Consider the following 69,923-nt stretch of genomic DNA (forward strand, 5'->3'; position numbering starts at 1 on the left):
AGTGAGAAAGACTGCTTCTTTTCCTGCCTTGGACTTCTGGACTGCACCGGGTGGACTTCTGCCTGTGGAGTGGACTTCTGCCTGTGGAGGATCAACTCAGGGCTGGACATTCATCAGGAGAGGAGGATTGGTAGGATATATTCTGTTTTTTTTTAGGGGAGAGATGGGAGGAAGGGAAGGCATAGAGTTTGTTTAAATTGATGCTGGGCCAATTTGCTGGCCTCTGCTAAAACATGTTTCACTGTGACACTGGCTTTGCATTGCAGGGTGGGCCTTGGTTTTCTTGTCTTGGATTATTGTTTCAGGTTGAGACAGAGGATTATTTTTACGGGGGGGGGGGGTTCACCACTGCTTGCTTGCATGTTTCCTGTCTTTTAACTCTCTGGCCTGGCTCTGCACAGTGGCTGTAGCCTGTGGTCCTGGCTAGGCCGGAACCAGTCCTGGCTTTGCACTGCAGGGTAGGCCTTGCCTTTCTCATGGCTTGGATCATTGTTCCCTGGGTCATCTTTTAGGGCCAGCCATGGAACCAAACTGGGAGCATGTTTACTGGGGGCAGGGGGTGGCACCACTGCTTGCATGTCTCCTGCCTTTTAACTCTCTGGCCTGGCTCTGCACCGTGGCTGTGGGCCTGGCCAGGCCCAAAACAGACCTGGGCCTTGACTTTTGGGGGTTGTGCAGTTTATGAATCTCTGTTAACATTCCACCTTTCTGTTCCCAGACTCGAGGAGTAGCGGACTTGCTGCACGCCTGTCTGCCTGAACGTCGCTGGACTGCAGGACTGGTGAGTGAGTCTGTGGGTTTACATTTGGGTGGGCATAGGGGTGGGTTTTTGCTTGCCTGGAAGGGGGGAGGTACATTTTCAGAACACTGCATCCACACCTCACACAGATACACCACAGAAAAGTTTTTCCTGTTAAATAGTGTCTTAGGAAGGTAGGCCAGTTTGTAGGCGTTCAGTGGCTAATTGCCCTCAACTTAATCGATAGGGAACCAAGCGTAGCTTATTTAAAACAGTAAATAGGGATCAGCAGGACAAGCAGTAGTTAGAGTTCAGTTATATTTGATTTCTATTCATATATATATATATATATATATATATATATATATATATATATATATATATATATATATATATATATATATATATATATATATATACATATCTGTATAGCTGTTAATAGGCTTCCCGTTAGTGCCCCCATAACTAGGGTTCCACTGCCCATCTCTGGCACCCGTGGTGGAGCCAGGCCGGCCCGGGCATACTAGTGCTGTTAGTGTATAAGGCTTTCACTTGTTGTTATTGGGGTATAGGGCCAGCTCAGTTCCGGAGGAATACAGCTGTTTGGCAGGCTCAGGTCCCCCAACATAAATAGGGTTGTTTAAAAAGAGATTTGAGTGACCATCTCCAAGACAAGTTACAGAGCCACAAGAAGAACAGATTTAGAAGTAGGTAGATAGGTCTTGAAAACAAAGTGCACCTTTGTTTTCCCTTGATTACGGAATAGTCAGAGTAGCTTCCGCGAGGGTAAACCATGGCAGAAAGGAAAGCAGAGAGGGGCCCCGGGGGAAAGGCCAGAGATAAATCTAGATGGGAGGAGGGGAGGGAGAGGGGGACTGCTGCGGCAGCCCCCTCATCTGAGCGGAGGAGGCCCTCCCCTGCGCTGCTGCCGTTCACCAGCCTGGCTTCTGGTGACAGGAAGAGGGCTCGAAGGCTCTCTTTCCTGAGGCAGCTGCTGGAGGGCCACCCCCAACCCAGGTGTCTCAGGCAGGGGCTGGCACTGGGCAGGGGCCTGCTGCTGAGGCTCCTCCTCCTCCAGTGGTTGCGAGCCAGCTGCTGGAGGAGGGGCAGCATGTGGTGTCTCCTGGGATGAGCGTGGGGCACATGACTTTCCCTGCACTCCCGCTCACCCCAGGAACCCAGAGGATGTTGGAGGAACTGCCCGTGAGACCCCCTGTGGGGCGGTCTTCCCCGGTTTCCTCTGAGACCAGCAGCAGGCGTCTCACGGCTGTGCAGGAGGAGAGGGTGCAGGAGGAAGAGGAAGAGACTGTGGTGGAAGAGCCCACATCTCTGCCCCTTCTGCCTCGTCCATCCCCGACTGCCCAGCTGAGAGTGGGACACGGTGTGTCCGGCCAGAGCACCTCACAGGAGGTGTCTCAGGGTGGGCCCGTGAGCGCTTCTCCTGTGAAGCATGGGCAACTCTTCAGCTCCGAACTCTGGAAGCACTTCCAGAGAACGGAGGACCCCCGAGTTGCCCAGTGCCTGCATTGTAGGCAGCGCATCAGCCGTGGCAGAGATGTGAACCATCTCTCCACGTCTGGGATGAGGACCCACATGAAGAGGCACCACCAGGCAGTGCTTCTTCGGGGGGAGAGTTCGAGTGGCACCACACGGCTGCCAGCTAGCCAGAAGGAGGCAGGCTCCTCTGGTGCTCTCCCCCCAAGGGTTCCTGTAGGGCAGGGACGCCAAGCCTCTCTGCCGGAGATGCTTGGTAAGCAGGGCCCTAGTGTGAACAGAGAGGGGATCCAGAGGGTGAGCCGGCGCCTCACGTGCCACATCGTCAATATGGTAGCTGTGGATGGAAGACCGTTCTCCATAGTTGAAGACTTCGGCTTCTCAGGGCTGCTCCACAATTTCTTTCCCTGGTACGCCGGCCCTGCTCACACAACGTTGAGCAGATCGGTGGTGCCCTCGTTTTACAGGGCCGCCAGGGACCATGTGAAGGCACAGCTGTCCCAGGTTGCTGGGAGAACTGTGCACTTCACATCCGACATCTGGACCTGCCCAAGTGTGTAGCAAGTGTACCTGTTGCTTACTGGTGGGAACCCGAGGCGGTTCTTGGGGGGGGGGGTGCCTACAGCCCAGGGAAGGATGGGAGACCTCTGGGCCAGCTATTGCAAGGCCTTGCTTCAAGCCAAGGTTCTCGACGTGTCGCACACGGGGGAGAACATCGCTGCCACCCTGAGGAGACAGTTGGAGGAGTGGATAGGCCAGGGACCCACCACCGTGGGATGCATGGTGACGGACGGTGGCAGCAACATGAGGGCAGCAGCGGACCTAGTGAGCCAAGAGCGCATTTACTGTGTGGCCCACAAACTTCACCTAGTGGTGAGAGATGCACTTGGGGCGGGATCCTCGAAGGAACCCCGTGATCCCCGGACTCATGACTTGCAGTTACTGCTCCAGAAATGACGGAGACTCATGAGTCACTTCTCGCGCAGCATGACAGCCACTCACGAACTGTGCCAGAAGCAGGTCAGGACAGGTGTGCCGGAGTATGCACTGTTCGCTGACATCAGCACTCGCTGGAACTCCACCTGTACCATGCTTGAGCACTTGGTGGAGCAACAGGCCACACTCCATGTGTGGCTCTCCGAGAGCCACGGTGCAAGTCAGGTGGGTGAGTTCAGCCGGGGGGATTGGCTCACCATCACCCAGACAGTGGAGGTCCTGAAGCCCTTCAAGGACTTCACTGTGGCGGTCTCGTCAGACACGGCAACCCTCGGTCTGGTCATTCCCCTGGTGCACACGCTCCAGAGGAATCTGGCCACCCTTGCAGACCGGGTCGCGCCCCGTGCTGACCTCGTTCCAGCAGTGAGCGCACTGGTGAGAAGGCTGCAGCGTGGCATAGTTGCCAGGCTAACTGCTCTCACTCAGAACGAGTCATACATGTTGGCGACCATGTGTGACCCATGCATTAAGGGCACTTTCGCCGAGCGGGACGGGAACCTCACCCAAGCCAGAGATGCCCTCTGTACTTGGGTGAGGCGCAGGCAGGCCAAGGGGGACGCCTGTCACCAGAGGGGATGGGAGAGAGGCCCTGCCGTGCGGGTCCCTCTCACGCCCCCTCTGAGCGGGCTCCTCCCGCGGCCACCACCGGAGTGCCGATGGAGATGGAAATGCTCCGGTGGGCCCTCGGCCCCTCTGGGATCGTGAGGAACGTGAGAGAGGATTCGGCAGAGCCAGTGGTCAGGGACTACCTCGCGGAGCCCTGCAAGTCGCTCTCCACCGATCCGCTCAGCTACTGGGCCAAGAAGGAGTTGGTCTGGCTGGACCTCTCTCTCGAGGCGCAGTGGCTGCTCTCATGCCCTCCAATGAGCGTGGAGAGCAAGTGCGTCTTTTCTCATGCAGGCGACATTGTCAGCCCACATCGCACTCGCCTTCTCCCATGGAGAGTCGAGCAGTTGACCTTCCTGAAGGTCAAGTCTCGGCTCTTCAATTTCTCAGGACTGGACTACCAGAGTGACTGAGGTGAGCCCAACTTGTGGCCTGCATCCTCTGCGAGTCCAGTCCTTTGGAATCACGCTCTCCCCTGCATAAAACTCTGTAGACACAGTTAAAACTGCCCAGCAGAAGGAGGGTGGTTAGGTACCAGTGGCAAAGGGAATCCACCCTGCAATTTGAACAACGCCCCCCCCCCAAGGGAATTTAAAACATCTCCCAGTACTGTGACAGACCCTGTGGGACCAAATTTATTCTGAAAAATAATGACATACCCCAGTAATGTTGATTGCTGCTGGAAGGAGAAATAGTTTAAGATAGGGACTGCTTAGGTAGGGATGCTGATGTGCAGTGTTAAAATGTTAAATGGTTTTTGAATGTTTTAAATGTTTTTTCGAAGTTGAAATGTTAAAAAAAACAAAAAAACAAAAAAATTGAAATGTTAATGTTGGGTGTGCTTGGTGGGGTTGGGGGAGAGTTGGGGGAGAGTTGGGGATGGGAACCAGCTGATGATGGTGTCTCACAGATGTTTCCAGGTAGATGCTGAGGCTGGTGGAGGGCGGGGGGGGGGGGAACCTCTGCAACACTGCTCCGGAAATGCCACTGTGTAGTGCCCATGGCAGTGCCCGGTCCAGCTTTTTGTGGCTGTACTGAAAGCATAGCTGCAGGAAATGACAATGGTTCTGCTGGACCTTGTTGCAGTGGTTTCCCCCTATTGAGTTTGGTTTGGGAGGGATGGGAGATGGCCTCACGCGCCGAGAAATAGAGAGATTTTTGGGGGGGGGGGGAAATATGTGTGTGTGGTTTTTGTTACTCTGTCCTTGTTTTCTGAAAAGGAGGATGTGTTATCTAGAGAGGTTAAGCTAATAAGTTGTATTTTTCAGGAATTGTGTTGTGCTTACTAGATGTGAAGTGAGTTGTGTTATTTTTTGGCTAGGATAATGATGGCATGCCCTTTGGTGTGCCCTACTACTGTGTAACCTAAATCTGTTCAAGAAATAAAGTGTTTTTGACAGGAATTGTGTTTTTGGTGATTCTCTGCTCTGAAGTGAGTTGTGTTACTTTTTTGTGGTGAACTGCTTTCGTGCCCTATTGTGCCCTCCCGCTGTGTAACCCACATCTTTTCCAGAAATAACGTGTTTATAACAGTTATTGTGTTTTTGGTGATGTTATTTTTGTGTAATGAGCTGCTATCATGCCCTACTGTGCCCTACTGCTGTGTAAATTAAAGCTGTTCAAGAAATAAAGTGTTTTTGAAAGGTCTTGTGTTTTTCGTGATTCTCTGATTTGAGGTTAGTTGTGTTAATTTTGTCTAGTAGACTGCTTTTTTCATGCCCTGTTGTTCCCTCCCACTGTGTAACCTAAAGCTGTTCAAAAAATTAAGTGTTTACAAAAGTTGTTTTGGGGGGGGGATTCTTTGATGTGAAGTGAATTGTGTTATTCTTTTGTGTGGGGGACTGCTAGTGTGATGTGCCATGATGCTTTGCCCAATTGTACTTTGAAAGTGAGAAAATAAATTTTTTAAAATTTGATTCAGTGTGCGTTCGTGGTTCATTCTTTGTTGTGAGGTTGGTTCCCATCATAGGGAACAATGGGGCTGGCTGGCCAGCCATCTCTGTAGGTGGTGGGGGAATTTGGGGGAGGGTGTCTGTGGTTCAGGTGCTCTTTCACAGGGACAAGCTGGCACTCAGGAGTGTGCCCACCATTGTGGCACCCCTGGGCTGTGCAGAATTGCCCTGGGAAAGAGAGTTTAAAAGTTCCCAGCATAGGGAACAATGGGGTACGGCTGGCCAGCCTGCTCCTGGGGTTCTGGTGGGTGTGGGGCTGCTGGGGGTGGATTTGGGTCTGTGAGGGGCTGCTGGGGGGATTTGGGTCTGTGTGGGTCTGTGTGGGGTGGATTTTGGGGGCTGAGAGCACCTACTTGGGGAGGCCATAAAAAGGCCCCCCAAAGTGGGAGCAGGCTGAGCCTTAGGGAGGGTGGGAGGACAGGTGGGAGAAGGGCCCCTGAGGGTTGGGGGCATTTTGCCTGCAAAATGCCACCCCAGGCCACCTAGCAAGTTGAGGATTTGTTTTTCCCCATAGAGAACAATGAGAAGTGTAGGAGGATGGGGGCACCTTGTTTGGGGGGCATAACATGCCCCCCCCAAAGTCCAATCGTTCTGAAACTTGGGGGGTAGTTAGAGAGGAGTTAGGCAAAGGTCCACACCAAGTTTGGCGTGATTCGGTAGGAAAATGCCTCCCCCAGGCTTCCGGAAAACCGAGAGAGGGTTTTCCCATTGAAATCAATAGCCGCAACAAGCCGAAATACCGAAATGATTACCGAATCGCAAATACCGAAACGGTTTGCTGTTTCGGTAATAACTGAAACAGGAATACCGAATCTCTCTGGCCTTGCACACCCCTAGGGCCATCCCTCCGTGATGATTTGCCTGTACGCAGGAGGCCTTTTCTGAACCGCGCGGAAGGCCCCATCTCTGCAAAGGTTGCGCTTGGGGTTCAGTTATACCTGTGACCGTAAAGCTGTTGTGTTTATGGGACCCTGAAAACTGGGCTACCTTGTATGTTTTCTTCAAACAATTTCAGAACTGCCTGACAAGCCAGGAGGGCGCTGACGGTTATTGACCTGCCCTATCCCCAACTCTCCAATGGGTTCGGGGTGCAGGGAGATTTGGAAGGGGTCTCTGTAGCCAGGGTTCTGCTGGGTTGAAATGGGAAGGGGGTTTAGGGGTAGGGTCTCCATCACAAAACCGATACCAGCAAAGAGGAGCAAAGACCTCTGGGCACTGGAGTAGGACAAAACCAAGGCTCCTCCTGTGTGTGTGGGCGGGGGGGAGCTGTTCTTGTAATGGAGAGGAGAGAAGAGGAGGGTGAGACGAGGAAGGCTCAGGAGCCTGCACAGCGAGCCAAGGGACTTGGGGGGCTGGCCTGTGACGTCCCAGGCTGCCTGCTGGAAAGGAGGGACCAAACCCTGCTCCCTGGAAGGAAGGTCTGGCCAAGGGTCACTGCAGAGCAAGCCGTGGAGTGGACAGCGAGCTGTTGGCTCTGAAGGGGCTCCCTGGCTGGGCCACTGCAATGCTTTTGTGCAGGAGGGGGGACTTCACCTTTTGCAGCTTCTCCTGGGACCTCAAAGAAGTCAGTGACAGAAACGAGCCTTCAGGTGAGGGAGCAGAATCCCCGGCCCCGCGAGGTCCCTTGGTGGTGGTGCCAAACAAGGAGGGTTGCCAACCTGCAGCTGGGCCTGGAGCTCTCCTGGAATGACTCCCCCCCTCCGGACTACAGAGATGGGTTTCCCTGTTGAAAATGGCTGCTTTGGAGGGAGGATCCCTTGGCCCCACAGCTCTGCTGGGCCCCCTTCCCTCTCCAAACTCCTCCCTCCTCAGACTCCCCCCCACACACACACACACATGCTATTTTATTGTTCAATTTATTATTGGACTAGAAAAAAAGCCCATTGTGGGAAAAAATACAATGGGCTCTAAAAGGGGGAGAGTGGGCAGGCAAGCATTCCCTCCTCCCCTGTCACTGATCCTGGCCAGAGAAGGAGGGGGGTGGGCATTGCTACCTGCTCCGCACCTGATCTCAGCAACATGAAGGGGTGGTGGGCTTTGCTGCATGCTGCATGCCTGACACAGGCCGGGTAAAGGGGGACAGGCATTGCCACCTGCTTCGCTTCTGATTCCAGCCAGGTGAAAGGAAAAGGGGCATTGCCTTAAGCTCTGTGCCTGATTACGGCTGGGTGAAAGGGGATAGGCATTGCTGCCTGCTCCAAGCCTGACCCCAGCTGGGGGAAGAGGGGTGGGCACTGCCACCTCTTCCCTGCTGGGTGAAGGAAGGAGCGGGCATTACCTCCTGCTCCTCACCTGATCCTGACAGACAAAGGCGGGTGGTGGGCTTTGCTACATGCTCCTCTCCTGATCCCAACTGGCTGAAGGGGGTACAGGTATTGCCACCTTCTCTATTCCTGATTCCAGCAGGTTGAAAGGGGGCAGAAATTGCTGCCTGCTTGGCACCTGATTCCGACAGGGTGAAGATGGGGTGGACATTGCCATCTGCTCAGTGCACCTGCTCCACCCCTAATACCATCTGGCTGAAGGGGGCGGTCATTGCCACCTGCTCCGCTACTAATACCAGCTAGGTTAAGGTGGTGGTAGGCATTGCCACCTTCTCCGCTTCTAATAGCAACTGGGTTAAGGTACAGAGAGGGCATTGCCACATGCTCTGCTCCTGTTCCCGGCCTGGGCTTCCCACCATGGCATGTTTTCACTTTCTCGATCCAGCTTGGTAAGGCTGAGTTGCAGTGGGGCTGTGGGGGGAAAAGGGGCATGTGACTCTTTGCCTCCTTTATGGAACCAAAGTTGGTGTCTAACCAGGGTTGGTGTCTCATCAGCTCTTGAGCCGAGCTCCACCCCAGTTTGCATCAGCCCCTCAAAGGATATATCTTCTTGGAGGCATTTATATCAGCCAAAGCAAATTAAAAAGTGAGTTTGGGAAGCAGGAAATTGCTGGGAAACCTGCGTGCACACACACACACCAGCAAACACGGAAACACACACAAGACATCTCCCACTTCAAAACCAAAGAGAAGTTTCCAAAGCGCATGTGTCCCACCCCGCTTTTCTCCCATCCATGAATTTTTTGGCTTTCTTCATGGCGTAATTTGAGAGCTAGACTTGAGGTCTGGGTAACTAGGAACAGCAGCCCAATTCTCCAGCACCAGCAGCACCCTCACTTCACACACACACACACACACTCCGCACCCACAAAAACCCAGGGAGCCCTCTTAGATTGCAGGCAATGGCTTTTATTAGGTAGTAATATCACATGGCGGCTGGAACAGGATTTGCATCTGTGGAAAGGGGTAGGAGGCCACTGCGAGTCCCTCCGGCTGGTTTAGTGGTAGCGGTGAGCCAAGGCGTGCGCGACCACCAGGACCAGATTGCGGAAGGCGGAATGGGAGGCAGCGGTGAACTCCTTGCCCTACTGGGACACCAAGATGGTAATGAGGACATTCCCCAGAAGCTGCGAGAGGAGAGAAGAGGAGAACACGAAGGAGTCCTGGGCTGGCAATCAGGCCACGTCCAGATGTTGAGGGGCACCTCTTGCCCTTTCCAGCCACGCCCCACTCCCTGGAGGAAATGCCAGGCAAGGATCAGCATTGCCCCCTCTGCGGTGGACTCTCTGCTGGGCAACCTTCCCTCCTCTTGGGGCCCAGGAAGCAATGCAGCATGTCTGGGGGAAAGAATCCTGACCTCTCCCTCCTTCCCTCCCTCCCTGACAACTGAAACGGAGACGAGGGGGGTTGCATGGGGATTGTGGCTGCAAGGGGAGCTGGGGCAGCATACGTGTCATGGTCTTGGCTTCCCAGGCCATACTTCTGGGGCTTGACAACCCCCTGAGGAGCCTGGACCAAGGACTGGACTCTACTGGACATGGTGTGCTGAGACAGCTGTGGCTGTGGCTTCTGTCTCTGTCCCGGGAAAGCGTACAGAGCAGGGGGGCCAGAGAACCCTCCTGAGCTTTTCTGCCTGTCTCCTGAGAAGAGGAGCCCTTGTCATGGATACAGAACCTTGGGACTCCTGAACTTTCCAAAACAGCCTCTTTGCTCTCATTCTTAGTTGCTTTGCCTTGCGTTTGTTTACATATTCTGTAGCTATTGGGGAGGGGAGGTGGGAACTGGCTGTACTTAGACTTCAGTATAGATCTGGGGCTTGGCGCAGAACTTCATTCCTGGCAATGAACCTGTACTGGACTGCTGAACCCGTAGGTTATCAGTAAAGCTTCAACTCATGCAGTTCTGGACTCGTGTGGTGAAGTTATTGAGATCCACCTGGCAGAACCTGACAACCAGAGGCACTCAGGTGTGCACATACACATCCCTACCTCGAAGTTCTCGGAGTCCAGGTGCAGCTTGCTCCGCTTGGCAAAGGTCTGCTTGGGGTTGTCCCGATTCTTGATGGCATCCCCAAAGGAGGTCGGCACCTTCTTTCCATGGGCACGAACTTTGGGGTTGCCGCTGGAGAGGTTCCTGAGATTGGAAGAGAACCTCTGGGTCCAGGGGTACACTACCAGTAATCCGGGAAGGGGAAAACAAATAAACCCTGGGGGGGGGGAGGGTTTCATGTTTGAGGAGGAGCACCCAGACCTCTCCCTCACCCAAGGAAATGCTGAGCCTTACCTGGCAAGGACTTCGTCGCCCACTTCATCCACATTGATATCGCTCCTGACCATGTTGCTCATCTGCTCCTCTTCAGCAGTCCAGTGCACCACAGTTGATGGCTGTCAGTCTGGAGTGCCTTTGGCTGTTTTGGAAAACTTCTGAGCTGAATCCAGGCGCCTCCACCGGACTTTTATACCCTGAGCTGAAGCTCCTCCTTGCCTGGGTAAGTGCAGTCATTAGCTGGATGTGGGGCAGCTTGGTGGAGCCAGGCAGCCCGAGGGAGGAGGCAGCCAGGTTGTAGCTCAAAGCTATAGCCCGAAATATGTTTCCTCAGCAGTGCCCTCTGTACGTGCACAGAGACACTCAACTAAGTCTTGATTTTTAAGGGAGAAAAAAAAAACGAAGACAAGCGTGACTGGGAGAGCAGAGCACTGGAGCTGGGCTTCTCTGCCTGGGCCTCCAGGTGTGCCTTTCTGGTGAGGGAAGGATGCTCTTAGGGTTGCCAGCCTCCAGGTGGTGGCTGGAGATCTGGAGTTACAACTCATCCCCAGAGGACAGAGACCAGTTCCTCTGGGGAAAATGGCTGCTTCGGAGGGGGAACTCTATGGCATTATGCCCTCCGGAGGTTGCTTCCCTCTCCAGTGCCCACCCGCCCCAGGCTCCATCCCCAAATCTCCATGAATTCCCCAGCCTGGAGTTGGCAACACTCTGTGATCTACGTTTCTCCCTAAGCACCGCTGCCTGTCCTGCACCTGCTCACACTCTGTTCTGGCCCAAAGCACCTGGGTGCAGCCCTGCTCTTGTTTCCCACAGGCGCGACAGCAAGGAAGCAGAGCTTCTGGAGGCCTCACGGCCACGTGGCACTTCCTTTGGCCTTCTCCAGGGCAGTGATGGGTGGTGCCCAGCCAGGGGGCTTCGGGCTCATGTTGGGGCAAGGGCTGCGTGCTTCCCTGCTGCTGGATTCCTCCTCTGAACATGCAACATCTGTGAGCAAATAAGCTGCCAGTCAGGCCAATGTGCCCCTCCCTCCCCCAGTGTCTCTGCCCGGCTCAAAGTGCAGCAGCTCCAGGCCAAGAAACGCCGTTTCTCACACCTCTGGCTTGGAGGCGGAATCCCCTGGAGGAGTGCTACCTGGTGATAAACAGCGCCCTGTCTGGAAGACGAGGCCATACTGCATTCCAGCTTTGGCTTTCGGGAGCACCTCTATAAGCCATCGTTTTGCACCATAAAGTGGTTTGTGTATTACTAAGTGTTTGAGTTCTGTATGTTGTGTCAACTTGTATTGGGGGGTGGAACGTGCCCTCAAGTCATAGCTGGCTTACGGCGACCTCTGGTGGGATTTTCATGGCACGAGACTAATAATAATTATAACAATAATAATGATAACAACATTCAATTTATATACCACCCCTCAGGACAACTTAATGCCCACTCAGAGTAGTTTACAAATTATGCTACTATTATCCCCTCAACAATCACTCAGTGAGGTGGGTGGGGCTGAGAGAGTTCTGAGAGAGCTGTGACTGGCCCAAGGTCACCCAGCTGGCTTAAGTGGAGGAGTGGGGAATCAAACCCGGTTCTCCAGATCAGTGTCCCACATTCTTAACCACTACACCAAACTGGTTCTCAGAGAAGGTTTGCCATGCAACCCTGGTCTTCCTTGGAGGTTGCACATCCAACTACTAAACAAGGGTGACCCTGCTTAGCTTCTGAGATCTGACGAGATCAGGCTCACCTGGGCTATCCAGGTCTTTGCTAGTCTTGCCTCTTTAACATGATGTTTTATTTCTATTAAAGGGTTTAGAACTGAGGGCCCAGAGAGCAAAATGTCTCGGACCACGAGCACTTGGTCCCACTGCTCTTGTATTATCAATCAAATAACTAACAAAGAGGCTCCTCCAAATAACTAAAGTTGGTATTAAGGATGGAAAACTGCACGTGGAGAATGGAAAAAAGAGACAAAATATGGTGATAAAACATCAAATGTAATAAATAAATGTGAATCTGATATCTCCTATACATTAATCTCTATGAATATAATAATCATGTCTATATAACAATCATAGGTTATTCCAAGCCAATCAAGATAAATATAAATCCAGCTTAGAGTTCAACAGGTGCGGTGGGAACTCCAACCGAAAAGACATCCAACAGGTAAGGTTCCGCGGTGAAAAGAAAGGAAAATCAACATGAATACTGTATTTTATGTCTTTTCTGATGACTCTTTCTCTGTCTTTTGTAGGAGGTACCGACAACATCAGGATGTCAAAAGACGCTCCTTGACCAGGCGACATTCAGGGCCAGCAAGAAACCTGATGTTTCGTCAGGGAAACCTCCTCGGCTGCCATCTTTGACACACTGAATTATGGTGCTGTAAGAGTTTCATTTGTAACACTTGTATACAGGGGTCATTTCGTAGAAAAGGAGCTGGAGGAACTCATTAGCATAACTCATTAGCATAACTCATTAGCATATGCCAAGCCCTCGATATCACCAGAAATGTTTCATTAGCACAATTGATTTGCATATGCCACACTCCCTGGCATCACTTATCCTGGCTGTTTTGGACCCAATCCTGGCCATTCAGGGCCAAAATTGGGCCCAAAATGGCAAAAAGGGGCTGAGAATGGCTGAAAGGGGGCCCAAAATGGTCCGGATTGGGCTGCTGCTGAGCGGAAGAGTGATCCACCACCTGTCAGAGGCCTGATCCGGGCCGTTTCAGCCCCAATCCAGGACGAAACAGGCCCAAAATGGCCCAAAGTCAGGTGGGCAGGGCCACCTGACATGTGACCTCTTTGGGGAACTGCCGGAACTGTGTTCCGGCACGTTCCCCCTCGAAATGAGCCCTGCTTGTATATTTATGGTGGATCAATTGTTGGCCCCTGAGGAGGCCCTGTCACTGCAAAGATTGGTATGTTCACAGAGCTTAGGGTTCAGTTATAACAGCGACCGTAAAGCTGTTGTGTTTATGGGACCCTGAAAACTGGGCTGCCTTGTAAGTTTTCTTCAAACATTTTCAGAACTGCCTGACAAGCCAGGAGAGCGCTGTCGGTTATTGACCTGCACAGTCCCCAACTCTCCAATGGGTGTGGGGTGCAGGGAGATTAGGAGGGGGTCTCTGTAGCCAGGGTTCTGCTGGGTTGAAATGGGAAGGGGGGATAGGGATAGAGTCTCCATCACAAAACCGAGGAGCAAAAAACTCTGGGTACTGGAGTAGGACACAACCAAGGTTCCTCCTGTGTGTGGGGGGGCTGGGGGGAACTGTTCTCCTGCTGGAGAGAAGAGGAGGGTGAGAGAGGGAAGGCTCAGGAGCCCCCGCAGTGAGCCAAGGGACTGGGGGGGGGGCTGGCCTGTGACTTCCCAGGCTGCCTGCAGGATAGGAGGGACCAAACCCTGCTACCTGGACTCGGTTCTGGGGAAGGGCTAAGCCGGAAGAAGCCCCTTTCAAGACTGACACAATATTTGTTGTGTTTGTTTTCTTTTTCTCATCCCAGGCACCCAAGGGCACAAAGAGCCCATTTCCCAGGGCAAGGGGCACATTGTTCTTTAGCCACTGTACAAAATGTTAAACCACAATGTGCAAGAAACCCGGAGGCCTGGGAAGAGGCGCCAGGAGGTAGCCGAGCAAAGGAGCTGGGAAGCAACCCATAGTCTGGGGAGAGGAGGGAAGGAGAGGAGGAGGTGAGGAAGCAGCAGCTGTGCGAAGGGCAGGAGTAGAGAAAGAGGTCCGAGGGCGGAGGCAGGGGAGGTGTCGATGGAGGCGGGGGGGGGGGAATGACAGTAGGGATGGGTAGGAAAAAGATCAGTGGAAGTGCCTGATGTTAAGAGGGCACAGAGGGAAGGTAGGGAGGCTAAAGGAAGGGTCTCAGGGTCTCACCACACGAGACAAAATACACTCGAACTACACGGGTAGTTCAAGTGTATTTTGTAATTCGAGTGTATTGGAGAGTAATTCAAGTGTAATTCAGGTATATTTTGTCTCAGATGGTTTGACCCTCAGGCTCTGCAGCAGCTGGAAGGATCTGTATCTGGCAGAGGGAGGCAGGAAGCCCCACCAGGGCAAAGGAGGGCCTGGTGGGATGAAGGGAGCTCTGGCCAGAGGGCACTGCGGACCAAGCCGTGGAGCGGACAGCGAGGACAGTGGGTCGTTGGCTCTGAAGGGGCTCCCTGGCTGTACCGCTGCAATCCTTTTGTGTAGGCAGGGAACTTCTCCTTTTGCAGCTTCTCCTGTGACCTCAGAGAAGTGGTGGTGGTGCCGCACTAGGAGGGTTCAATTACAAACCAGCTATCCAGAATAAACAATATATACCCAAAATATCAAGCTTTTAATAATCAATATAAAGTGCAAACGTGCTTCAGTGCATATAGTCAATATTGTCAGGGCTCGCCAGCACTGCCGCTGGGCGGGGCGCCGGCTGAGCCAGGCCTGACGTCAGGGGGGCGCCAGGGATGCTGCAGGACCCCGCTCTGTGGAAGGAGGGGCAGTATACCTCACCCAGACACCCTCTCAGTCCACTCGCTGGCCTGCTCAACCTGGCCTGCTCACCCCCTTCGCCCTCTGTCATCTCTTCCTCCCAGAACTCTCCTCCAAGCCTCCGCTCTCACACTGCTCCACTCTCACTCCATGCCATCGCTCCTTACTCACACCAACCACCCCAGAGCGCTCCCCAGCCAGCCTTTATAGGGCCTTCTCTCACTGCCCCGCCCTCCTTGCAGGGCCTGCCTGTCAGGCCACACCCCTCCTTGGCCTCCCAGTATTGGCCTGGGCTGTCTCAAGCTGCTGCAGCTGGGTAGCTGGCTGGGCTGCCTGGATCAGCAACAGCTGCATCATGTTGGCTGGCTGCTGGGCCTCTCTGGCTGCACTGATTTCTGAAGGTAGGCTCAGCTGTGGCCCCTTGGCTGGCTGCCCTGCTCTTCCCACAGAATGCCTTCAGCAGCTCCACCTGGAGGGGCCGGGTTCTGAGCATCTCCTGAGCCAGGCTGCTGTCTGCAAGCTGAGGTGGAGGCTGCGGCGTGGCACTGAGCGGCTGTGGCTGCTTCTCCTCCTTGGCTGGTAAGGGCTCTGTTTGGGCTGCTGCTGGGTCCCTATTCTTCCTGCCTTTGCCCTCTCCCTCTGTTCTGCTCAGCCCCCTATTCCCCCCCTGGAGGGTGGGACTAGCTGGCCTCTCCCTGCCCCTTCTAGCCCTCTGGGGCCTTGGCCCTTGGCCCCTCTCCTCTGGTGTAGGCAGGCTCTGGCCCTGGCTGCCGGCTGGGGCGGCAGGACTGCTGTCTCCTGGTTGCCTCCCCCTGCTTCCTGCTGTCGAGGCTGGGGGCTGTGCCTCAGACCCCGGACAAATATCACCAATCAATACAATTATTAACACAGCCCACTGGTGGAAAAATACAATATCAATTTAATTTAGGGTTTCAGCATTGCAAGCGTTGGATCCGAGGCACAGTCTGGTAACCCAACGCAAACGGTTACAATTGGAATCAAAATGGATATTTTGACTTAACAGCCTAATGCCTCATGGCTTAAATAATTCCTTGGAGTTTAGCTGCTTTCTGTGAAATGTATTTGTGTACCTGTCCCTTTAAAGGAGTACGCGGAAAAGCGGATGTGAAGGGAGGACCGCTCACGGCGCCAGACCATCCTGAGCTAACCAACATGGTGGGGTGCTTGAAAATAAACATTATGAGTAAGTATGATGGGTGAAGAGCTACACTGGGGGGAGTTTGGAACATTAAATATTTAGACATGTCATTCCTCAGATTAATATTGCCTATGAAGAAGTGAGTGGATGAAACGGGGCGGAGATTCTACGCTGGCAAAACCCGTAGGCGTGGCTTGGCGTGGCTTGTCTAAGTGCAAGGCTAAATGCTGACTTCTGTAGGCGTGTGCTACAAAGACTGTCATCTACAATTCAATTGGAAAAGTGTTGTTGAATGCCTGTGTGCATTCCAGAGACTGTAGGATACTGACAGTGTATTGTGGCATGTTTATTCAAATGTGAGTTCAAGCGTGGATTGCTGCAGGCGTATGCTGCGGAGGCTCGTGCCTGCAGTTCTCCTGGGATATTATTATTGCGTTCTAGAGAGTGCATTAAATTGATATTGTATTTTTCCACCAGTGGGATGTGTAAATAATTGTATTGATTGGTGATATTGACTATATGCACTGAAGCAAGTTTGCACTTTATATTGATTATTAAAAGTTTGATATTTTGGGTATATATTGTTTACTCCGGATAGCTGGTTTCTAATTGAGCATTTGTGTTTCCGGAGCAGCTCTTGTGGTTGTTGGACACTAGGAGGGTTGACAACCTGCAGGTGGGCCTGGAGCCCTCATAAGAACGTAAGAGAAGCCTTGTGGGGCTTCTCTTGACCAAGTGGAGTGCAGGTGAATGGCAAGTGAACCGGGAGGAATACATGTGTGTCTGTTCACTTGCCAGGCAAGTGTCATTTGTAGCTTGGGCCTCAGCCTCTGTCCGCCCTCCATCAGGGGACTCCCCTTATGACCAGTAGGATACACCCCACCCCCCTCCCCCTGTTAAAACTGCCCAGTGGATGCCGGATTCTCAGACATGAGGGAGAAGAAAGAGCTTTGGCTTCCGGAGCGAAGCTTTTCCCCTTCTCCTGCCCAGAGATCCCAGAGTCCCAGGCTGGAGGGGGAGGCCGCAGCCTCTGGCCCCTGCTGTTGGCCCTGGAGAGGGAGAGAGTGTGTGAAACTGGACGCTGGGCCGGACGGATGGAACCCGGGGCTGATCCGGCTGGGGTCAGGGATGTTCTTATGCTCAGCTGCGCATCAAATGGAGCAAGCCCGAGACGAGAGATGGCAGGGCGAGGGGCTGGGCTGGGCCTGGCCCTGCTTTATTGCCCACCACAAAGGAGAGCTGGGGTCATGTTTGCAAAATGGTTCGTGGTGCAGGGTGTCAGAAAACGAATCGGCCATGGGGCGTGGCATGTTTGGCTGAGGGGAAAGACGTGTCGTGGCTGAGCTCCCGGTGAAAGGCTAAAAAAGGGTAAAGAAATTCCTTCTTAGGGAGATAAAAACGTAAAAAGCAAGCTCTGAGGACTTGTAATCTTGTCTGCTGGGAAGTGAGAGGGAAAAAAAGCATCTGGAATTTGGCAGAGCTGAAGAACGAGTAAATAATTAATTAGAGAGCTGAGAGAAATTGTTATGGCGTCCTCGGACTCAGAAGCAGGAAGCAAAACTAAGATAATGAAGCCTAAAGACTTTCAGCTAGAAGTTAAAAAGGCGGTAGAGGGGGCAAAACATAGCATTATCAAGGCTGTGACAGAAATTCTGGATGAAAAAATAACTAAGTTAGCAGATGCCATGGAAGCAATGGCAGAAACTGTGAGCTCGGCATGGGAGTTGGCTCAGAAGAATGAGAAGAAAATTGGTATTTTGCAAAAACGGTCCAAACAGTTGAAAAAGCATAATAAGTATATTAAAGACAAATTAATGGACCTGGAAAACCGGGCCAGGAGGTCAAATTTACGGTTGAAAAATATTCCAGAAACAGAGGTCATGGAGAAGGTGGTTGAATGGATGGCTAAAATGCTCCCGGAGTTAGGAATTTCAAAGGATGTTTTTGATCGTATTCATCGTGTGGGGAAGCAGACAGCCGAGTGGAGGAGGCCTAGAGATGTGGTAATGTGCTTTGGACAATATGCATTAAAGGAGCAAGTGCTTAAAGATTTGAAAGCCTTGGATAGGCTTGATAAATTGTTGTATGAGGACAAGAAAGTGATGGTGTTTGAGGATTTATCACAGGAAACAATTAAAAGGAAGAAGAACTTAAGAATGTTTACCAGGGTGCTGCAGGAGAAGGAATTGAAATATAGTTGGAGAATAGCACCTTTTGCCTTAAGGTTGCTATATAAAGGAGAAACTTTGGTTGCAGAAGATCAGAAGCAAATGGTGGCTCTATTCAAGCAGGTGGGCCTGCAGCTGCCTAAGGATTATAAGCAAACTCCTGATGGCGAGTCTGAAGAAGAAAGTGATTTGGAAGAGGAGATGGAGAGCACACAGAAGCACAAGAAGAAGGGGAAAAAAGAGGAAAAAAAGACTTGGGACTTTAGAGAAAGGGCCAAGATTAAGAAATGAATAAGGAATGAAGGATTAATGAAGAAGGAAGGAAGATTAAAGAACCGGAATAGCTCAGCATAGACAGCTTTCTGTCTATATCTAGTGAGGCTGGTGCCTTGGTTCCCCCCCCCCCTCCAATATGGATGCAAGGGGTTGTTGGATGGTTGGTGTGAGAAGGGGATGTATGCGAAGGGGAGGGGTGAATGGATTGTGGTTGTGACGATGTTGGTATGGTTGGAGTGTGTGATTGTGTGTATGGTAGTCTGGGGTATATGGGGTGGATGGGTGGTGTATGATTGGAGCAAGGAAGGGTATGAATGCATATTGGGAAGAATTACATATACAAGAAATATGCCAAGGAATTTGGCATATACACTTTCTCTTGGTTGGGTAGAGTGGGACTGGGTGTTTAGGTGCGGGGTAGACAGGCACTGTCAGGGGGGGGGTGGTATTGGGTTGTTGGGGGCATTTATTCCAGGCTGGTAGAGAACAGAAGAGGAATGGGGAAGTGCAATGGCCAGTAGTAAGATGATAAAGGATGTAAATATTATATGTACAACTCTTAACGTGAGAGGGCTGGGGAATTCGGTGAAACGTGCAAGAATTGGAAGATATATCTTGGACTTAAAATCTGATGTGGTGTTTCTGCAAGAGTTACATAAAGGGTGGGGGGGAGAGAGGTGAACTTTCCTGGTTTGGGGAATGGAAAGAAATTTATTGCTCCGGGTTCCTCGAAAAGTAGAGGGGTGGGAATAGTAATAAATTCCAAGGTTGATTTTGTTGAGGATAAAGTATTGAGAGATAAGAATGGAAGGTTTATTTTTGTTCAAGGTTACCTGGAAGGAGAGCCGGTGGTCTTAGCCTCTATTTACCTCCCTAATGTGCACCAGCTGAATGTATTGTATAAGTACTTGCAGAAGCTTGACAATTTCTCGCCTCATATTAAGATAGTAGAGGGTGACTTTAATATTAATTTGCAAGGGAAAAGTTGTTTTAAAAAAGGAAAGGTAGCGAAATTCAAAAGAGTGTGTGGGAAATTTGGATTATTGGAACTCTGGATGGAAATGTATCCTAATGATGATTCATACTCATTCTATTCTGGGGCACATGGAACTTATTCCAGATTGGATGGTATTCTAATTTCTCAGGATGTAAGAAATTGGGTAAAAGATATGGATATTGGAATGATTAAGATTACAGACCATGCCCCGGTCTCAGCGTTTTTGCAAGTAGGTCATTTTAATAGGCCCTATCTTTGGAAGTTTAACCCATGGTTAGTGGCAGATGAAGTAAGCAAGAGTAATATTAAAAAAGCAATAGAATGCTATTTTGTGGAGAATAAAAAATCAGATACGTCACTGACAATAAGATGGGAAGCAATGAAAGCTACTATTAGAGGAGTATGTATGCAGAATTTGGTGAGAGTGAAGAAAGGTAAAGATAGGAAGATTAAAGAAGTAGAAGAAGAAGTCAGAGTACTGGAGGAGAAATTTAGGAAATCTAAGAAGAAGAAGGATAGGGAACAAGTAAATAGGAAAAGATAAGAGTTGAATGTATTAGATGTTAATAGAACTACCTTAAAATTATGGTATAGTAAACAGAAGTATTATGAGTTTGAAGGGAAAGGAGGGAAAATATTAGCAAACAAAGTTAGGAATCTCCAGGTAAGAAAAAACATAAGGGCGATTAGGGGTGATAATGGGGTGTTGGAAACTGAACCTAAAAAGATTTTGGAGAATTTTTTAGATTTTTATAATAAATTGTATGCAAACAAAGGAATTAAAAATTGTGATATAGAACAATTCTGCGAGGGAGTGGAATTCCCAGAATTGAGTGAGGAAAGTAGAGGGGAGCTAGATAAGAATATAATGGAAGAAGAAGTTAAGTTGGCTATAGACTCTATGAATGTGCAATCTGCACCTGGATTAGATGGGTTTAATGCAGTGTTCTATAAGCATTTTAAGGACATATTAGTGCCACATGTGACTGAATTGTTTCAGGGAATTTTGGACGGATCTGCTACCCCATCTTCATGGTTAGAGTCGAGGTTGGTGTTAATCCCTAAATCAGGGAAGGATCAGACTCTAAGGGATTCATATAGGCCAATCTCTATCACCAATATGGATTATCGAATATTTGCAAAGGTTATGGCAATGAGACTGAAAAAGTGTATAACACAATTGGTAGGGAAAGATCAATTTGGGTTCATGCCTCAGAAGTATTTGGTAGAAGTGGTTAGGAAGGTGATGGGTATGGTGTATTTAGCCAAAAATAAGGAATTGCCTCTTACGCTTTTGGCGTTGGATATTTATAAAGCATTTGATTCGGTGGATTGGATGTATATGAAAAATATATTTCAAAAGTATAAATTTGGGGAGAAATTTCAAAATATGATTAAGGCTATATATACCAAGTCTAAGGCGATGGTAGGAATTAGTGGATCAGTAGAGGGGTATGTTCCAGTTTTGGGTGGTACGAAACAGGGATACCCTCTATCTCCTATGTTATTTATTTTAGCACTGGAGCCGTTGGTGCTTAAATTAAAAAGGAATAAAGGAATCGTAGGTTTTGAAGTCCCAGGAAAAGGGAAAGTAGATGGGAATTTGTTAACATTGTATGCAGATGATATGATGGTGACAATTAAGGATTTGGAGTCTGCAATGGCCCCGTTAAAAATGGTATTACAGGAATTTGAAGAGGTGTCAGGGTTGAAAGTGAATTTTTCAAAATCTTCAATGATGTGTTTTAATGTTAAACCGAAAATACAATTAGCAGCTTCTAAAACTTTGGGGATTCCCATAGCAAATAAAATGGTGAAGTATTCAGGGGTTAATATTCCTAGGAATGATAAAAAAGTATTTGAGTATAATTTTAAAAGAATTTGGAGTGGAATTCAAGATAAAATGAGAACTTGGGGAAGGAGGAAAGAATCAATTAGTACAAGGAATGCGATGGTTAAAATGTTTTTAGTTCCTAGGTTGACTTACCTCTTCTATGTACTACCTTGGCATATACCAGGATATATATTGAAGAAGTGGCAAGGAGCTATAGATAGATTTGTGTTTGCATCCAAGAAACCAAGGACGGCTGGTAGGTATAGATATCATGGAATAAAAGATGGGGGATGGGGAATTCCCAATATTAGTCTTTATTACGATGCATATCAATTAAGGCATTTAATGATTTGGTTGGAGGGAGAGTCAGGAGAAGATCTTGGTTGGATAGAACGGGAAAATTTTGAGGCAGTAGGGGGAAAGGAAAGTCTGTTTGATAGGAGGAAGAAGTTAGGTGATAAATTATCAACCTTTCAGGGACCCTGTTGGGTATGGGAGAAGTGGAAAAAAGAGCTCACCCCGGGGATATCACCTATTACCAAAATATGGTATTATGATAAATTTGCCCCGTTGAGGGGATCAATGTCAAAGGAGGTAGGAGATAAATTAAAGAAGATGACGATTATAGAGCTGAAAAAGGTGTGGGGAGCAGAAGGGAGGGTGGACGAGGAGAAGAATATTTTGAACAGGATTAATTGGCTGCAAAAAAAACAAATTTCCTCATTGTTGAAGGAGGAAGAAATTAACAATATTGGTAAAAGATTAGCCACTCCCTTTGAAAAATTGGTGAAAGAGTATGGAGAAGATAAGGCAAAAATAGTTTCAAAACTGTATAAGGTCTTATTAGGTATAGGGGAATCACCGAGAGAGTTTTTGAAAGAGTATTGGGAAACAGATATTCAAAGTAATATTAGGGATGAAGAGTAGGAAAAGATCTTTAGGCTACCTCCTTTTGTTACTACTGCTAGGTTAATGCAGGAGCAAGGTTTGAAGATGATACAGAAATGGTACTATACACCGGTCAAGTTATATTATATTTCAAAATCGGGGAGTAAAAATTGTTGGAGGAAGTGTGGAGAATTGGGAACGTTCAGTCACATGTGGTGGGATTGTCCCTTAGTAAAGAAATTCTGGGATCAGATTGGGTTGGAAATATCGAGGATAGTGGGAGGAAGGGTAAGAATATCTAAAGCAATGGCACTTATTAATTTGGATGGAATAGGGTTAAGGTCAAGAGAGGAATCTAAGTGGATAACTTTGATGTTAGTAGCAGCAAGACAGGTGATAGCAAGGAATTGGAAAGAAGCTGTGGAATTGATGATTAATCACTGGAGGGATAAAATGAATAATATAATAGTTTTAGAGTACCTTACGATGAAGATACATAGAATGAATGGGTTAAAGGTTAGTGAACAAGAGGAGAATTGGTTTAGAAGGATAGTGAGGTATTTAGAATCGTTTCAACAATTTGGGATGATTAGTCGGTTAATAGGAAATTGAGAAGTATATTTGATTGTAAGGTTATGTGGAATGATGTATAGGGCAATAGAGTTGTATTGGGAGTAATTGTGAATATGATACAATATGGTATGGAATAATATTTATGTAGCCACCGCCTGGCTGTCCCTACACGGGTGTTGTGGTGACGGGTTTTTTTTCTTGGAATATAACAATAAAGATTTTACAAAAAGAAAAAAGAAAGAAGAAAAGAAAACGAATTGGCCATGATGCTCCTGGGGTGAAATGGGGTTGCCGCCCTCTCTTGGCCTTCCCTACTTCACAGAGCTGCTATGAGGATGGGGGAGAGGGGCAAAAGAACCATATCCTGAGGGTGCCACCCCTAGGGAAGCCCCCCACCCACCCTGGATGCCCTCCCAGGAATACCCTGAGTTCTTTGAAGGGGGCTGGGATAAACGTGCAATTGATATCCCACACCCCTGCTCCCTGCACAAAAGTAGCATCAAGTAAGCATCACGTGTGTGCAGGGGTGGGGGCTTCCTTCCTTCTCTCTCTCTCGCTCACTCTCTCTGCCTCCCTAGTTTGTACCTGTAGATTGCAGGTGGGGGAAGGCTGCAGTAGAAAAGTGAGAGGCTTTTGCATGGGGGGGTCATGATGGAGAGAAGAGCAAGGGAGTGGTGGGAGGGCCATGAAAGATCTCCTTGGTGGACAAGGAAGCTGCAGAGACTCCGGCTGCTGGTGCAGGGGGGGGACATGGGGGGGTGCGAGAGAAAGTGAAGCCAGGAGTCCCTCCGCCCAGGCCAGACGGATTACCTGGCCAAAGTGAGGCGGCACCTTCCTCAGCCTCTTCTTCACTCTCACTTGCTTACTGGGGGTGTCTCACCCAGGGAAGCCACCCAAGTCCAGATGCCCTCCCAGCAATGGCATTGGGTTGCCAGCTCCAGGTTGAGAAATTCCTAAAGATTTGGGGGGGTCGAGCATGGAGAGGGTTTGGGAAGGGTCAGGCTGACAGAACGGATAGGGCAGGTCTTATACAGGGACCCGCAAAAGAACAAAAACTAGGCATTATATTGGCTTCGGAATACACTCCTTTGGCAAACCCCATAAAAAAGACCTGCTTTGAAATAGTGGGACTTGCTAGGTGTGAAACCCCCCCATTTGTGTGATTAAGGTGTACAAGAAACACGAGGGGCCTGTTAATATGGTCAGATATCAGCGCACATTCAGAACAGGTGCAACAAACCTTACCAGTTTTTTGTTGCGTGAGATTCAAGGTCTACCCCATGTATTAGGTGGACCTGAATTTCAACCCCCAGGTGTACAACAAGGTATAATCTTTAAAATCATTTTGTACATGAATTACACCAAATGTTGTATACCTGGTAGTTTGTAGCTGCCAAAAATTATATATAGGTAGCACTAATGGACCAGTAAGGGTTAGGATAATGGGACACCTGTCCAGAATAAAGAATAGGGTTGCAGAAGCACCAGTGGGGTCACATTTTGTTCAGGCCAAACATCATGAGAACGATTTTAAGTTCTCTGTCTCGTGTTTGGTTAAGGGACTGCAGAATTATAATATCCAAAAGGAGTTATGAAGGCAGGAGGCGTACTCGATATTTAAATTAAATTTCATTACTCTGCATGGCCTCAAGATGAACATTGATTTCTCTGGTTTCCTGTAGCCTGCAGCACGGATCCATGTTTTTGTTTATGCCTCTTTAAATTGCAAGCCCCTGTGGGGGATAGTAGGAAGTGCCTTGGTGCATAAAGGAAATTAGCTGTCCTTCATGTCACAGCCAGTGGGGAAAGTGAGTTTGACAAAGGAAAGACTTGACAAGAATTATATTGATCAGTATACATGTTAATTACTATACAACAAGTCAACAACAAGTCAAGTTAGCCTTTATTGGCATATAGCAGCAATTCAAGTTATCCACTTACAAAAAGAAAGAACAAAGTTAAAAGATTGCTGTATTACAAATACAAAAATACATTTAGAGCTTAACTCCGTGATATCCTTTGACGCAACTTCAAGGCAGAATGGAGAAACTCAGCCACCTTCTCGGTTACATCATGAAGGGAATCGTTCAACAGTCTATAGACTTTGAGCGAGTCAGAACAATCCATCATACTAGTTAAGACAGCTTTTAAGTATGTTTGACGTATACCAGCGTACAAATGACAGTGCAAAAGGACATGAGTAACTGACTCAACACATTTTTGTTCACATAGACAGCATCTAGCTGAATAGTCTATCCTGTTAAATCTGCCATGTAGAATAGCCGAAGGCATAGCGTTGCACCTGGCCAAAGAAAATGCTCTACGAAGTTGGGGCACCTGCAGGGAAGATAAATATGGTGCCATCCTCCCTACAGTGAGGGGGACTTCAAAGCTCAGGGGGGAGCAGGTTTTAGTAGCCAAGCTATATAACTTCTGGAGCTCGATATCTAGCAACCTACTCTTAATTTGATGAAATGCCGCGTTTGATGTTAACATAGACAGCGAGTCCACGGATATACCCATGCCTTCCATTTTTTCCATGATATACGCTGACCAGTTTGACACATTGGACTCTGAAAGCATTTGATATGTAAAGCTCCCAGGGTCAGAATTATAATGTAACCATAGCCAGTATTTAAATGTCATAAGCCATGCCCTCGTTTCCACTAAAATTAAGCCAGTTTCTAAGCAAATGACTGCATATGGAACACACTTCGGTAGGCCCAGGATTTTTCTCAGAAATTTAGATTGGACACGTTCAGTGACCCGGTCAAAGGCCCTAATCCAAATCGGAATGCCATACAATAGTTGTGGAATCACTTTGGACTTAAAAAATTTGGAAGCAGCTGGTACAAATTGATTACCTCTGGTGAAAAAAAAACGTGCTATAGCTGAAGTACTAATGTCAGCTGTCTTCACTGCAGACTTGCGGTGGGTGGACCAAGTCGCATTATATTGAAAATAGACACCTAGGTATTTGTAATATTTAACTTGTTCTATCTCCTTCCCATCCATGGCCCATTTATATGGTCTCCAAGTTTTAGAGAAGACTATGACTTTTGACTTGTCATAGTTCAGCTGAAGCTTGTTTTTAGGAAAGAAGTCGATACAGCGAGTCAGCAAGCCTCTTAAGCCAATTCTAGAGCAAGACATCAAAACTGTATCATCAGCGTATAGAAGCAGAGGCACATGGGTCACACCAAGTTTTTGGCTATGACAGTCAGCATCAGAGAGGTGTCCAGCAAGGTCACTGAGAAAAAGATTAAATAAAAAGGGAGCTAAAATACAACCTTGTTTGACACCCTTGTCAACAGGAATCTTTGGAGTCAGTGTGCCTGCTAATGAGCACTTAATCTGGCAGGTGTTTGAGGTATATAATTTCTTAATAAGCATAAGAAGTCTTTTGTCCATATTACTATACACATATTATAAAATTAGTCGGCTTTTTTACTGTAATTTTGTATATTTATTTAAGCAGCAATAGCCCTGAGGAAAGTTCATCTGAAACAAGGTTGATAGCCGACTCCCTGTCTGGAAGACGAGGCCACCCGTCATTCCAGCTCTGGTTTCCGGGAACAGCTATATAAGCTATCGTTTTGCACCATAAAGTGGTTCATGTATTACTAGGTCTTTAAGTGCCGTATGTTGTGTCAACTTGTATTGTCAACATGGTACTATATTTCTATTAAAGGGATTAGCACTGAGGGCCCAGAGAGCAAAATGTCTCGGAGCAAGAGCAGTTGGTCCCGTTGCTCTTGGATTATCGGTCAAATAATACATCAAACGTAATAAATAAATGTGAATCTGATATTACCTATTGTCATGTCTGTGCCCCATCCATGCCACTACTTAATGCTGACCTGTTCTGAATCAATGTTTCATGCTATAACTTGATGTCATATTGCCGATGACACAACTGTTTTGCTTTCACAGGCTTATTGCAGGTGCCTTGTCTAACGGACTGTAGAAACTCCCAGTGCTTCTGACCTTGTCTACTGCTCACTCCCATGCACTGCTATGTCTCAACTTTGTTCTCTTGCTTTCTCAGTGTCTCGACTTGATAGTACAAATATGTGAGATGTTCTCAGGACGAGTTCACGCCAAAAGTCCTGTTTTATTGTTGGGAGGGGGGGAGGAGCAAACGTGGGTGTTAAGAGGAAGTATTTTCCCACAGGTTACCATTCCTGTCAACCTGTTTCTTACTGCTTAGTAGCTAACCATGCTTCTGAGAAATCCTATGGACATATCTGTGGAAATGATCTGATTTCTGAGTAAAACCATTTAACCAAGAGCCTGGATTTCTTGCTGCAATGGTACAGGGGTCTCTCTGCCATAGCCTGTCACCCATAGCCTGACACCTATACATTAATCTCTATGAATATAATAATCATGTCTATATAACAATCCTAGGGTATTCCAAGCCAATCAAGATAAATCTAGCTTAAAGTTCAACAGGTGCAGCAGGAACTCCAACCGAGAAGACATCCAACAGGTAAGCAGTGAACGGTAAGGAAAATCAACATGAATACTGTATTTTATGTCTTTTCTGATGATTCTTTCTTTGTCTTTTGTAGGAGGTACCAACAACATCAGGATGTCAAAAGACGCTCCTCGACCACACGACATTCAGGGCCGGCAAGAAACCTGATGTTTCGTCAGAGAAACCTCCTCGGCCGCCATCTTTGACACACTGAATTATGGTGCTGTAAGAGTTTCATTTGTAATACTTGTATATTTATGGTGGATCAATGGTTCGCCCCTGAGGAGGCCCTTTCACTGCAAAGGTTGGTACGTTCACGGCACTTAGGGTTCAGTTATACCAGTAGCCGCAATGCTGTTGTTTTTACAGGTCCTTGAAAACTGGGCTGCCTTGTAAGTTTTCTTCAAACATTTTCAGAACTGCTCAACAAGCCAGGAGAGTGCTGTCGGTTATTGACCTGCACAATACCCAACTCTCCAATGACTGCGGGAAGATTAGGAGGGGGTCTGTGTAGCCAGGGTTCTGCTGGGTTGAAATGGGAAGGGAGATTAGGGGTAGGGTCTCCATCACAAAACCGATACTGGGAGGGTTCCCCCCCTTTTTCCCATTCTTCACCTGTTTCCTGTCCAAACTTTTGTCTACCACTGCATTAAAGTCTCCCACTATATATATGTCATTGTAGTTCAAATGGGATATACACTCTAAGAGTTTTTGGTAGAATTTTTCTTGTTGTTCATTTGGGGCATAAATGTTCACTACTAAAGTTTTTCTTTGGCCTTTCTGGAATTCAGTCATTAAGATTCTTCCTTGGTCACAAGCATAAATTAGTTTTGGATTCAATCTTTCTTGTATATATGTTACTAATCCTCTTTTCTTCACTTGATCTGCCGCAATAAATGGGGATCCCAGATTCTTACAGTTCAGCAACCTTCTTTCTTTATCCTTAATATGCGTTTCTTGAAGACATATTATCTCTGCCTTAAATGTTTTCAGATATGTAAATGTTCTTCTTCTTTTTTGAGGGGAGTTCAATCCATTAACATTCATTGAGAATATTTCTAGAGAGTTTTTGGCCATTATTTCTTGTCTCTCTTACTACCTTGTTTGTTTTCCTCCTTGCTTTGCTTTCTAGTCTTCACCCCACCCCTTGCTTCATCTTTTTTCCCTGATTCTGACGATGAGCTTGCATCTTCTTCTTCTCCTTTATTCTCCTCCAATGTCTGGTCCTGCAACAAATTCTTTTGGACGAATGCTTGAGCTTTGTGTATTGAGTTAATGTTAAATCTTTGACCTTTTAAAGTTGAAAAGTAGTCCCTCTGGTATCAGCCATCTGTATTGTATGCCATTTGCACGTAATAGGTCTGTCAAAAATCCATATTCCCGTCTCTTCATCCATACCTCCCATGGAATGTCTCTTAGAACTGTTATCTCTTCATCTTGGTACTTCAATGGAGTTTCTCGAGTCGCTGTGAGGATTTCACCTCTAATTCTGCACCTAACAAATCTTACGTGAATTTCCCTTGGCTTTTTATTTTTCTTTGCAAAGGATGAGTTTACTCTGTAGGCCAAGTCTATCTCTGTTTCCATTTCTTCTGTCTGGGTATTTAGTACCACTACCAATATTCCCGCTGCCAACTCTAAAGTATTTTCTCCTTTTTCCTTGACATTCTGTAATCGCAACAACGTTTTTGAATTGGTAGAGGAAATGGCCCTTGTGGATTTATGGAGAATACGAAATCCAAATTCAACCAACTATACTTTCTATTCTGATAGACATAAATCTTGGTCACAAATAAATATGTGCTGGGCCTCCACATCAGCAGTGGCGGACATGGAAGAAATAGATATTTTACCGCAAGTGATTGGAGACCACAACCCTCTGATAATAAGGATAAAAGAAGAAAGAAGACAATTTAGGTGGAGACTGAATATAGGCCTATTGAAGGACAAAAAATTTAAAGCAATGGTTTCCCATGAAATTGAATGGTTTTTTAAACAAAATCTAAACAATGAAACAACTGTGGATATAGTGTGGGATGCCAGTAAAGCCTTTTTTAGAGGACTGGCAATCAGATACGCAGCACAGAAAAAGAGAGAAATAAAGATTACCAGAAATTGGAAAGGAATTTAAAAGAAGAGGAAGATAGCCTAAAAGACACCCCGGGAAAAGATAAAGTAAAACTGAAGATAAAGATACTGCAACATAAACTTAACTTGATATTGACAGGGGAGATGGAGAAAAAAATTAAATTTGCAAAATTAAACTACTTTGAAAACACAAATAAACCCACAAAGTGGCTAGCTTACAAATTAAGAAGAGAAAACTGTAAAAGACAAATAATATCGCTGAGGGATGAAAAAGGAGAAGAGAAAATACTTCAGGAGGAAATAACGTAGGTGGTAGAACTCTTTTATAAGAAGCTTTATATGGGAAAATGACTGTCCATTCAGAGCAATAAGAAGCATATTTAAAGAACACGGGACTGAAGAAATTTAAGGACGAACAGAGAAAACTACCTGGAGGCTGGCAACCCGAGCAGCAACTAGACGGCCAAGAGGCCCTGCCTGCCATTAAGGCAACAGCCGGGACTCTCTCTTTTCCTTTGTCTTGCTGGTGCCACCCACCTGTGATGGTTTGCCTGTATGCAAGAGGCCCTTTCTGAAGCGCACGGAAGGCCCCGTCTCTGCAAAGGTTGCTGCGTTCACAGCGCTTGGGGTTCAGTTATTCCTGTGGTCGTAAAGCTGTTGTGTTCATGGGACCCTGAAAACTGGGCTGCCTTGTAAGTTTTCTTCAAACATTTTCAGAACTGCCTGACAAGCCAGGAGAGCGCTGTCGGTTATTGACCTGCCCTATCCCCAACTCTCCAATGGGTGTGGGGTGCAGGGAGATTAGGAGGGGGTCTGTGTAGCCAGGATTCTGCTGGGTTGAAAAGGGAAGGGAGAAGGTTTAGGGGTAGGGGCTCCATCACAAAACCGATACCGGCAAAGAGAAGCAAAGAACTCTGGGTACTGGAGTAGGACACAACCAAGACTATATGTGTGTGGGGGGGAGCTGTTCTTCTAATGGAGAGAAGACAAGAGGAGGGTGAGACGAGGAAGGCTCAGGAGCCCCCACAGCGAGCCAAGGGACTGTGGGGGGGCTGGCCTGTGACGTCCCAGGCTGCCTGCAGGATAGGAGGGCCCAAACCCTGCTACCTGGACTCAGTTCTGGGGAAGGGCTAAGCCGGAAGAAGACCCTTTCAAGACTGACACAATATTTGTTGTGTTTGTTTTCTTTTTCTCATCCCAGGCACCCAAGCGCACAAAGAGCCCAGTTCCCAGGGCACGGGGCACATTGTTCTTTAGCCACTGTACAAAATGTTAAACCACACTGTGCAAGAAACCCGGAGGCCTGGGAAGAGGCACCAGGAGGTAGCCGAGCAAAGGAGCTGGGAAGCAACCCATAGTCTGGGGAGAGGAGGGAAGGAGAAGAGGAGGTGAGGAAGCAGCAGCTGTGCGAAGGGCAGGAGTAGAGAAAGAGGTCCAAGGGCGGAGGCAGGGGAGGTGTCGATGGAGGCAAGGGGGGGGGGAAATGACAGTAGGGATGGGTAGGAAAAAGATCAGTGGAAGTGCCTGATGTTAAGAGGGCACAGAGGGAAGGTAGGGAGGCTGAAGGAAGGGACTCAGGGTCTCACCACACGAGACAAAATACACTTGCATTACACGGGTAGTTCAAGTGTATTTTGTAATTCGAGTGTATTGGAGTGTAATTCAAGTGTAATTCAAATTTATTTTGTCTCGTGTGGCTTGACCCACAGATTCTGCCCTGGCTGGAAGGAACAGCAAACCAACAAAAGGAACCCCCTGGCTATACAGACAACACAAGTACAACAACCAGGGTCACAAAAATTAATCATGCAAGGTTGATATAAATTTTTGTATTAAATCCAAAGTGCAACAGTGCAGAGGTGTAATATATCTCAAACAAGATTTAAAGTGCATATATATACAAGAAGAGGTAGTCTATCGGGTAGACAATAAATATATTTCTATATACAATGAATATTCTGGTGGTGGGAGAGTGTAGACAGATGGAAGGATGCACACAGGAAATGTCCATATGTCCAAGAGTGGAAAAAGGACGTGTCCAGAGACACCTAGCCGACGGGCTACAGCTTGCTATTTCCAATTCCCGTTTCGGTCTTTCTTCATCCTGGGCTAGACTCTATGGACTATAAATAAAATTAACCCATCAGTAATAAGCATTATACACAGCCTGACCAATGTAGCTACTGGTTTACAATCTAGGCAATTAAAAGTTTCCTTACTGTCCACTGGCATCTCCCCTCACTCCACACACCATTGCAGTTCCAAGTACACCGATAGTTACAACTAGTACCAGACACACCCCATGTTTATATAACAAGCCTAGGGTTATCCAATTAGGGAAAAAAACCTCTTAGAGGGGCAGTGTCAGCAGGACACAAAACAGAAAAGTAACCAATACAGCACAAATGCAAACATGACAGAGAGGCAATACATGTACAATTAATCCATATACAAGGCAAATACAGAGAATGGACCATAGTATATACATATCAGGCAATCATAGATGGAAACACCCTGCTGTTTATCCTAGGAAACAGGAATAATCCATTGTAAGATTTAAACCCCCCGGCGTCAGGCTCTTGAGTTCAAAAATCCACCTCGCCTCCGCTTGCAAAAGGTGCTTGGTGCAATCATGCATGGCAGGTGTATCACATCTTTCCAAGACGGAGACAGACAGCTCCCTGTTGTCAATATGCTGCGCTAGAAAGTGTTCCACTAGGGGTGCCTCCCTGGTACAGGTTCTTATACGTGACATGTGTTCTTGTATTCGCACGCGTAATTGGCGTGTCGTACTGCCCACGTAATTCAAATGACAACTGCATTGAATTATATATACTACATTAGATGATCTACAATTCGAGAAGCAAGGGGAGTGGCCTCTTCTTGGTGTTATTAGTTTAGACACATTAACCATCAGAGAACACACGGAGCAATCCCCACATGGGAAATGCCCCCCTGGAAGGGGGCGTACCTGTCTGGGCATACGGTATTCTGATCTAACAAGAAAGTCCTTCAAGCTCCTTGTGCGCCTAAGACCCGCTCTGGGGGGGTTCTCGCAACCGGCAATTCCACCCACCAAATGCCAATGCTGTTTCACAATTTTATTTATAGCACCTGAAAAGGGACTGTGATCCAGTGCCCAAGTAATGCTGGAATTAGGCTGTCGATTCCTAGGCTGGAGGAGCGTATCGCGAGATGTTAACTCTGCTCTCCTAATTGCCGGGGCTCTTACATTTACCGGATATCCTCTAGAGGCAAATGCTGAATCCAGGTACCGAATGTGTTCCCTAAAGTCAGCATAATTGGTGGAGTTCCGTTTAATCCTAAGGAACTGCCCAATCGGTATATTACTTTTCAAATGTTTAGGATGAAAAGAATCGAAGTGTAAAAGAGAACAACGATCCGTGGGCTTCCTAAAGGGACGCACTCCCAGGCTGCCGGCCGTACGTTTGTAAACTGTAACGTCCAAGTAGTTAATACATTGCTCGCTCCCCTCCCAAGAGAACTGTATGTCTGTATCTAAAGTATTGAGCCAATTAACAAAGCTTTCCGCTGGGGTCTTAGTACTAAGGATGAGGATGACGTCATCTATGTACCTTTTGTAAAAGATCACGAAATCCTTAAAGGGGTTACCCTCCGCCAGTATGTATTCCTCCTCCATCCGTGCCATGAAAAGGTTGGCAATACTAGGGGCTGCGGCGCAGCCCATTGCCACTCCTTTCGTCTGGTAGAAATATTCATCATTAAATCGGAAGTAATTCTTTTCAAGAATTATATCAAGGATGTTTAAGAGGAACGGAGTGGAGGGAACTTGAGATGGCCGTTTAAACAGAGCATATTCTACGACTGCTCTAGCACCATCGTGCGGTATTGAAGTGTATAAGGATTTGACATCCAATGTCATCAAATATGCACTGTCTGGAATCTGTAAGGGTTCCAAAAAGGATATAAGAGACATGGTGTCTTTAAGATACGCTGCGGTGCTAGTCACCAGAGGCTGAAGGAAGAAATCTATGTACCGGGACAAAGGTTCTAGTACTGAATTTGAGCCCGAAATGATTGGTCTCCCGGGAGGTGGAAACCCGGGTTTGTGTATCTTGGGTAACATGTAGAAAACCGGTGTGCGTGGTTGATCATTAATGAGGGCGTTGTAAGTTTTCTGGTCAATTTCATTCGCTAACAGCCCCTCCTCCAGCACAATCCTGATGACCCGCTGTATGTGTGCTAAGGGGTTAAGGGGGATCCGCATGTAATCCGTGCTAATATTTAACTGTCGTTCCGCCTCCTGGACGTAGTGAACCGCATCTTGGATTACAATGCCGCCACCCTTGTCTGCGGCTTTAATAACAATGTTGGAGTCGTTTTTCAATGAATTCATTGCAAGCCATTCGGATTTTGTTAGATTATAGTTGCGATAACGTTGGTTCTTTTCTAATTTCTCAATATCCCTAAGTACAACATGTTCAAAGGAATCTATCAAGGGGTCAGAGACAGCAGGGCAGAAGGTAGATTTGGACCTGATCGCCACATTAATATCCTGTCCCGGGGGACCAAAACACTTTCTAAGTTTAATGAGTCTGACTAGTTTGAAAAGATCAATACGCGTTTTGAAGGCATTGTAATTGGGCACCGGGACAAAGCCCAGACCTTTATTCAAAACGGATTTTTCAGCCTCAGTCAAGACTCGAGATGACAAATTGAATATCAGGTCCGATTTCTGTTGGTTTTCTTGAAGCGGGACGGAGGTTTCCCTAAAAAATTCCCCCTGTTTGAATGAGTGATGTTCCGGTTCCTAAGTGTTCTAACACTGCTACCCTCATCCCCCGAGGTGTCTGTCTCCGAGGGTTCAGAAGTTTCAAACTCAGAGCCAGACTGCAAATTCCTAGCCCACGTGACTCTCTTCCTGGGTCTAGGATTGCTATCTTCTTTCCAATGATAAATACGTCCGGTTACATAGTCCTTCCTATCCCTTTCAAATTTCTTGAGCTTTAATTCCTTTAGTTTTTCTTTGCTCTCGGTGATGCACCGATCCAGCTCAGCTTTTCTAGTCTCAAGTTCCTCAGAGGTAACCTTGGTCTTCAATTCTCCTTCTAATCTAGTGATCTCAGATGTCAAGCTCTCTGCTTCTGCATTGGAAGTTTTAATTAAGAGTAACATCAGGTCGAATGAGCATTTATTAAGTATAGCTGCCCACCGGGTCTTAAATTCCTCATTTTCTTTGAACATCCCGGGAGGCTTATGAATACGTAAACCTCTCGGGATGAACTTACTGATTGAATAATCAGTCAAAGAGGCTGCGTTAAGTAACATCCGGCATTTTTTCATTTCTAATTGTTCCAAAGTAGACCAATCCTCTAATGGGGCCGGAGCCCCAGTCCCTAGGAGGGATTTATTGGTGGATAGTATCTGGTCTCGCTCCTCCTCTGTATAAGCAAAGGTCTCAGCTAAATCAGCCATAGTTCCCAACAGGACTGAACAGCAAACCAACAAAAGGAACCCCCTGGCTATACAGACAACACAAGTACAACAACCAGGGTCACAAAAATTAATCATGCAAGGTTGATATAAATTTTTGTATTAAATCCAAAGTGCAACAGTGCAGAGGTGTAATATATCTCAAACAAGATTTAAAGTGCATATATATACAAGAAGAGGTAGTCTATCGGGTAGACAATAAATATATTTCTATATACAATGAATATTCTGGTGGTGGGAGAGTGTAGACAGATGGAAGGATGCACACAGGAAATGTCCATATGTCCAAGAGTGGAAAAAGGACGTGTCCAGAGACACCTAGCCGACGGGCTACAGCTTGCTATTTCCAATTCCCGTTTCGGTCTTTCTTCATCCTGGGCTAGACTCTATGGACTATAAATAAAATTAACCCATCAGTAATAAGCATTATACACAGCCTGACCAATGTAGCTACTGGTTTACAATCTAGGCAATTAAAAGTTTCCTTACTGTCCACTGGCATCTCCCCTCACTCCACACACCATTGCAGTTCCAAGTACACCGATAGTTACAACTAGTACCAGACACACCCCATGTTTATATAACAAGCCTAGGGTTATCCAATTAGGGAAAAAAACCTCTTAGAGGGGCAGTGTCAGCAGGACACAAAACAGAAAAGTAACCAATACAGCACAAATGCAAACATGACAGAGAGGCAATACATGTACAATTAATCCATATACAAGGCAAATACAGAGAATGGACCATAGTATATACATATCAGGCAATCATAGATGGAAACACCCTGCTGTTTATCCTAGGAAACAGGAATAATCCATTGTAAGATTTAAACCCCCCGGCGTCAGGCTCTAGAGTTCAAAAATCCACCTCGCCTCCGCTTGCAAAAATCCACCTCGCCTCCGCTTGCAAAGAGGACTCCGTTCCTCTTAAACGCCTCCGCTTGCAAAAATCCACCTCGCCTCCGCTTGCAAAGAGGACTCCGTTCCTCTTAAACATCCTTGATATAATTCTTGAAAAGAATTACTTCCGATTTAATGATGAATATTTCTACCAGACGAAAGGAGTGGCAATGGGCTGCGCCGCAGCCCCTAGTATTGCCAACCTTTTCATGGCACGGATGGAGGAGGAATACATACTGGCGGAGGGTAACCCCTTTAAGGATTTCGTGATCTTTTACAAAAGGTACATAGATGACGTCATCCTCATCCTTAGTACTAAGACCCCAGCGGAAAGCTTTGTTAATTGGCTCAATACTTTAGATACAGACATACAGTTCTCTTGGGAGGGGAGCGAGCAATGTATTAACTACTTGGACGTTACAGTTTACAAACGTACGGCCGGCAGCCTGGGAGTGCGTCCCTTTAGGAAGCCCACGGATCGTTGTTCTCTTTTACACTTCGATTCTTTTCATCCTAAACATTTGAAAAGTAATATACCGATTGGGCAGTTCCTTAGGATTAAACGGAACTCCACCAATTATGCTGACTTTAGGGAACACATTCGGTACCTGGATTCAGCATTTGCCTCTAGAGGATATCCGGTAAATGTAAGAGCCCCGGCAATTAGGAGAGCAGAGTTAACATCTCGCGATACGCTCCTCCAGCCTAGGAATCGACAGCCTAATTCCAGCATTACTTGGGCACTGGATCACAGTCCCTTTTCAGGTGCTATAAATAAAATTGTGAAACAGCATTGGCATTTGGTGGGTGGAATTGCCGGTTGCGAGAACCCCCCCAGAGCGGGTCTTAGGCGCACAAGGAGCTTGAAGGACTTTCTTGTTAGATCAGAATACCGTATGCCCAGACAGGTACGCCCCCTTCCAGGGGGGCATTTCCCATGTGGGGATTGCTCCGTGTGTTCTCTGATGGTTAATGTGTCTAAACTAATAACACCAAGAAGAGGCCACTCCCCTTGCTTCTCGAATTGTAGATCATCTAATGTAGTATATATAATTCAATGCAGTTGTCATTTGAATTACGTGGGCAGTACGACACGCCAATTACGCGTGCGAATACAAGAACACATGTCACGTATAAGAACCTGTACCAGGGAGGCACCCCTAGTGGAACACTTTCTAGCGCAGCATATTGACAACAGGGAGCTGTCTGTCTCCGTCTTGGAAAGATGTGATACACCTGCCATGCATGATTGCACCAAGCACCTTTTGCAAGCGGAGGCGAGGTGGATTTTTGAACTCAAGAGCCTGACGCCGGGGGGTTTAAATCTTACAATGGATTATTCCTGTTTCCTAGGATAAACAGCAGGGTGTTTCCATCTATGATTGCCTGATATGTATATACTATGGTCCATTCTCTGTATTTGCCTTGTATATGGATTAATTGTACATGTATTGCCTCTCTGTCATGTTTGCATTTGTGCTGTATTGGTTACTTTTCTGTTTTGTGTCCTGCTGACACTGCCCCTCTAAGAGGTTTTTTTCCCTAATTGGATAACCCTAGGCTTGTTATATAAACATGGGGTGTGTCTGGTACTAGTTGTAACTATCGGTGTACTTGGAACTGCAATGGTGTGTGGAGTGAGGGGAGATGCCAGTGGACAGTAAGGAAACTTTTAATTGCCTAGATTGTAAACCAGTAGCTACATTGGTCAGGCTGTGTATAATGCTTATTACTGATGGGTTAATTTTATTTATAGTCCATAGAGTCTAGCCCAGGATGAAGAAAGACCGAAACGGGAATTGGAAATAGCAAGCTGTAGCCCGTCGGCTAGGTGTCTCTGGACACGTCCTTTTTCCACTCTTGGACATATGGACATTTCCTGTGTGCATCCTTCCATCTGTCTACACTCTCCCACCACCAGAATATTCATTGTATATAGAAATATATTTATTGTCTACCCGATAGACTACCTCTTCTTGTATATATATGCACTTTAAATCTTGTTTGAGATATATTACACCTCTGCACTGTTGCACTTTGGATTTAATACAAAAATTTATATCAACCTTGCATGATTAATTTTTGTGACCCTGGTTGTTGTACTTGTGCTGGCTGGAAGGAGGCAGGAAGCTCCACCAGGGCAAAGGAGGACCTGGTGGGATGAAGGGAGCACTGGCCAGGGGGCACTGCGGACCAAGCCGTGGAGAGGACAGCGACGGCAGAGGGTCGTTGGCTCTGAAGGGGCTCCCTGGCTGGGCCACTGCTATGCTTTTGTGCAGGAGGGGGAACTTCACCTATTCTCCTGTGGCCTCAAAGAATTCAGCGACAGAAACGAGCCTTCAGGTGAGGGAGCAGAATCCCCGGCCCCACGATGCCCCCTGGTGGTGGTGCCACACTAGTAGGGTTGCCAACCTGCAGCTGGGCCTGGAGCTCTCCTGGAATGACTCCCCCCCTCCGGACTACAGAGATGGGTTTCCCTGTTGAAAATGGCTGCTTTGGAGGGGCACCTCTGGGTAACTAGGAACAGCAGCCCAATTCTCCAGCACCAGCAGCACCCTCACTTCACACACACACACACACTCACAAAGACAAAGGGAGTCCACTCAAATTACAGGTGAAAGTTTTTATTAGGCAGTAATGTCACATGGCAGCTGGAACAGGATTTGCGTCTGTGGAAAGGGGTAGGAGGCCACTACGTGTCCCTCAGGCTGGTTTAGTTGTAGTGGTGAGACAAGGCGTGGGCGACCACTTGGACCAGCTTGTGGAAGATGATTAGATAATGAGGACATCCCCTAGAAGCTGCAAGAGGAGAGAAGAGGAGAGCATGAAGGAGTCCTAGACTGGCACTCGGGCCACATCCAGATGTTGAGGGGCACCTCTTGCCCTTTCCAGCCACGCCCCACTCCCTGGAGGAAATGCCAGGCAAGGATCAGCATTGCCCCCTCTGCTGTGGACTCTCTGCTGGACAACCTTCCCTCCTCTTGGGGCCCAGGAAGCAATGCAGCATGTCTGGGGGAAAGAATCCTCACCTCTCCCTCCTTCCCTCCTTCCTTCCCTCCCTCCCTCCTTCACAACTGAAAAGGAGACGAGGGGGGTTGCATGGGGATTGTGGCTGCAAGGGGAGCTGGGGCAGCATAAGTGTCACGGTCTTGGCTTCCCAGGCCATACTTCTGGGGCTTGACAACCCCCTGTGGGGCCTGGACCAAGGACTGGACTCTACTGGACATGGTGTGCTGAGACAGCTGTGGCTGTGGCTTCTGTCTCTGTCCCGGGAAAGCGTACAGAGCAGGGGGGCCAGAGAACCCTCCTGAGCTTTTCTGCCTGTCTCCTGAGAAGAGGAGCCCTTGCCATGGATACAGAACCCTGGGACCCCTGAACTTTCCAAAACAGCCTCTTTGCCTTGCGTTTGTTTACATATTCTGTAGCTATTGGGGAGGGGAGGTGGGAACTGGCTGTTCTTAGACTTCAGTATAGATCTGGGGCTTGGCGCAGAACTTCATTCCTGGCAATGAACCTGTACTGGACTGCTGAACCCGTAGGTCATCAGTAAAGCTTCAACTCATGCAGTTCTGGACTCATGTAGTGATTGAGATCCACCTGGCACAACCTGACAACCAGAGGCACTCAGGTGTGCACACACACACCCCTACCTTGAAGTTCTCGGGGTCCACGTGCAGCTTGTCGCAGTGCAGCTCGCTCAGTTTGGCAAAGGTCTGTCAACATTGTCCAGATTCTTGATGGCATCCCCAAAGGAGGTCAGCACCATCTTGCCATGGGCGCGAACCGTGGGGTTGCCAAAGTTGGAAACGAACCTCTCGATCCAGGGGTACACCACTAGTAATCTGGGGAGGGGAAGACAAAAAACACCCAGGGGTATTCATGTTTGAGGAGGAGCACCCAGACCTCTCTCACCCAAGAAAATGCTGAGCCTTACCTGGCAAGGACTTTGCCACTCACTGCATCCACATTGATCTTGACCCACAACATGTTGCTCATCTGCTCCTCTTCAGCTGTCAAGGGCACCACAGTTGATGGCTGTGAGTCAGGAGGGCCTTTGGCTGTTTCAGGAAACCTTTGAGTTGAATCCAGGCGCCTCCACCGGACTTTTATACCCTGAGCGGAAGCTCCTCCTTGCCTGGGTAATTGCAGTCATTAGCTGGCGGTGGGGCAGCTTGGTGGGGCCAGGCAGCCCGAGGGAGGAGGCAGCCTGGTTGCACCTCAAAGCCTCAGAACTTTAGCCCGAAATATGTTTCCTCAGCAGTGCCCTCTGTACACGCACAGAGGGACTCAATGAAGTCTCGATTTGGAAGGGAGGAAAAACGAAGACAAACGTGACTGGGAGAGCAGAGCATTGGAGCTGGGCTTCTCTGCCTGGGCCTCCAGGTGTGCATTTCTGGTGAGGGATGGATGCTCTTAGGGTTGCCAGCCTCCAGGTGGTAAACCAACAAACTATTCCCAGGGGAAGTAAACAAGGCAAAAAGCCCTACAATAAACAAAATAGTTTTTTGTAAAAATTTTAACAATATTATAAAGTGCAGAAGTGTATCAAAATATTTACAAAATGTTACGAGCCAATCATATTGCAATATATATACAGAATTCATATACAATCTATAATCAATTTCAAATGGTGGAAAGGATGATTCGACACAAGTTAATTCATGAAATTTTCATTAATGAAAAAAGGAAGAAAGCACCTTAGTTAACGGTTTCCAGTCGGCTATTACGCTGTGCTTACCAGAAATGTTTAGGACCATTCTCAAGCACGTCGGGTCCCTTTGTTCAACTTTGCCTTTAGTCGGGACGTTTTCTCAACTGAGACGAGTCTCAAGTCCTTCAAGCAACAATATACGGCCCTGAAGAACTTAGGGAACCTTAGGGACTATTCTCTGGGAACGTGGTTGATTGTATTGTTTACTTCTGTATAATTTGGAGCATGAAGCACTTTAAATAATTTAAGGATTTGTTGTGATATAAGAAGTGTGTGTGTTTAATTCATTTGCGGGTGCTATTGTTAGGTTAAGAACTGGGTGAAGGCAAAAGTGTGAAGGGAGTCAGAAAAGGGCTCTCGGTTTTAGAAGATGAGAGTTCACGGAAACGGGCATCCCTTGTCCATTGCCTGCCGATCAGCTCAGTCTCTCCTCGATGATCCATGGTACAGTCTACAGAACGTTGCCAAAGTGAAGTCGATACCGAGTTTGGAAAGCAGGAACCTGCTGGGGAACCTCCATATACATCCCCCCCCCCCCCCGCCGCACAAAACCACTCCAAAGAGCACCCATTTCCAACGGGAAGGTGTCCCACCCCGTCCCACTCCTCTCCCAGCCACAGAGCCGCCGGCTTTTTTCACTGCCTGACGTGGGAGAGAAACGGAGCTCTGAGCGACCACAAACATCAGCCCCGTTGCCCAATACGTATGCCAGCCTCCGACCCCCTCCCCGCCAGCACCCACAAAGACCCAGGGCGTCTTTATATCTGCACTGCCTGCTGCCTGCCCCGTGAACTTTCTGAAATGGGAGGAGCACAGGAAAGAGGGAAGAGAAAATGGAAAGAAGAAAGAGAGGGAGGACTGAGAAAATGAGGAAGGAGGAAAAGATGGAGAGAGAACGTGAAAAATGGAGGGAGGCCGTTGAAAAGAAAAAACTAGTCCAGAAAAAGGAACAGGGCTGCAGAAGCACCAGTGGGGTCACATTTTGTTCAGACTAAACATCATGAGAACGATTTTAAGTTCTCAGTATTGTGCGTGGTTAAGGGACTGCAGGATTATAATATCCGACATGAGTCATACTGGATATTTAAATCAAATTTCATTACTCTGTGTGGCCTCAAGATGAACATTGATTTCTCTGGTTTCCTGTCGCTTGCAGCACAGATACATGGTTTTGTGTGTGTGTGTGTGGTGCCCTCAACTCATAGCTGACTTATGGGGACCCCCGGTGGGGTTTTCATGGCAAGAGACTATCAGAGGTGGTTTGCCATTGCCTGCCTCTGCAACCCTGGTCTTCCTTGGAGGTCTCCCATCCAATTACTTGTCAACGCCGACCCTGCTTAGCTTCTGAGATCTGATGAAATCAGGCTCACCTGGGCTATCCAGGTCAGGCCATCAGCTTGCATTACTCAGGTGTGAAATGACTAACTGCTAATTGCATGGTGTTCATGTACGAATGATTTCCGGTTGCTGCAGCTGTTTATCTGTGAGAATTATTTGTTTTTGCAAAGCACCTTGAGGCACTGTAGCCCTTTGAAAATTGTATAATGGGAAGTGAAATACAGAAGAAGTTTGGCTACAAGAAGATGTTTATTGTTCAATTTATTCTCTAGTTTGTATGGTTAGTTTTTCCTGGCTTTTGTTTCTGTCCTCACCTGGAGGTTGGCAACCCTCAATTGCAGGCATGACTGAGAGGCTCCCTGCTGCTTATCACCAGGCCCAGAGAAGCGGGCAGGGGGCTCTGCAGGTGCCATTGGTAGCCCCCTCCCCCAGATCTGGGAAGAAGGGCGGGGCCCCATTCTGCCCACAGGGGTGTGCTTCAGCATCAATGTGCAAAAGTGTAACTGTGAGACTCTCTGCCCAGACTGCTCTGAAGGTCCCTTCGGACTGGTGCCTGGATCACACTTTCCCTTAGGGAGGGAAAGGACCTTGGCATGGCATAATTCCATAGAGTCCACCCCCTAAAGTAACCATTTTCTCCAGGTGAACTGATCTCTGTGGCCTGGAGACCAGTTGTAATTCCGGGAGATCTCCAGCCACTACCTGGAGGCTGGCAACCCGAGCAGCAACTAGACGGCCAAGAGGCCCTGCCTGCCATTAAGGCAACAGCCGGGACTCTCTCTTTTCCTTTGTCTTGCTGGTGCCACCCAGCTGTGATGGTTTGCCTGTATGCAAGAGGCCCTTTCTGAACCGCATGGAAGGCCCCGTCTCTGCAAAGGTTGCTGCGTTCACAGCCCTTGGGGTTCAGTTATTCCTGTGGTCGTAAAGCTGTTGTGTTCATGGGACCCTGAAAACTGGGCTGCCTTGTAAGTTTTCTTCAAACATTTTCAGAACTGCTTGGCAAGCCAGGAGAGCGCTGATGGTTATTGACCTGCCCTATCCCCAACTCTCCAATGGGTTCGGGGTGCAGGGAGATTAGGAGGGGGTCTCTGTAGCCAGGGTTCTGCTGGGTTGAAATGGGAAGGGGGTTTAGGGGTAGGGTCTCCATCACAAAACCGATACCAGCAAAGAGGAGCAAACACTTCTGGGCACTGGAGTAGGACACAACCAAGGCTCCTCCTCTGTGTGTGTGGTTGGTGGGGGGGGGGAGCTGTTCTTGTAATTGAGAGGAGAGGAGGAGGGTGAGACGAGGAAGGCTCAGGAGCCCCCACAGTGAGCCAGGAGACTATCCTGCAGGTGACGTCCCAGGCTGCCTGCAGGATAGGAGGGACCAAACCCTGCTACCTGGACTCGGTTCTGGGGAAGGGCTAAGCCGGAAGAAGCCCCTTTCAAGACTGACACAATATTTGTTGTGTTTGTTTTCTTTTTCTCATCCCAGGCACCCAAGGGCACAAAGAGCCCATTTCCCAGGGCACGGGGCACATTGTTCTTTAGCTACTGTACAAAATGTTATACCACAATGTGCAAGAAACCCGGAGGCCTGGGAAGAGGCGCCAGGAGGTAGCCGAGCAAAGGAGCTGGGAAGCAACCCATAGTCTGGGGAGAGGAGGGAAGGAGAAGAGGAGGTGAGGAAGCAGCAGCTGTGCGAAGGGCAGGAGTAGAGAAAGAGGTCCGAGGGCGGAGGCAGGGGAGGTGTCGATGGAGGCAAGGGGGGGGGAAATGACAGTAGGGATGGGTAGGAAAAAGATCAGTGGAAGTGCCTGATGTTAAGAGGGCACAGAGGGAAGGTAGGGAGGCTAAAGGAAGGGTCTCAGGGTCTCACCACACGAGACAAAATACACTCGAACTACACGGGTAGTTCAAGTGTATTTTGTAATTCGAGTGTATTGGAGTGTAATTCAAGTGTAATTCAAGTTCATTTTGTCTCGTGTGGCTTGGCCCACAGACTCTGCCCTGGCTGGAGGAAGGCAGGAAGCCCCACCAGGGCAAAGGAGGACCTGGTGGGATGAAGGGAGCACTGGCCAGGGGGCACTGCGGACCAAGCCGTGGAGCGGACAGCGAGGGCAGAGGGTCGTTGGCTCTGAAGGGGCTCCCTGGCTGGGCCACTGCTATGCTTTTGTGCAGGAGGCGAAACTTTACCTTTTGCAGCTTCTCCTGTGACCTCAAAGAAGTCAGCGACAGAAACGAGCCTTCAGGTGTGGGAGCAGAATCCCCGGCCCCGCGAGGTCCCTTGGTGGTGGTGCCACACTAGGAGGGTTGCCAACCTGCAGGCGGGCCTGGAGCTCTCCTGGAATGACTCCCCCCCTCCGGACTACAGAGATGGGTTTCCCTGTTGAAAATGGCTGCTTTGGAGGGGCACCTCTGGGTAACTAGGAACAGCAGCCCAATTCTCCAGCACCAGCAGCACCCTCACTTCACACACACACACACACAAAGACAAAGGGAGTCCACTCAAATTACAGGTGAAAGTTTTTATTAGGCAGTAATGTCGCATGGCAGCTGGAACAGGATTTGCGTCTGTGGTAGAAAGAAAGATTTATTGTAAAATAACAGACTCCAGTTGCACCTTTAAGATAAACTACTTTTATTGTAACATAAGCTTTCAAGAACTGCAGCTCTCTTCATCAGATGCATCAGCTTTCAAGAACCACAGCTCTCTTCATCAGATGCATCAGCTTTCAAGAACCACAGCTCTCTTCATCAGACGCATCAGCTTTCAAGAACCACAGCTCTCTTCATCAGATGCATCAGCTTTCAAGAACCACAGCTCTCTTCATCAGACGCATCAGCTTTCAAGAACCACAGCTCTCTTCATCAGATGCATGAAACGAGGAAACGAGCACTGCGGCTGCAGTTGCTCAGAGAGAATTGCGTCCGGGACCCAGGAGGGGAAGGAAAATTTAATTTGAATTTAAATTGTAATTTGCATTTAGTAAGGTCAACCACTCCATCAATATAACATAAAGCTTTAACTTTTGAATAATGGCAGTATGAAGGGAAAACATTTTGTGTAGCATAGTGGTTACATGTTGTAGTTGTTGTGTTTTTTTTTCCTTCCTCCCCTTGCTCCCTTTCTTCCCTTTGTATTGTTAGTCAATGTAGTTAATAATAAAAAAAAAGAACCACAGCTCTCTTCATCAGACGCATCAGCTTTCAAGAACCACAGCTCTCTTCATCAGACGCATCTGATGAAGAGAGCTGTGGTTCTCGAAAGCTTATGCTACAATAAAGTTGGTTAGTCTTAAAGGTGCAACTGGACTCCTTGCCATTTCGCAACGACAGACTAACACGGCCAACTCCTCTGGATCTAAGTTTTGTTGTGTTTGTTTTCTTTTTCTCATCTCATACACCCGACAGCAGAAAGAGCCCGTTTCCCAGGGCACGGGGCACATTTTTTGACACTGGACTGGAGGCCTGGGAAGAGGTGCAGGCGGTAGCAGAGCAAGAAGGAAGAAGGAAGGAAGGAAGGCCTGAGCCCCTGATGTTGGGAGGGCACATAAGGAAGGAAGCAGCTTAGGCTCTGCAGCAGCTGGAAGGATCTGTATCTGGCGGGCCTGGTGGGAGGAAGGGAGCTCTGGCCAGGGGGCACTGCGGACCAAGCCGTGGAGCGGACAGCGAGGGCAGAGGGTCGTTGGCTCTGAAGGGGCTCCCTGGCTGTACCGCTGCAATCCTTTTGTGTAGGCGGGGAACTTCTCCTTTTGCAGCTTCTCCTGTGACCTCAGAGAAGTGGTGGTGGTGCCGCACTAGGAGGGTTCAATTACAAACCAGCTATCCGGAATAAACAATATATACCCCAAATATCAAGCTTTTAATAATCAATATAAAGTGCAAACGTGCTTCAGTGCATATAGTCAATATTGTCAGGGCTCGCCAGCACTGCCGCTGGGCGGGGCGCCGGCTGGGCCAGGCCTGGCGTCAGGGGGGCGCCAGGGATGCTGCAGGATCCTGCTCTGTGGAAGGAGGGGCGGTATACCTCACCCAGACTCCCTCTCAGTCCACTCGCTGGCCTGCTCACCCCCCTCGCCCTCTGTCATCTCTTCCTCCCAGAACTCTCCTCCAGGCCTCCGCTCTCACACTGCTCCGCTCTCACTCCACACCATCACTCCTTACTCACACCCACGAGCCTTCAGGTGTGGGAGCAGAATCCCCGGCCCCGCGAGGCCCCCTGGTGGTGGTGCCACACTAGGAGGGTTGCCAACCTGCAGGCGGGCCTGGAGCTCTCCTGGAATTACTCCCACCCTCCGGACTACAGAGATGGGTTCCTCTGGAGAAATTGAGTGCTTTGGAAGGGGGGGGGCCTTTGGTCCCACAGCCCTGCTGGGCTCCCTTCCTTTTCTTTCCCAAACTCGACCCACCTCAGGCTCCACCCCCTCCCCCAAATTTCCAGGATTTACCCAGTCTGGAGTTGGCAACTGTATGCAGCCACAAGGAACAGCGAGGACCATCCGCTTGCAGGGAGCTGTCTCCTAAAGAGGCCCCCTCCCCAAGTGCTGTGTGTGCGCTGAGTGCATATGGTGCTCCGGTGATTCTGCAAAACAGACGTGGTCTTGTTTGGGGTCACAGGAAGAGCAAGGGAGGGCAGCCATCTCTCCGCTGTGTCCCCTGCCCTCTTCTGCAGCTTGGGCTCCACTGGAGGCCTTCAGACCACCACCACCCCCTGGTCACAGACCTCCCCCCCCGCCCCCTGCTATTTTATTTTTCAGTCTATGAATTGATTTCTGGGGGTGGGATTCCCCCCAGGGAGCCCTGAAGCCCTGCACTTTCTCGATCCAGCTTGGTGGGGCCTCGTTGCGCTGGGGGCTATAGGGAGAGTATGGGGGCATGTGACTGTTCACCCCCATTACGGAGCCAGGGTTGGTGTCTAACCAGGGTTGGTGTCTAATCAGCCTTTGAGTCGAGCTCTACCACCAGCCTGCATCAACCTCTCGGCACCCCAAAAGAAATATCTTCTCGGAAGCAGCTGGATCAGCCAAAGCAAACTAAAAAGTGAGTTTGGAAAGTAGGAAATTGCTGGGAAACCTACATGTACACACACACACCAGCAAACACACAAAGACACACAAGACATCTCCCACTTCAAAACCAAAGAGAAGTTCCCAAAGGGAATGTGTCCCATCGTGCATCTGTGGCTTTCCTCATGGCACAGTTTGAGAGCTAGACTTGAGGTCTGGGTAACTAGGAACAGCATCCCAATACTCCAGCACCAGTGGCGCCCCCAGTTCACCCCCCCCAACACACACACACACACACACACTCCTGCAAAGACCCGGGGAGTCCACTCAGATTACAGACGAAGGCTTTTATTAAGCAGTAACATCACGTGGCAGCTGGAAGAGATTCCAGAGGGTGGTGCGGGCAGGAGGCCGCTGAGTGTCCCTCCTGCTGGTTTAATGGTAGCGGTGAGCCAAGGCGTGGGCGACCACCCGGACCAGCTTGTGGAAGGCGGCATGGTAGGCAGGAGTGAACTCTTTGCCCAAGTGGGACGCCAAGACGATAATGAGGACATCCCCCAGAAGCTGCAAGAGGAGAGAAGAGGAGAACATGAAGGAGTCCTGGGCTGGCAATCAGGCCACGTCCAGATGTTGAGGGGCTCCCCTTGCCCTTTCCAGCCACGCCCCACTCCCTGGAGGAAAGGCCAGGCAAGGATCAGCATTGCCCCCTCTGCGGTGGACTCTCTGCTGGGCAACCTTCCCTCCTCTTGGGGCCCAGGAAGCAATTCAGCATGTCTGGGGGAAAGAATCCTGGCCTCCCCTCTCCCTCCCTCCTTCCTTCCCTCCCTCCCTCCCTCCTTCCCTCCCTCCCTCACAACTGAAAAGGAGACAAGGGGGGTTGCATGGGGTTTGTGGCTGCAAGGGGAGCTGGGGCAGCGTAAGAGGCACTCAGGTATGTGCATGCACACACACCACACACACACACACACCCCTACCTTGAAGTTCTCGGGGTCCACGTGCAGCTTGTCGCAGTGCAGCTCGCTCAGCTTGGCAAAGGTCTGCTTGATGTTGTCCAGATTCTTGATGGCATCTCCAAAGGCGGTCAGCACCTTCTTGCCATGGGCGCGAACCTTGGGGTTGCCACAGATGGCTGTGGCGCTGGAGAGGTTCCCAAAGTCGGGAAAGAACCTCTGGGTCCAGGGGTACACCACCAGTAAGCTGGGGAGAGGGAGAGAATCACACCCGGGGTTATTCATGTCTGAGGAGGAGCACCCAGACCTCTCTCTCACCCAAAGAAGTGCTGGGCCTTACGTGGCAAGGGCTTCGCCACCGGTTGGACCCACATCGGTCTTGCTCCAGATCGCGTTGATGATCTGCTTCTCTTCAGCGGTCCAGTGCACCATGGTGGGTGGCTGTGAGTCAGGAGGGCCTTCGGCTGTTTCAGGAAACCTTTGAGCTGAATCCAGGCGCCTCCACCGGACTTTTATACCCTGAGCGGAAGCTCCTCCTTGCCTGGGTGGGTGCAGCCATCGGCTGGAGGTGGGGCAGCTTGGTGGGGCCAGGCAGTGGGAGGGAGGAGGCAGCCTGGTTGCAACTCAAAGCCTCTGAACTTTAGCCCGAAATATGGTTCCTCAACAGTGCCCTCTGTACGTGCACAGAGACGCCCAACTAAATTTTGGTTTGGAAGCGAGGAAAAACAAAGACAAGCGTGACTGGGAGAGCAGAGCATTGGAGCTGGGCTTCTCTGCCTGGGCCTCCCGGTGTGCCTTTCTGGTGAGGGAAGGATGCTCTTAGGGTTGCCAGCCTCCAGGTGGTAGCTGGAGATCTCCTGAAATTGCAACTCCAGAGGACAGAGACCAGTTCCTCGGGAGAAAATGGCTGCTTGAGAGGGGGAACTCTATGCCCTCCGGAGGTTGCTTCCGTCTCCAATGCCCACCCGCCCCAGGCTCCACCCCAAGTCTCCATGAATTTCCCACCTGGAGTTGGCAACACTCTGAGATCTGTATTTCTTCCCAAGCATCGCTGCCTGTCCTGCACCCAGTCACACTCTGTTCTGGCCCAAAGCACCTGGGTGCAGCCCTGCTCTTGTTTCTCCCAGGCGCGACAGCAAGGAAGCAGAGCTTCTGGAGGCCTCACGGCCACGTGGCGCTTCCTTGGGCCTTCTCCCAGGCAGTGCTGGGTGGTGCCCAGCCAGGGGGCTTCGGGCTCATGTTGGGGCAAGGGCTGCGTGCTTCCCTGCTGCTGGATTCCTCCTCTGAACATGCAACATCTGTGGGCAACGAAGCCACCAGTCAGGCCAATGTGCCTCCTCCCCCCGCCCCCCCCCCCCGGGTCTCTGGCCGGCTCAAAGTGCAGCAGCTCCAGGCCCAGAGAGGCAGTTTCTCAAGCCTCTGGCTGGGAGGCGGAATCACCGGGTGGAGTGCTTGCCGACTGAGCCACTGTCCACCCTCCATCAGGGGTCTCCCAATATGACTAGTAGGATCCCCGCCCCGTCAAAACTGCCCAGTGGATGCCGGATTCTCAGACATGAGGGAGAAGAAGGAGCTTTTGCTTCCGGAGCGAAGCTTTTCCCCTTCTCCTGCCCAGAGATCCCAGAGTCCCAGGCTGGAGGGGGAGGCCGCAGCCTCTGGCCCTTGCTGTTGGCCCTGGAGAGGGAGAGAGTGTGTGAAACTGGACGCTGGGCCGGACGGATGGAACCCGGGGCTGATCCAGCTGGGGTCAGGGATGTTCTTATGCTCAGCTGCGCATCAAATGGAGCAAGTCCGAGACGAGAAAGGAGATGGCAGGGCGAGGGGCTGGGCTTGGCTTGGCCCTGCTTTATTGCCCACCACAAAGGAGAGCTGGGGTCATGTTTGCAAAATGGTTCGTGGTGCAGGGTGTCAGAAAACGAATCGGCCATGATGCTCCTGGGGTGACACGGGGTTGCCGCCCTCTCTTGGCCTTCCCTACTTCACAGAGCTGTTTTGAGGATGGGGGAGAGGGGCAAAAGAACCATATCCTGGGGGTGCCACCCCTAGGGAAGCCCCCCACCCACCCTGGATGCCCTCCCAGGAGTGCCCTGAGCTCTCTGAAGGGGGCTGGGATAAACATGCAGTAGGTCTGGCATGCCTCCTGCACTCCTGCTCCCTGCACAAGAGTAGCACCAAGTAAGCATCATGTATGTACAGGGGTGGGGGCTTCCTTCCTTCTCGTTCTCTCTTACAATTTAAAGAGACATAAACAAAAACATGGGCCCGTGCTGTAAGCTAAAGGAAACCAGAGAAATCGGTGTTCATCTTGAGGCCACACAGAGTAATGAAATTTAATTTAAATATCGAGTACGCCTCTTGCCTACATAACTCATGTCGGATATTATAATTCTGCAGTCCCTTAACCAAACACGAGACAGAGAACTTAAAATCGTTCTCATGATGTTTGGCCTGAACAAAATGTGACCCCACTGGTGCTTCTGCAACCCTACTCCTTTTTCTGGACTGGTGTCCCACTATCCTAGCCCTTACTGGTCCATTAGTGCTACCTATATATAATTTTTGGCAGCTACAAACTACCAGGTATACAACATTTGGTGTACTTCATGTACAAAATGACTTTAAAGATATACTGTATTGTACACCCGATGTTGAAATGAGTGGTTAAGAGGTTGCAGAATTATAATATCAAACAAGAGTAGCTGTGGATTGCAGCCCGGGTTTTTGTTTATGTCTCTTTCAATTGCAAGCCTCTATAGGAGATCATAGGAAGTGCCTTGGTGCATAAAGGATTTAGCTTTCCCGCACGTCACAGCCAGTGGGGACAATGAGTTTGACAAAGGAAGGACTTGACAAGAATTATTGATATCTGTAAGTTTGCATGTTAACTACTGTACGCATATTGTAACATTAGTTGGCTTTTTGACTGTAATTTTGTATGCATAAGTCTGAGGCGACTTGACAGCACATAACATACACACATTTAAGCAGGAATAGCCCTGAGGAAAGTTCATCTGAAACAGGGTTGACAGCTGGCTCCCTGTCTGGAAGACGAGGCCACTCGGCATTCCAGCTTTTGCTTCATGGACCAGCTCTAAAAGCCATCATTTTGTACCATAAAGTAGTTCATGCATTACTAGGTGCTTAAGTTGTGTATGTTATATTAACTTGTATAGAAGGTGGAGAGTGCCCTCAAGTCATAGCTGACTTATGGCAACCTCTGGTGGGATTTTCATGGCAAGAGAGTAACAGAGGTGGTTTGCCACTGCCTGCCTCTGTGACCCTCGTCTTCCTTGGAGGTCTCCCATCCAACTACTAACCAAGGCCGACCCTGCTTAGCTCCTGAGATCTGACAAAATCAGGCTCACCTGGGCTATCCAGGTCAGAGCATCAACTTGTATTACCTAGGTATAAAACAACTAATTGTTCATTTTATGGTATTCATGTATGATTTTTGGTTGCTACAGCTTTTTGTGCTGTGAGAATTCCTTGTTTTTGCAAAGCACCTTGAAGCACTGTAGCCCTTTGACAATTGTATAACGGGAAGTAAAATACAGAAGAAGTTTGGCTATAAGATGTTTATTGTTCCATTTATTCTGTAGTTTGCATAGTTAGTTTTTCCCAGCTTTTGCTTTTGTCCTCACCTGGAGGTTGGCAACCCTCAATTGCAGGCATGACTGAGAGTCTCCCTGCTGCTTATCACCGGGCCCAGAGAAGCGGGCAGGGGGCTTTGCAGGTGCCATGAAGCCATTGGTAGCCCCCTCCTCCAGATCTGGGAAGAAGGGCGGGGCCCCATTCCGCCCACAGGGGTGTGTTTCACCATCAACGTGCAAAAGCAAAACTGAGAGACTTTCTGCCCGGACTGCTCTGAAGGTCCCTTGGGACTGGTGCCTGGTTCACACTCAAGGCAAGAACTGGGTGAAGGAAAAAGTGCAAAGGGAGACAGAAAAGGGCTCTCGGTATTGGAAGAAAGACTTCACGGAAACCTGCATCCCTTGTCCATTGCCTGCCTATCAGCCCAGTCTCTCCTTGATGTTCCATGGTACAGTCTACAGCACCTGCTGGGGAACCTCCATATACATACCCCCCCGCCCTGCAAACAACCACTCCAAAGACCCCCAGTTCCCAATGGGAATGTGTCCCACCTCACTCCTCTCCTAGCCACAGAGCCTCCAGGTTTTTTCATTGCCTAACGTGGGAGAGAAAATGGAGTTCTGATTACCACGAACATCAGCCCAACTATCCAATATGTATGCCAGCCTCCCACCCAGCCCCCACCCAGCACCCACAAAGACCCAGGGAGTCCACTCAGATTACAGGCAATGGTTTTTATTAGGCAGTAACGTCACATGGCAGCTGGAACAGGATTCGCATGGGTGGTGCGGGCAGGAGGCCGTTGCGTGTCCCTCCGGCTGGTTTAGTGGTAGCGGTGAGCCAAGGCGTGGGCGACCACCCGGACCAGCTTGTGGAAGGCGGCATGGTAGGCAGGAGTGAACTCTTTGCCCAAGTGGGACGCCAAGACGATAATGAGGACATCCCCCAGAAGCTGCAAGAGGAGAGAAGAGGAGAACATGAAGGAGTCCTGGGCTGGCAATCAGGCCACGTCCAGATGTTGAGGGGCTCCCCTTGCCCTTTCCAGCCACGCCCCACTCCCTGGAGGAAATGCCAGGCAAGGATCAGCATTGCCCCCTCTGCGGTGGACTCTCTGCTGGGCAACCTTCCCTCCTCTTGGGGCCCAGGAAGCAATGCAGCATGTCTGGGGGAAAGAATCCTGGCCTCTCCCTCCCTCCCTCCTTCCTTCCCTCCCTCCCTCCTTCCCTAACTCCCTCACAACTGAAAAGGAGACAAGGGGGGTTGTATGGGGTTTGTGGCTGCAAGGGGAGCTGGGGCAGCATAAGAGGCACTCAGGTGTGTGCATGCACACACACCACACACACACACACACCCCTACCTTGAAGTTCTCGGGGTCCACGTGCAGCTTGTCGCAGTGCAGCTCGCTCAGCTTGGCAAAGGTCTGCTTGATGTTGTCCAGATTCTTGATGGCATCCCCAAAGGCGGTCAGCACCTTCTTGCCGTGCTCACGAACTTTTGGATTGCCACAGATGGCCGTGGCGCTGGAGAGGTTCCCAAAGTCGGGAAAGAACCTCTGGGTCCAGGGGTACACCACCAATAAGCTAGGGAGGGGTAGACAAACACACCCAGGGTTATTCATGTCTGAGGAGGAGCACCCAGACCTCTCTCTCACCCAAAGAAGTGCTGGGCCTTACGTGGCAAGGGCTTCGCCACCGGTTGGACCCACATCGGTCTTGCTCCAGATCGCGTTGATGATCTGCTTCTCTTCAGCGGTCCAGTGCACCATGGTGGGTGGCTGTGAGTCAGGAGGGCCTTCGGCTGTTTCAGGAAACCTTTGAGCTGAATCCAGGCGCCTCCACCGGACTTTTATACCCTGAGCGGAAGCTCCTCCTTGCCTGGGTGGGTGCAGCCATCGGCTGGAGGTGGGGCAGCCTGGTGGGGCCAGGCAGCCAGAGGGAGGAGGCACGGGGCTGGTACTGTTTGGCAAGCCGGAGGCGGAGATCACCGACGCACTTGCCAGCAGGCCATCTTTTGGGGTGAGGCCCAGAATGCATTTTATGGAATGCACCCAGCGTCCAATTGTCCTTTCCAAGGCACTGATGGCTTTCAGGCCCCTTTGGAGCCCAGAGGGTTGCACACCTGGCTGGTTTGCACTGTGGGAGCCCTCTTTCCAGGTGCAACCTCACCCTGGTCACAGTCTGATTGAGCCCATAAGGGATCTCTCCTGCTCCATGTGGATAGTAGCCTTGGAGGAGGTCTCCTGCACTCTGTGTGTGATTTGGCTTCCTTTTTTATGGTCTTGCTGCCTCCTCTCTCTCTCTCTCTCTCTCTCTCTCTCTCTCCCCCCAAGTGGACAGGAAAAACCCACCACTTGGGGGCTTCCAGGATTTTTCAAAACTGTATAACTGAAACGGGGGCTGCTGATCCTCAGTCGTGCAAGGAGATCACAACAACAGCCGTTCAACTAAGATGACCTTGGTCTAAATTAAAAGGACCTCAAACACTCACGGGTAAATGGAACCTCCATGTGCAGAGGCAGTGTGCTCCTGAGGGCCAGCTTTTGAGTCTCCGGAAACTCGCAGCTGCTTTCACTACCATCATTCATAGAAACAGAGAGTCGGAAGGGACCCAAGGGTCATCTAGTCCAACCCCCTGCACAATACAGGGAATTCACAGCTACCTCTCCCCCACTGCACCCCCCCACCCCCCACGACTCTTTATTCTTCTGTGCCACATTTTGAGGAGGCCCCATGGAAGGTTTCGCACTGGGGGACTCGGCTTGATGCCTCAGCATGTGGTTTATGGGGTCTCAAAGGGCTCCATCGTGTACCCCGTTCTTGGTAGCATCCACGTGAAGCCGCTGGGAGAAGCCAGGTGGAGATTTGGGCTGGGATATCACCAACACATGGAGAACAAAGAGCTCTATCTTGCCCTTGTAGCAGATCCCAGGGAGGCTGCGGAGGCCGAGAACTGGTGTCCAGGGGCGGCTGTGGGAGGGTGAGAGCTAATACGATGGGACTTGATCCTGACAAAATGGAGGTGCTGCTAGAGGGCGGAAGGACTGGCCCAGGAATTGTGGTGCCTCCTGCTCTAGGTGGGGGGGGTGCTCCCCCTAAAAGAGCAGGTTTGTAGCTAGCGGTGTTGCTGGACCCAGACCTCCTGTTGGATAAAGAGGAGGAGGTAGCGGCCAGATTTGGCGGGTGAGCCAGCTGCTGCGGTTCCTGGGCAAAAAAAAGAGATCTTGCCACCATGGTGCATGCTCTAGGGACACCTTGTGTTTTACGTGGGGCTGCCCTTGGAGACTGTCTGGAAGCTGCTGTTGGTACGGACAGAACATTGACTGGAGCAGGTCGCAAGGACCATATCACTCCAGTCTAGGACTACCAGGTCACCCGGTGGAGCCAGGGAATCCCCTGCTCCTACCCTCCCCCCACCCCACCACGACTCACCTGGCAGCAGTGGGGAACGTGGGGGAACAGGCCTCCCGGGGCGTGCTCTTGGGGCAGTGTGATGACATCACTCCCAGGAGCACTCCTGCTGCACCAGGAGTGTGTGCACCCTTTGCATGCATGCAAGGGAAGAGGAAAGGTGAGTGCCAGGTTCCCCCCCCCTCCTGCTGGGAGGGTAAGAGAACCCGGCAGCCCTACCCATGAGCTAGTTGGTTTAGCCCAGGAGGGTGAAGTCAGCATCTGGAACTAAAACAGTAAAGAGTCCAGTAGCACCTTTAAGACTAACCAACTTTATTGTAGCACAAGCTTTTGAGAACCACAGCTCTCTTCGTCAGATGCATTGTCAGCTTCTGAGAACCACAGCTCTCTTCATTATCTGGAACTAAGCAGCTGAAGAAGAGGCTAGTTGCTGAGGAGCTAGATAAAAATTTAGGTGCTCTTATCACCTTGAATGAGGTCATTGGAAACACATTGCATGTGAAAAATGGTAAATGACGAGTAAAAGTGGTGTGCGTGTGTTATATGCAGTATAGCATTATTACTGGAATCATATTATTCTTGCAGGGCTGTAATTCTCAAGCTGAAGACAGAAGCCTGGTTCTGGTTGTTTCCATAATCAAGAGGACTGGAGCAAAGGACTCCAGCACTGGGCGGGACCCAAAACGTTGGAATCGAGGTTATCCAAGCCCAGTTTAAGGGGCTGGTATTGACCTTTAAAGACCAGAATACCTTAAGGGACACCGACAATATGAGAGCCAGTTTGGTGTAGTGGTTAAGAGCGCAGGACTCTAATCTGGAGAGCCAGGTTTGATTCCCTACTCCTTTGCTTGAGGCCAGCGGGGTGGCCTTGGGCCAGTCACAGCTCTCTCAGAGCTCTCTCAGCCCCACCCACCTCACATGGTGTTTTGTTGTGGGGATAATAATGACACACTTTGTAAACCTCTCTGAGTGGGCATTAAGTTGTCCTGAAGGGCGGTATATAAATCAAATGTTATTATTATTATTAAGACACTAACCAGACCCTCCAGCCATCTTTGCAGGCCTGCTTCAGGTGCCCCACCATTGGAGGCTGGATGGGCGGCAACCCGAGAATGTGCCTTCTCAGCTATGGTGCCCAAACTTCAGAGCTCCCTTCCCAGAGATCCGCCTGTCTCCCTCTGTCCTTGTCGTCCCCCAGCGGGTGGAGTTTTTTTCTATCATTGCGCATATCCCCAGTAAACTCTTATTGGCCCCCTCCTCCCCGGTTGTGTGTGTGCGTGTTTGTCTGTACCTTCTTACAGTGTTGTTAAATTTTATAAATACCTTTAAAATTTATTTTATGTTTGAAACATTTTGACGCCTGAGGTTCGCTCCCTCTGGGTCCCTAATCAGGTGGAAAGACAGCATAGAAATGTATTAAATAAATAAAACAAAGACAAATAAAATAATGGATGAGAGGGGACTTGAACCCAGGTCTCCTAAACCACTACCTTGAACTGAGCAGGGTAACTGATAGGTAGCCAATGGAGCGACTGTGGGAAGGGAGTGATGGTCAAGCTCCTGCTCGCTCCTGATGACAGTCGAGCCTCAAGGGTCGCCTGCTATTTTGCAGGCTGTGGGGTTGAAGCTGGTGCAGTGTCTCCACCACTCCCTCTTCATGCCAAGGAAAATCCCCCTGACCCAGGTAGCTGCTGGAGGCCAGGCACACGGACAGGCCAAGAAGTGGGTGCCCCAGTTTTCACTTCAGGGCCCTCTCCTGCTCCCCCCCCCCCCCGCATCATCCTCTTCGTGGAGAAGGTGGCCTCATCACCAAAGGAGGACCCTTCCAGAGCTTTTATGGGGGTGACATGAGAGGGAGAGTGGGGGGGGGCACCCAGGTACCAGGCTTGTCTTGTTCTGCGCTCTCCCCCATGGAGCTCACTCGTCCTGGGATGGGGATTCTTTGCCTGTCCCCTCCCGCACCCCGTTCCTGACACAGACCTTCTTGCTGAGAGCCAAACTACAAGTGACGTCTTACCCAGGTTGGACACTTGTCAGCTTCCCTCAAGTTTTGATGGGAAATGTAGGCTTCCTGGTCTTGCAGCTGTAATGGAGAGCCAAGCTGTAAAACCAAGATGCCTACATTTCCCATCAAAACTGGAGGGAAGCTGACAAGTGTCCAACCCGTGTCAGGCGTCACTTGTAGTTTGGCTCTGAGACTCAAGGCAGATCACAAAACCTAAAAAATGATTCCGTCAGATGGCTGAGCTCAACTGGTGACGGAGCAAAGGAACCGACGAAGATGGCAGAATTAGAAAACAACAGACAGCCAAAGGGAAGGTCTACTGCAAGCAGCGTAGAAAGGGGAGCGGCAACGGTCGACGCCGCCGGTGCGCCTACAGTAACCCTTGCCGCGCACTGCGGTCCTCTTCCTTAATGAAAATGCCCCCCCCCCAGCCATTCCATCGAAACCGTTCTAAGCCGGGCCTAGAAGAGTTCCTCCTGGAGCTTTCTGTTTTGCATCTTTGGTGAAATGATAGACAACTTTGCTCATCTGAACAAGGCCCTCGGAGGGTGCCTCCTAGCCAATGGGCAGCATCAGCCACTGCCCCTCCGTGTGCATGTTCTCTTGTGGCCCCCACCCTGTGGCACGGCCTGCCTGAGGGGGTCAGGACCGAGCGGAAGGCTGCAAGCCATGCAATCCCCGGTTATTCAGAAGGGCCCTTTTATAACGGAGTGGCTCAGGGAAAGTGGCCCACACTGCTGTGCACGGTGCGTGTTACCTGTTGCTGTGTGTGTTGTCACGCGCTCACTGCGTTGTATTTCTGTTTATGCAATACCATTTTCTGCATGGTTAAACATGTCGTGTCAAATACTTGTGCCTTGTTTCAGATTTCTGCAATCCTCGTCCTCTTATATTGCTTATTAGATGCCTCATCGTATAGATAGCATAGATTTACATCAAGTATCCGTGAGAAAGGAGGACTATAAACAAGGACTTAAATAAAGCGGGGGGGGGGGCTCTGATCGCCTCAGGCAGGACATTCGACAAGGCAGGGGCCACCCCAGAGACGGGTCATGTTCTGCCCACTGCCAACCTTAGCCGTCAGTCTTCCCTGGAAACGTTAGTTGCTGTAGATTTTCCGGGCTGTATTGCCGTGGTCTTGGCATTGTAATTCCTGACGTTTCGCCAGCAGCCGTGGCTGGCATCTTCAGAGGTGTAGCACCAAAAGACAGGGATCTCTGAGAGATCTCTGTCTTTTGGTGCTACACCTCTGAAGATGCCAGCCACAGCTGCTGGCGAAACGTCAGGAACTACAATGCCAAGACCACGGCCATACAGCCCGGAAAATCTACAACTAACGTTCTCTGGCTGTGAAAACCTTTGACACTATATCTTCCCTGGAAACTTAAATGGGATGGGTCGAGGAGGAGCACCCGGGGGGGGGGGGGACTCAGCTGCCTGTGTTGCAGTCAGAGCAAGAACTCTCAAGCAAGCCCTTCTTCATGGTTTGAGGCTGCTGTAGCCCCAGCTCCCATGGGCAGCTAGCTACCAAATATTGGTGCAAGGCACCAGAGTGGCCGTAACCCTTGACCCAAAGCCCCCAGCTGCACCAGAACTTCTGCCCTCCCTCCCTCTTCCATTTCATCAAAGTGTTCTTCCTGGTCTGCCCTGCTAAGCCAGCCTCCTGCCTCTGCCCTAGCCACACCGCTCTTTGGAGCATCCCATCCGGGTCGGCATCTTTATGTCCGAGAGGTCCAGTTTCCAAGAAACAAAGGAGAGTGCAGGAGTGAGGGGGGTGGGCTGTGAGTGGCACTTATTTGCACTCCAGGTGGGGGGAGGGCAGGTGCCAAGTGGAGTGGGCAAGACACGTGCCAGAGCAGCTGGAGATGGGCAGGTGCTGCCAGGCAAGGGCTCTCTTACACACAACTCTTTGGGGCCCACACCCCCAGCTGTCTTCCTTCGGTCAGCCCCAGCTTGCGTGTGTGGAGGATCAAGGTCAAGCGTCTCCTTTGAAACGTCTGGAGGAGGAGGAAGGAGGAGGCTACCCCCCCCACACACACACACGCACACACCTCACGGCAACGACAGCCATCAGGATGGCATGGTCAGCCGTCCAGACTCACTCTTCATCAGTGATGTCCAACACCGTGCAAAAGTCCAGGCCTCTGGAGGCAGGCCGCGGAAAGGGCAGTCAGAGCCCGGGCAAAGGTTCTTCCTGCTGCCCTTTGACCCCCTCTGGACATGTTGGCAGTCCCAAGAGTGAGTTCTTGAGAGCGGCCCATTTGCAGCCTCCTTCAGGTATGGCCACTGTTGAGGTGCCCTCTGTCCTAGGGAGGAGGCGTGGGGAGTGTAACCAAACTGGCCCTGGCTTGGCACCGCTCTAAAGCTCCTTTGAGGCCATATTTTGCTGTGCTGAAATTGCGCCGTGAACTAAGACTCATCCGGCCTGAACACGCATCCACCTCTTTGTAAGAAAACGCCCGTCCATGTTCACCGGCCAATGAAACCAGGGCCCAGGGCCAGGATCGAGGTGCGCTTTAGATCACACCTTCAGCTGGACGAACATTGCAGGCAACGTTAGAATTACGCCACACACCTATAAAGAAGAAGGGAGCTCTGCCTCTCAAGAGCTTACGCGCCGAAAATCCTGTTGGTCTCTAAGGTGCCACAACTCAAACCCTGCTGACATAACAAGAAAAACCAAGTGTACGTGGCTTGGGTACATGGATTGCATTCACCGTAAGCCCCCTTGTTGAGCTCAATAGGCTGAGCGGGAGCTGGGGGGCTGCAGAATGGCCAGAGCAGCCGGAGAGGGGCAACGGCCGTCTTACGCACAGCGCTCCGAGGCCTGAAACCAGCCGACAAGGAAGGGGCGTTGAAGCCTGTTCAGGACAGGCCCTTTTCTTGGGGTGGGGGGCAGGGAAAGATGGAGAGGCCGGGCGTGAGAAGCAGAGCGGGTGGAGAGAGTGGGCTCTGCCAAATGGGTAGGCCGCTCTGCCACAGGATTAGAGGACCAGATGGCAAGCCCATTGCGGACAGGGCGGCAGCCGGGGCCCGGGGAGCCCTGGGTGCAAACCCTTGTGTAGCCCCAAAGCTGAGGGAGGGAGGGAGGGTGGGAGGGAGGGCGGCCCAAGCAACCCCTTTCCGCTGGGTAAAAAGGGGAGAGGGGCCCGGAGAGCTGCCTCAAGAGTCATAACCCCCAGGTGAGTCTCTCCTGTCGAAGACAGGGTGGCGGGATCCAAGGGAATCCCTCAGCAGGGGCCCCTGAGCTGTGCCAGTGGGGTGACGCCAGTCCTGTGCCAGGCCCATGGGCAGCCAGGCACTGCAGCAACATCCCCGGAGGTCCGGGTAGCTTGACACCCGGGGAAGCCCTTTCCACACGAGGCTGCTGGGAATTCTGCGGCACTGCCAGCAGTCTGCCCTCCCTGGGGTCTATGGAAGTGGCGTGCTGATTTGTGCAGGCTTGCAGTTCCTCCACTGCCTGCAACTCCAGTCTTCGCAGCGTGGTCTCCTTCATCTGTCAGCTTTTCAGGGGGGCTGGACCCACCCTTCCCTATCTGGCCGAGGCAGCTGAAGGGTGAGCACACACACCCCGGGCCAAAGGCCTGATAGAAGCCGCCTCCACCCTCCCTGGAGGTGGTGATAAAGGAGACGGGGAGCTGCTTCCAGGGAAGAAGAGGGCATCTCAGCTGGGCTGGCACTGGGGTGCCCTCCCCCTGCACGGGCTGGCAGAAGGCAGCCTGTGACGCAGGCCCTGGCAGCCCCACACCCTCCGGCTGGCATCGTTCTCGCTCTGCAACGAGGCTTCCTTTGCGGAGGGCTGCGGGGCTACGCTGTGGCTTAGCTCTGCCAAGAACGCCCTGCCTCTTGCTGGCGCATGGCCCAGGGTCCTCAGACGCACAGGGGCGAGCCCCTGCAGGCCTCCCCACATGCTCCAAAGGGAGCCCCCTCGCTTGCGTGCCCGGGGCTCCGGCCGTCTTTTCTTCAGGGCCTTGCTGGTGTTTGTGTTCAAGGACACAACCTGAGCTGCGCCTGTGTGTTGCGTCTTGTGTTTCCCGCACTGCTGCCACAGGATCCAGTAAGACTGCAGAGTGGCCAGCGGGGGTGGGGACGTCACAGCAAGCGGCAGGTGGGCCTCACTGAGGCTCTGTGGCCGTGGCGTGCACGACAAGCCCCTTGTGGACGAGGCGCGTTCCTGGCATGGAGGAGGCCTCCCTCTCTAGGCTGCACAGGTGAGGGCAGACTCAGCCAGATGCGAGGCCTTCATCTTGCCTTGGAAGAGGATTAGGGGGGGTCAGAGCTGAGGGCCAGCGTGGTTTGCCTTGAAGCTGTGGGCCCACCCTCAGTGTTAATACCTCCCCCCCCCACACACACACAGACCCCTTCTTGTTTTGCTCCATCACGTGCGTTCCTACGATGAGCGCACCAGGCTGTGCCTCTGGCCCCTCCGGAAGCCCTTTTCTCTGGCTAGCCAAAGGCTCACCGCCTCCTGCCCCGGCCCGGCTGCCAAGCCCTGCGGGGGAGTTGCTGCCACAGCCTCTCCCAGCTCCCCAGGTCGCGTCCCCCAGTCCCAGGCGCTCATTCGCTCTTCCCCCTTTGCCTGCAGCCCTGGACCTCTTGCCTTGCCTTCCAGAGGCCTTCTCCACATTTCCCGCCCCCCCTTGCTATTTGTGTGTGCAGGAGAGGAATAAGGCATTAAGGACCCCCCCCCCCCAGGGGAAGGCCAGCCCTCTATTCCACCACAGCTGGGGGAGGAAGGATGGGCTTTTCCCTGGAGGACAAAGGTGGCCCTGCTTCATTCACACCTCCCCGCACTTCGCAGGTGAATATGCTCTTGTGTGTGCAGAGCACTCTTGGCACGCTTGAGACATGTGCTCTCGCCCCCCCCCCCTCCAAGTACGCACATCCGATGAGCCTCTCCGGAGGGCTCCTTTCTGCCTGCCGTGGGCTCAGTTCACCTGCCCTGCGAGGGCCACTCCACTCCTGGCGGCTGAAGCAGACTTCTTCGTCAGGTGGACACGTTTCCTAACAGCGTTTCGGGGGCTCATTCTAGTCCGGCTGTCGTTGCCCTTGTCAGGGAAGAGCGGCCCCTTGAGCTACTGAGATCTCCGGCAGCTTTTACCATGTGGAGAGAAGCAAGGGCCTTAGGGTTGCCAACTCTGGGTTGGGCAATTCCTGGAGATTTGGGGGACAGAGCCTGGGGAGGGCAGGTTTGTTGAGAAGAGGGGTCTCCGCAGGGTCTAATGCCACACAGCCCACCTCCAACGTGGCCATTTTCTCCAAGGAACTCCAAGGAAGCTTAGGGATCATTTTTTTAAAATTACTTCATTATACCCTGCCTTTCTCCCCAGTGGAGACCCAAAGTTGTTTACATCATTCTTTCCTTCTCCATTTTGCCTTCACAACAACCCTGTGAGGTAGGTTAGTCTGAAAATATGTGGTTGGCCCAAGGTCACCCAGCCAGCTTCCATGGCAGAGCAGGGAATCGAACTTGGGACGCCCAGATCCTGGTCTGTCACTGTAGCCACTGCACCACGCTGGGTCTCCTCGACTGTAATTCTGGAAGATCTCCAGGTCCCACCTGGGGGTTGGCAACCCTAGTGCTGGTGAAAGCTCCAGAGGCCACTGAAAGGCCAAGAGGCGACAGTGACCGCAGCAAAGAAACCCGACTTCTCGGCGACCGTTTCCCAACGAGTTTGCAGCCAGCTCAACTGTTTGCGGTATGACAGCACCTGTGAATGCTTGCTAACTTAAATTCTCAAGAGCTGAACATTAGTTGGGACACTTTTTCAAAGGTTTTTTGCTAGTAAAATTTCTTAGATAATCTCAGATATGGACACTGTTGCAATATGCTTCAGGCAGGAGAAGCGTCTAGGGCTCTGCCCTGCCTGTTCCTGGATAGTTTTGACTTGGCCACCACAACGGATGCCAACAAGATCTGGGGGGCTGTGAAAGCCGCCCTTGGACTCTTGACCCTGCCCATCCTGGTATGGAAATGGTGTCAGGGGCAGACCAGTGAGCCCCTGAGGCCCAATATAAATCCAACACTGACTCAGAGTGTTCTTCCTCAGCCGCCACAGAAGGCTCTCGCCATACATTTCTTGAAGAGCCACCACTGGAGAAGAACGTTGGGGCCGGTGCTCGTCCGCTGCCCAATGGGCCCTTTCTGGGGAGGGCAGTAGGGAGGGGGTGGCAGAGCAGCTCTGGGTCTCCCTGCTCTAGACCTTTATCAGTTGGGCTTCAGGCTGGGCTGTGGGTCGGAGGCAACGTGGTGGCATTAGTTGTTGATCTCTTTTTGAATGTGGACAAGGGCTGTGCTTTGTTGCTGTTGCTGGAGGTGGTGGACGTGCCGTCCTGCTGAGACATCTGGGGATAGAAGGAGCTATCAAGGGATGTGCTCTGAGGGCTGGACTCAGAAGGCTGGTTGCAGAGGGAGACCAGTTGTTGGTGCCTTGGGGTCCCACAGAATCCACTTTTTATCTCCTATGCAGTTTCAATCATAGAATTATAGAATCATAGAGTCATAGAGTTGGAAGGCACCTCTAGGGCCATCATGGCAAAACACCTCCAGGCTCCCTAGCCAAACTGGCCTGGGGGAAATTGCTGCCTGACCCCAAAGTGGCAATCGGCCTCACCCTGGGCCTGTAAGAAGGGGCCACAAGAACTAAGCCCTGATGCAGCCCTTCCTGCCCTCCCTCTCACGATCTGCCCAGGTTCACAGACTCAGCATTGCTGTCAGGTGGCCACCTAGCCTCTGCTTAAAAACCTCCAAAGGAGGAGAGTCCATTCTGTAATCACAATGCAAAGCCCTTCATGGCTTTGGAGTTGGGAGCCATCAATATCCTGACAACACACAACTCCTTAGTTCCCTCGAGGGCCTCCTGAGCCACTGCCTGGCTGCTGTGTGTCAAGGGCTGAAGGCGAACAACTTGCCACTGAACCCTGACAAGATGGAGGTGATGCTAGTTAAGTAAGCGGAGGCTCCCGAGGACCTCGTGCTCCCCACTTTAGATGGGTCCAGCTGACCCTCGCGGCCTCAGTTAAAAGCCCAGGGGTCATGCTGGTCCAGCATTAACGTGCTGGAGCAGCAGGTCAATTCAGCTGCAAGGCAGAAGGGTGGCTCCGTACTGCAGGAACCTTCAGGCTAGACTATTGTAATGCACTTTGCATGGGTCTGCCCTCGAAGCCACCTCAGAAACTCCAGCTGCCACGCAACTGCACAGCTCTGGTACGATCAGGAGCTAGGTGGGCTCTGCGCATTACCCCCATGTTGCAACTGTCCCATTGGTCACTGTTGAGTTCCTGGGTTAAAGTCAAGGTGTTTGTTATGACTTGCAAAGCCCTTCACAGTCGAGGAGCCACACACCGGCAGGACTGCCTCTCCTGCTATGCTCTGCCACGACAGCTGTGCGCATCTGCCAGGGCCTTCTGCAGGCGCCGTGTGTGAGACCGGCCACTGCCCATCCACACACATTCCCTGTTGTGGCTCCTGCCTTGAGGAACTGCCTGCCTGAGGAGGTCAAGATCCTTCCACACACACTTCTATTCTTTTGCACAATGTGCAAAATGGAATTATTCAGGAGGGCTTTTTTAAAGGGACTAAGGATGAAGTTCTGTCTGTGAAAAAAGAAATTCGTTTCTTTTCCGCTCCTCATCCTGTACTGTTCGTTGAATGTACGCGCGTGCAGTCCTGTTGCACCCGACTTCTGGTGACCCCAGCAAGGGTCTTTCAAGCCAAGAGGGAAGCGGAGGTGGTTTGCCAGTGCCTTCCTCTGCAGAGTCTTCCTCAGTGGTCCCCATCCAAGGAGTGACCCTGTGCAGCTCCCAAGAGTTGACAAGGGTGGGCTATACCATGCAGCCTTCCAGCCCCCCTTGAATGCACCAGGATGTATTTATTCGTTGGCCTCTAACACGGCAATCGAGCTCTATTGTGCTGTTTATTTGTGTTGTCTCTCCTGGGTTGCTGAACACTTTTGTATACTTTTGCCACACACACACACACACCCCCGAGTCTCTGTGAGCAATAAAGGAAGGGCATGAAAGAAGCTCCTGTGAGCCAAGCTACAAGAGACGCCTGACACAGGTTGGACACTTGTCAGCTTCCCTCAAGGTTTGATGGGAAATGTAGGCGTCCTGGTCTAGCAGCTGTAATGGAGAGCCAAGGTGTAAAACCAGGACGCCTACATTTCCCATCAGAACTTGAGGGAAACTGGCAAGTGTCCAACCCGTGTCAGGCCTCACTTGTAGCTTGGCTCTCAGAGTCCTCCTGCTGCTGTCCTGCGAAGGCCCAGGCACACGCCCAGGCCACTGCTGCTGGGCTGCGAACGGGGAGACGGCCCAAGCCCTCTTTCTTGGGCCCCTGCTGAAGAGCCGTGTCTGCAGATGGGGGCCTCCCAAGCAGGCTCAATGGCTGGGCTTGCTGTGCCCCTTACCAAAAGAGGGGGTGGGCACGGCAGGGCACCTTCCAGAATAAGGACAGGCCATGGACGCCGTTCCCATGGGAGCCAGATAGTACTTCTTTAATTATTATTTTGAAAGAATGTCCCCCACACACCCACACCCCCTGCAGAGGACCTTGCCCCCTGCCCCCTCCCCTCTTCTGCTAGCCAAAGGGGGCTTCCTGTAAAGCGCGGCTGGAGGAAGAGGGCTTGCATTCGTTCCCCACAAACAGGGAGTGGGCGAGTTTCATGTGCCATGACTCGGCACATCTGCCTGCCTCCTGTGGTGCTGAGTCATAGCTGAGTCATGCCTGGAGCCTCTGATACCTTCGCTGACTCAAGGCAGGCCCTTCGCTCGCCCAGGAGATAAAGGCGCCTGCCCTTGCGCTCGCCCAGGCGGTGCTGAAATTCTATCTGACACCACAGAAGAAAGGGGGGCTGCTGCTGAGCCACGATTGTGGGCAAGGCACGAGCCCCCCCTCGAGAGCCAAGCAGGTGGCCCTGGGACGGTGGAGATACTGGCCGGGCGGGCAGAATTAGGCTGAAGCAGGTTCACATGCCCCCAGGAGCAGTTTCTGCTTCAGGGCAGCAGCCTGGCTGCTTACGAAGAGACTAGCCCTGCGGGAGCCGCCCAGCCCAGGATCCTGCTGCACACGGCAGCCAACCACTTGTCCCGGAGGGCCAACATGCCGGCACAGAGGCCAAGGCCTTCCCCGAGGCTGCCGCTTAGCTCTGGGGTTCGGAGGGTCGCTGCCTCGGCCGATGGAGGCTCCGCTCGGTCACACTGGCTACCAGCCACTGATGCACCACGAACCCGCCCAACCCCCTTTGAAATTCCTCTAGGCTCCTGCCCGCCACTACGTCCAGCAGCAGCAGAGTCCACCTGATTACTCATTGAGTTTAGAAGTCCTTCCTGTCGCCTGTCCTGAATCTGTTGCCCCCCAAGTTCACTGGAGGCCCCCCCCCAGTTCTATTATTATCGGAGGAGGAGAAAAAGCCCCTTCACCCCCCTTTCCCCACCCTTGGAATAATTGTGTAAACCCCAGCCCTGCCAGCTTTTTGTCTAAGGTGAAAAGTCCCTTCAGCCTTCCCTCCTAGCAAAGGGGTCCCGATCCCTGGACTGTCTTGGTTGCCCCCTCCAGGGCTTTCCCCGGCTCTTTGCGATGCGGTGACCAGAACGGCACACAGTTTTCTGAACGGGGCTTCACCGGAGAGCTATACAAGGCATTTCAGTATTGGCTGTTTTATTTCCAATCCCTTTCCTAATAATTCCTAGCATAGAGTTTTTTTCACTGCTGCTGCATGCGAAGTCGACATTTTCATAGAATCATAGAGTTGGAAGGGACCTCCAGGGTCATCTAGTCCACCCCCCTGCACAATGCAGGAAATTCACAACTATCCCCCCCCTACACCCCCAGTGGTGCTTGCTCCATGCCCCCCAAAATGGCAAAACACCACCAGGACCCCTGGCCAAATCGCTTCTTGACCCCAAAGTGGCGGTCAGCATTAGCGATAAATGCATGAAGGTCCTGTAGCCTGGATTTAAAATGTGGTGTACCTCCCTACGGTGCTGTTTAATAAAGTGCACGGCAACATCTTTGCCACCTTAATAACGTTTAAGGTGTCCCCCCACCCTCAATGATTTTTTCCTAGAGCTGTGGAATTGCCATTGAAATGCTCCCTGCCCCCCAACCCGGCAGTATCATTTTTTTCTCCTCCTAAAATATCCCACTGTTGTATTTCCCTGAATATTTACTCATGAGCAAGTCTGAGTTTAATGGGGAGGGGGGTTAAGTAAGCAGGCTTATCCCCAACATAGGCTGGGTTTCCCCTTCCAGTCGCCACTCCAGTCCAGCTGCCTGCTGTCTCTGGGCACGGAGGCAGCATTCAGGCACGGTGGGGAACAGCTACTGAGGGAGTTCTGCGGGGGTTGAATCCCGCCTCCAGTTTACTTGGGAACAAATCCTGCTAAGTTTAAGAGGCATCAACAGGCACCAAATGCTTGGCACCGAAGCTGCCTGGCCACTTTTGAGGGCTTTCCTGGAACGTCCAGGGCTAGCTTTTTTTCCTGGTAGTGTGATAGCTTATACCATATGAATTCATCTTTTTTTCCTTAAATAATGTGGTTTTATTATTCAGTGCTTTGAGTGTGTAAATGCAAAGATATTTGATGCATGCAATAATAAGAAGACCAATAAACATCATCTGCCCTTATTACAGAGTCTCTCCACACAAGGCCTCTTACCCGGGGACGCTCAAGTGACTTGCATTGCTAGGGAGACAGAGCACACTCCACACAGAAAATGTGCTCTGTCTCCCTAGCAATGCATGTGTGTCCACAATGGGGGAACAAGTGTGAGATCTTTTCACCTACTCGTGTGTAGAGAGACTCGCATGCTCTTATGGCATTAGCGGGACGTGGTCTCCAGGTGGCCGATTGCCCTGAAAGAAAATTCCATCTGAGCCGGAACCGGAATCCAGAGCTCCCTTGGACAAGCCCAGCAGTTCTTTCGCCGTTGCAGCGCTGACCCTTTGGGGAATGCCCTGTGGGGCATGGAGAGCTGTGCCAACTGGCCCATTTCTTCCCCTTCCTGCCCATCTGTCCCTCTGCAACGGCTGCCCGCCCCGAGGACACTGTGCATGTTCAAGAAGCGGAGATTCGATACATGGTCCAAATGTGCTCATGAGTAACACGAAGCCAAGAGCCTCTTTAAATTCTGAGTATCGGTTAGTTCTTGGGGGAAATGATGGGAATGTGTCTTCCACTTCCTGGGAGCAGTGAACATTCCCCACTGACTTCCTAAACTGACTCCCAGCGGAACAGGCCCTCGTTTGCTTTTCTCATAGCAGAAAGGGGTTCCTTGAGTCACGAAAGGGTTATTTGGCCAGGGTGAAGGGGCTGAAGAGGCGCCAGGAGCTACGCAAGACCCACAAACTGCACCCCCGAATACTGCAGCCAGTTGCAGACCCTGTCTGTGCGTTTGTTCAACGGAACCTGATGCCGCTTTTCAGGGGTGTCTTTTTCTGTGCAGCCCCCCCCCCCCCCCCGTATCTGGATATTTGACAAGATTTCATTCATAAACCAAAAGCCGTGCTTCTACCCTTCTGACAAAACAGGCCAAGGATTCGCACTCGGATCTCTTTGGTCTTTACCCCATAGACAATGGGGTTGAGGGCCGGTGGTACCAGGAGGTAGAGGCTGGCCAGGAGTATGTGGACGTGGTGGGGGACGTGGGGTCCAAAGCGGTGTGTGAAGAAGGAGAAAAAGGCCAGTGTGTAGAAAACAGCAAAGACACAGACGTGAGTCCCACAGGTGCCAAAGGCCTTCAGGCGGGCATCTCGGGACGGGAGCCTCAAGACGGTCCTGAGGATGAGGACGTAGGACACCACGATGAAGATGGCATCCAAGCCGGTGGTGAGGAAGGCGGCCGTTAAGCCGTAGGCGCTGTTGATTGTGATGTCGGCACAGGCAAGCTTGGCGATGCCCATGTTCTCGCAGTAGGTGTGAGGAATCACATTGGTCCGGCAGTAGGGCAGCCTCTTGAGAAGGAAGACCCCGGGGGTCACTGCACAGACGCTCCGGACCACTAAGCCGACCCCAATCTTCCCCAGGGTTGCGCAGGTGAGGATCGCTGTGTACCGCAGGGGCTGGCAGATGGCGACGTACCGATCGAAGGCCATGGCTAGCAAAATGGCTGACTCCGAGAGGAAGAAGGCATGGACGAAGAACATCTGTGTGAGGCAGCTGTGGAAGGAGATGGACTCAGCGCCCCACCAGAAGATGGCCAGCATCTTGGGGACGATGACAAAGCAGAGGGCGATGTCGTTGAGGGCCAGCATGGCCAGGAAGATGTACATGGGCTCCTGGAGGCTGTGCTCCTTGGCCACCACCAGAACCACCGCAGAATTGCCCAAGAAGGCCACCAGGAACATGGAAGAAAAGAGGATGGACAGCCAGCCATGCAGGGCCTCCAGGCCTGGGATGCCGGTCAGCAGGAAGAAGGGGGGGTGAGGCTGGGAGCCATTGGCCAGAGCTGGGGGGTGCTGGGGCTGCTCTTGGAACCCTGCAGAGGCACACGGCAAAGCACGGGGGTGTTAACGTGGTGGGGGGCACACACGCCCCTGCCCCCGCTTTGCCAGGATCGACACTCTCTCTTTTCCAGGCCTTTCAGCTAAACTGCATTGTGTCCGAACCCTCTTCTCTGGCCAGTGGCTTCCCCGGGCTGGACTAGGGATCTGGTGGGAAACAAGGGAGCGCCTCTTCCCTCTCCGGGGCTGTCAGGAGCACCCAAAGCCCCTTCCCTTCCCCCATGAGCCGGCCTGCCCCCACATCCGCCAGGTCCTTTACAGGGTCTTGGAGAGTTTCCCCTCGCTTTCAGGGAACGTCTGAGGCACCTGCAAGCAAGCATGGGGTGGGATGGGATGGGGGAGCGTCTGGATCGTGACGTTTGGTTCTGAGTGGCGGCTGCTCCGCCTGGGCTTGGAGGCCCCAGTGGGGAGTGCCAGGGCGTGGCCACCTGCACACTTCTACAGTCTCCTGTTGAGGCCACTCAAGACGGAGATCTCTCTGTGTTTGGGGGCGGGGAGGGGGTTGAAAATACCATTGGCTGTTTTTCTGTCCTTGAGCTGGGGGGGGGAGCAGAGATTGGCAAGCTGGGAAAGCGAAGGAAGAACTGGGGGGGGGGACTGGAAAGGAGACAGAGTGGAATGAGAACGGGGGAGCACAGGCGGGCAGCCAAGGGAAAGGGCGCCCTGAGAGGGGGGCATGCGGAAAGTTGGGGGTGCAGAGGGAGGGCAAGGGGGGGTCTCTTTCATGCTGACCTTTC

General features: G+C 50.6%; 3 protein-coding genes and 1 pseudogene across 3 annotated transcripts in view; all 4 read right to left on the reverse strand.

Annotated features, from left to right (window-relative positions):
- Positions 1-9,012: 9,012 nt before the first annotated feature.
- LOC129326418 (hemoglobin subunit beta-2-like) lies at positions 9,013-42,149 on the reverse strand (annotated as a pseudogene).
- Positions 42,150-47,054: 4,905 nt separating this feature from the next.
- LOC129325885 (hemoglobin subunit beta-2-like) lies at positions 47,055-48,180 on the reverse strand. Its single transcript, XM_054973849.1, has 3 exons — positions 48,018-48,180; positions 47,702-47,924; positions 47,055-47,291 (listed from the first exon to the last, which is right to left on the reverse strand). The coding sequence occupies exons 1-3, from the start codon at positions 48,107-48,109 to the stop codon at positions 47,163-47,165; spliced, it is 444 nt and encodes a 147-aa protein (XP_054829824.1). The 5' UTR covers positions 48,110-48,180; the 3' UTR covers positions 47,055-47,162.
- A 3,807-nt stretch (positions 48,181-51,987) lies between these two features.
- LOC129325884 (hemoglobin subunit beta-2-like) lies at positions 51,988-53,104 on the reverse strand. Its single transcript, XM_054973848.1, has 3 exons — positions 52,942-53,104; positions 52,626-52,848; positions 51,988-52,220 (listed from the first exon to the last, which is right to left on the reverse strand). The coding sequence occupies exons 1-3, from the start codon at positions 53,031-53,033 to the stop codon at positions 52,092-52,094; spliced, it is 444 nt and encodes a 147-aa protein (XP_054829823.1). The 5' UTR covers positions 53,034-53,104; the 3' UTR covers positions 51,988-52,091.
- A 15,068-nt stretch (positions 53,105-68,172) lies between these two features.
- Positions 68,173-69,923, reverse strand: part of LOC129326419 (olfactory receptor 52D1-like) — an 8,461-nt gene continuing 6,710 nt past the window's right edge. Inside the window, exon 3 of the mRNA XM_054974577.1 lies at positions 68,173-69,161. Within this exon, the coding sequence (XP_054830552.1) occupies positions 68,173-69,161 (989 nt within the window). The remainder of the gene's footprint in view (positions 69,162-69,923) is intronic.

Source organism: Eublepharis macularius, chromosome 3 (assembly GCF_028583425.1).
Source record: "Eublepharis macularius isolate TG4126 chromosome 3, MPM_Emac_v1.0, whole genome shotgun sequence".
Classification (NCBI taxonomy): domain Eukaryota; kingdom Metazoa; phylum Chordata; class Lepidosauria; order Squamata; family Eublepharidae; genus Eublepharis; species Eublepharis macularius.

Bases quoted from the DNA above. Each gene is read 5' to 3' on its own strand.
- LOC129325885 (XM_054973849.1), bottom strand. From the start codon at position 48,109: ATGGTGCACTGGACCGCTGAAGAGAAGCAGATCATCAACGCGATCTGG. The intron at 47,925-48,017 runs GTAAGGCCCAGC...CCCTCTCCCCAG, and splicing joins GGTGGCGAAGCCCTTGCCAC to CTTACTGGTGGTGTACCCCT. The intron at 47,292-47,701 runs GTAGGGGTGTGT...CTCCTCTTGCAG, and splicing joins TGGACCCCGAGAACTTCAAG to CTTCTGGGGGATGTCCTCAT.
- LOC129325884 (XM_054973848.1), bottom strand. From the start codon at position 53,033: ATGGTGCACTGGACCGCTGAAGAGAAGCAGATCATCAACGCGATCTGG. The intron at 52,849-52,941 runs GTAAGGCCCAGC...ACCCCTCCCTAG, and splicing joins GGTGGCGAAGCCCTTGCCAC to CTTATTGGTGGTGTACCCCT. The intron at 52,221-52,625 runs GTAGGGGTGTGT...CTCCTCTTGCAG, and splicing joins TGGACCCCGAGAACTTCAAG to CTTCTGGGGGATGTCCTCAT.